We start from the raw sequence: 71,918 nt of genomic DNA on the forward strand, positions 1-71,918 counted from the left end.
ACACCAGACTATCTTTAAAGGTTCTTCTTTCCTCATTGCTGCCCCTCTGTGTGTTTCCGTAGCCATCACACAACCATCATATTATCAAGGATTAACAGCATTTGGATGCACAGAAACTGTCTTTAGAGTGATGTCCGCAGACCTTGGAGTCAAGATCTGCTCTTTTTCTCTCCCAAGCTTGAAAGCTCTCTTCAGTTTAAGGCTGTTTTCAAAATACTGAGTGAAGTAGAAGTTAAATGCACACACTGGAACATGCATTGAATCGTGTTAAAAACAACATAATGCAATAGTTCTACACTGGCTAGAAATCTCTGCAGTGATCTGATGAAGACTCAACTTATTTCTAGCAAACAGAGTCTTTGGGACCAAAATCAACATGATGTCCCAATCCAATCTAATTTTTTTCTAAAAATATTTTTTTTTCTTTATATAGTGAAAAATGCTGGAGAAGGAAATAGGGTCAGAAATGAAAACCCATTCAGGGAGTCAGTGGTATAGATTGTCACCACACAATCTGAACATGGTACCTGCAGCTCATAGATTCAGAACAAGCGAGTCAAAAGTCGCACGCTCCCTGAGATAGGGAAGGGTTTTTCTCCTTTAGCAGGCTCAAGCAAGAAGCTCTCACTGTATTTTGAGCTAAGACACAGTGAGCAGAACGCAGCTTTTCTGACAGATAAATGAAGAAAAAAGGATCTAGTGCAGCAACTTCTTTGCAGTCTCTCGCTCCTGAGGCCCCTTCTTCAACTCTTCTTTCTTCTGGAGACGGGAAGGCAAAGCGTGTCCTGTCCCTGGGAGCCCACACAGCACCCTACTTGTCCATGGGAAGAGCCAGCACCTGCCATTCCTCTCCAAAGACATTTATGCACAGTGATGAGTGGAGCAGTGGATCATGGAAGCATAAGCTGCAGTGGACATGAGTTAGAATCAGTTCTTTTCTTGTCCATGCTGACAAAATAAAACCAGCAATTCCTTACTTCATAGAAATTCTCCTAAAGTAGTAGCTGCTCCCAATATCTTTCCAGTTTTTAATATCACAGGAGAACAGACGCAGCCAGAAGAACATTTCCTCTAATGACTGCTCTGAACTACACAGGCAGGCACAGGCAGCTCCCAGTGCAATTAAATACACACAGCGCCACCTGGTGGTGAAAGCAGAATCACCACTGACATGAAGAAGATTTAACACCAGCCCTCTTTTAGGTTTGCTCCAGTTTTCATTTTTAACCCCTTGAACATGAACTGGGTCTGGTCTGTCTGTCCTCACTTGCCAAATACCATTCCGGTGCCTTCACTACAAGAAAGTGGAGCTACCAAGCAAAAGAAGTCCAAGAGAGCTGAACCTCGAAGCCAGCAGAACCAAAGGCTGCTGAGCACCACACAGATGCATCCACTTGGAGGAGCTGCCAGAATTTTACAGCATTTTATCACATGGTTTCTGGTGATACAGCCTGAAGATATGTTTAAACACATGATCCAGCTTAGTATCTGCCTGTACCCCAAAGAAGAGCAACACCAGCTCACAACTGGTGATTTCTACAGACCTGGGCCATAAGCAAACGCACCAGACACTGAAAAACAAAAGGCTTAGAGCAGCTGAAAAACAACTATTATTTTTCCATTCCATCAACCAGTCAGGAAACTACCTATGGCTTGTGCACTTACAGAACAGAACACAATAACTAACAAAAAGAAAGTCTTTGATTCAGAAGAGATCAGTGCGTCTTTACAAGAAGCCATGAGTTCGACATACAAAGTCAGTATTCTCATTAGCAACGCACATTCCCTGAATAGGAACTGCTCACCTTTTATCAAATGTCAGCTGCAAGAGCTTGTAAACAAAACAAAACAACCCACACCAAAACCCACCCACACCCCAAAAGCTCTGTTTAGATTATACACCTACATAAAACATGTCTTTGTAGATGATAACTGTTGAATTCATACTTCAGGTCCTTCTTCTCCAGGAACCAGCTATGAAAGATAGATAAACACGATTTTCTGTTTGAGTTCTACAAACCCATATGCGACAGTTCTTGTTTTACAACATTGTAGCAGATGGAGACTTCAGGGTTGACCACAAAAGCGGTTTTTATATTCAATATGATCTTACTCTCCCAGCAGATGAAGTCAGTTACTGCCAGACAAGCAGACAGACAACGCTTTACAAAACAGAAATGAGTTCCCAGAGAACACACATTTTGGCTTTTGTCTCTGTTATTCACTTCAAGGAAACAACTCTGTCTAGAAACGCTACAGTTCATTTCTAAAAGGACAAAGAACATGCTTCCTTTCATGAAGCATTTCTCCAGTCACTCATTCTTCCCCAGACTGGCGCTGGACTGGGAAGGTGGTTTCCTCCTGTCAACTTCTAGTGCTATGCACAGTCCAACAAGTGATAGAGCCTGAACCCTTCTACAGGCAGCAGGGAGCCAGGCAGCATTGCACTTTCCTGTGAAGAAAGCAAAGAACTGACTGTGTACACATACACAAGCACATCGCAAGAAGAGCCGGAGGCCACGGATGCATTGTAAAGAGCAAGTTTTATTTTAGTAATGTCTCTACTGAGGGATCTCCGAAGCCACACCTGAGCTCCCAGGCAGAGGTGACACCAGCGGGGACGCAGGCCCTGGTCAGTTCAGCCCTGCTGGAAGATCGCTGGGCCTGCTGAGCTCCCCTGTATTCCAAGGCTTCAGGCAGGCGCAGCTTCCCGCTCTTTCTCACAACAAAGCAGGAATCTCAGACATAGTGATAAGGTGCCTAGAGTTCCTCACAGGCCTGTGTTATCTAACACAGAGGTTCTACCCATCCAGCACACAAGGTCAAATAAAACAATGAGTGTGATGTACGTGCTTTTTCTACAGACAGATGCAAGTCACTTCAGCGTATTTACATTTAACTAATCTCCTCGCCATATCTTCTGCTATATCCCCATACACCTATAAACCTACTAAATTGTAACATGAATTCAGACCAATGTGCAGCTGCTATGGAAGTCAGCTATGTTGTAGTTATGGTGTTTGCCCACAGTGTGGCTTCCCAGTCCAATTTTGGACTCAGGAAGTTTCAAAAATTCTGAGAGAGATTAAGACACAAACGACGTCAGACGCTGCTAAACAATCTTATTTTATTGTTATGCCTAAAGACAGAGTAAAGACAATCTATTTAATTTTAACATGTAAGCTTCAAGTATTCTTTTAGTTTTAACAATTCACAATGATCATGCGTTTTGCCCCTCAACTCGCTGTGTTTAGACCTTTACAGCAGGCCCAATTAAGCAAGCAGCATGAGCGAGCATTTCTCTGTAACAAGCGGGCCTTAAGGATATTATTTTAGAAAGCAAGCTTTGAGACAAATAATTCACACTATCACAGTCTTCCACACTTATGTGACGTCCTGACACAGAGTTGTTTTGTGTCATTTGAGGCCCATGTAGCTAAATGTGTAAAGTAATATCTCGGGTCTAAGAGCTGCAACAGAGACAGTTCACTTCATTAGCAAAGATTTCTTATTCAACCTGTGCTGCTGTGTTCTTAGGGATCACAAGTCTCTGATCTCGTTAGTATAATATGCATCTAGCTAACAGCTCACAGCTACATGTGTTAATGACAGTTAATTCTTAACGTTTGAGATAACCGTTGCTTCTGAAATCAATACCGCTCTGTGAAATACAGTAATACCGCACATATGGATGAGATGTTGCCGGACAACAAATAGGAGAATATATAAATAACAGTTTGCAATGTCCTGTTTTAGAATCTAGGCGTCAGACTGAAGTACCAGAAGATGCCTTTTGAAAAATCCTGTTAGTTATCTTATCCTGTTTGTTTGCATAAGTGGTTGAAGACTTACATTTTTTTAAACACCCCAGAACTGCCTCAGGTTATTTTACATGTTTGAAAGTTACTTCTGCTGAGAAAGTAATAAGTGAGTGCTTCTGCCATCACAGTGAAGGTGTCTGGACATGAGGGAAGTGAGAAATGGTTGTCTAGAGAGGGGAAGAGTGCCTTGAAGTGTGGCCTGCATGCATGGAAAAGGACTCCTTAAACTACCCAGATCTAAAAAAAAATATTGAGTTAAACTGATTTTACCATTTTGTTGTGGTTTAACTCGAGCTAGCAATACAACCACGATAGCTGCTCACACCCACCCCCCACCCCGCTTTACCCTCCCCAATAGGGGAGAGAATCAAAAGGGAAAGGAGAAACTTGGAGTGAGATAAACACACTGGAATAATATAACAAAATAATAATACACCACTAATAAATAAATATATATATATATATATATATATATATATATGTATGTATAAAAAATAGAAATAGAAGGTACTCAAACCAGTTCTCACAAACTCTGTCCACACTGAGTAGCCGGTCCCAGGAAGGGCCACCTGGTCCCCACAGTTGATCCCAAAGAGATAAAAAAGGAAAAAGGCAGAAAAGCCCAGAGGCCTCTGCAAAACGGCAAAGGGCCGAACAAAACATCCCGCACCAAAACTCCCCCGGCTCTGACAGAAAAAGAGGAAAGAAACAAAACTATGTGCGCAAGAGAAAGAGCCCGAGAGAGTGAGAGAGATCCCCTCCCTCCTTAAATAATTAGCATGATGTTAATGGGATGAAATTCTTGTACTGATCAGCCTGGATGTCAGTAAAGCTCTGTCCCATCTCTGCCCCCCTTCCTCGGCAGGTCCCATCTGTGGGCAGAGCAGTCAGAATGTCCTTGGCTCTCAGACCAGAGCAATTACAAGCATTAGTTCTGTGCTGGGGTGTTAGCTCTTGTTCTCAAACTAATTCCAAATAATGAGCGTGCGAGCTGTGAAAAAGAAAGGTTTCTAACTGCATGAGGAAAATCAGTTCACTTTCAGTCAAAACGGCACAATTTCAGTTATGGAGCCCTCAGGGCTCTGTCAGGGCTTTCTTTTCTCCTCCGCCTTCTTTTGCCTTCCCTTCCCCCTTCCCTCTCCCTTCCTTCACTCTTCCCTAAAAACCACTTCCCAGGACACAAAACACAATGGATACAAGTGTTTTTATTTTATTTTATTTTATTTTATTTTATTTTATTTTATTTTATTTTATTTTATTTTATTTTATTTTATTTTATTTTATTTTATTTTATTTTATTTTTTTAATTTACTTAATTTTATGTTATTTCATATCATCTCCATTTCTCACTCTGTTTCAGAGCCAATGCTCACAATCCTTAACGCAAGCCCACGTGTAGCCAGGAGCAGGCTGATGCGTTCTTCACTTTAGCTTGAACAAACAGCCCTTGCAGGCTGGCAAAGGCAAGTCCCAGAGCTGCAGAGAGCAGCAGCAGGAATAGAGGCCAAGCTTTCCCTGGTTCCTGAAGAGGGAGAACCTTGAGAATGAGGCGCGGGACTGACCATGCACAAAAGAAGAGGTCTGTGGTACTGTGGGATCTTTTCCAAAGCATCACATGTAGCGATGACAAGCAGGTGTTTTGCCTTCCACAGCTTGTTTTGCTGCTGTGCTTCTTGGGCAGGGATGCACGAGAAGCGCTCTGGTCCCTGCCAGGCGCTGGTGTTGCCCGCAGGGAGAGCTGCCGAGTGGCAGCTGCGAATCCTTCCTGTTCCTGACAGGACACCAGTGGCTGCTCCAAAGCACTGGGTCCCCATGCAACATCTCTGCATCCTGTTCCCTACATCTGCCTTCTTTGTCTGTAACTTGTTTGGGTTTTGCCTGTTTCTTTCTACCTTGTTTGTTTTTTTTGTTTTGGTGGTGGTGGTGTTGTTTCTCTTGTTGCTGTTGTTCTGGTTTTGTTGGGGTTTTTTAAGTTTGTTTCGTTTGGTTGGTGTAGGTCAGTTTCTATGAGTTGGTTTTGGTAGGCTTTTTGAGACTGGTTGTTCGAAGGTGGTTGTTTGACGCTGTATGACGTTGTTGGTAGGTTGTGTGTTCGTAGGTCACTGAAGGCTGGTTGTTTTAGGTTAAGGTTTGTTAAGTTTGGTTTAGGTTGGCGGTCTTAGCTGCTTGTTTCCGGTTTGATGGTTTAGCTTGGTTTGGGTTGGTTAGTTTAGGTGGGTGGGTTCAGGTTGTTTGATGTGATTTTCTTAGCGCTGCTCTGTGTGGTTTAGCTGAGGAGGTTTCTTTTTCTCGGTTTTGCTGGGTTCTTTGGTTGGTGCTGTTTTCTGAGGATTCTTTAGCACTGGTTGTGTTAGTTTGGTTTAGGTTTCTGGTTTTAGTAGCTTGGTTCAGTTTGTTGCGGTCGTTTGAGGTTGGTTTGAGGCAGGTTCTTTGAGGGTGGTTGTGAGAGGCTGGTTGTTGAAGGCTGGTGGGTTCAGGTTGCTTGATGCAGGTGATTTTTGGTTGAAGTTGTCTTCCGTCGGTTGTTGTAGGTGGCGTATCTGAAGCTGTTTTCATTGAGGCTGTTTTCTGTAGTTTGGTTGAGGTTTGTTTAGATGATTTTAAGTTGGGGGTGGGTGGGTTGGTTGGTTGGTTGGTTGGTTATTTGAGGTTGTTTCTTTTCAGTAAGCAGTTTAGGTGGGTTGGTGGGTGTCTGTGTTTTTAGGTAGGTTGGTTTAGGCAGGTTTGGTTTACATTGTTTAGGTCGCTTGAAGGGTTTCTGTTAAGGTTGGTTCAGGTTGTTTGGTTTAGGTTGGTTTAGTTATTTCCTGGTAGGTTGTTTAGGGCAGTGTTATGCACGGTGCATGTTTTGAAGATGGGTTCCTTCAGGCTGGGGTGGCTTAGATTGGTGGTTGAGGGTGCTTTAGGTGGTTTGGTTAGATGTACGTTGTTTTTGTTGGTTTTCGGTTCTGTCTGGATGCTTTGGATGTGAGTGCAATCTCGCTGGGACATGTGTCCCCCCACTAATCACCAGGCTCGATTGGGCTGTTTCTGCTGTCTCGGCAGACGTCCCCTTCCTCCTTCCCTGCTCCACGTGTTTCCCTGCCTTGCTCAAAGAGGACGACGTTCCCCGCTAGAGGCGAACCATTGCTAGGTCAAGGGTATACGGTAGCTGCGCTGTGCTTGAGGACCTCCAAACAAGCTCAGGGTCCGTTAGGAGGAGAACCTGGGGTAGTCAGGCTTCCACGACTGCAGGCACATCCAAGTGAGACACTGCCTGGGGTAGGGTGGCTGGTGGTTGGGTTTTCGTTGTTGAGGTTTATTAGGGTGTTTTAGTTTTGTTGTTGAAGTTTAGTTGATTTAGATTGGTTTTTAGCTTCGTCACTGTAGGTTGGTTTCGGTGTTCTATTTAGCTTTGGGTTGTTTGCTTTAGGTCATTTTGGTCAGGTTATGTCCTTCGGTTTAGATCGGTTGTTTTAGGTAGTTTTATCCTTTATTAGATTGTTTAGAAGTTGTTTGAGATTGTTTAATGGTTATCTAGGGTTAAGATTGGTTGATTTCAGTTTGTTTAGCTTGTTTGGTTCTAGGTTGCTTAAGATTGGCTGAGAAATGCCGGTTTATGTAGTTTTAGTTTGTTTTAGGTAGGATTACTTAGATCGTTTGGTTTAGGTAGGTTTGTTTTAGGGTGTTTAGGCTGGTTTATTTAGTTTGGTTTAGATTGTTTTAGGTAATTTGTTGTAGATTGTTTAAGGTTCTGTTTAGGTTGTTGGTGGCTGATGGAAGTTTTTTAAGGCAGATTGGTTTAGCTTCTTTAAGGTTGGCTTAGGTGAGCTGTTCTATGCTGGTTTGGGCAGGCTGTTCTAGCTAAGTTTAGGGCCAGCTCGTGGAGCAGCAGGCACCCAGCCCAAATGGCCCAAAGAAGCCGTGGCAAGGGGCCGTGCTCAGCGCTGCAGAGGAAGGCAAAAAACCCCCGGAGACGCTTGCCGTCCCACCTGGGGGAAAAAAAAAGCCTTCCTCCCCCCAGCTGCAGGGCACGAGAGGCCATCTTCCTGGTGCTTGAGCAGCAGGCAGGATCCGAGCCAAAAGGGCCCAGAGGAGCTCTGCAAAGTGGTCATGCTCAATGCTGCAGAGGAAGGCAAAAAACCCCCGGGGACCAGTGCCAATCTGCCCCGGGGGAAAAAATTCCTTCCTGACCCCAGTGCTGGCGATCGGCTGTTCCCTGAGCATGTGAGCCAGACCTGGCTCCTTGTCCCACAGGCTGCTCACGCCTCCCAGGACCTGCCCAAGCCCTATCCTATCCTATCCTATCCTATCCTATCCTATCCTATCCTATCCTATCCTATCCTATCCTATCCTGTCCTCCCTTGAGCTGGAGTCATCTCCGGGACTCCCGAGAGTGCTCAAATGCCCCTGACCTGATGGACCTTGGCGGGGACTAGAATGCTTCCTGTGCCTGGTGGGACACCAGTGGTTGTCCCAAAGCACTGCAACCCCTTGCAACCCCTTTACATCCTAGTTCTTACGGCTGCTGAGCCTGGCTCCACAGGGGATGAAGATGGTGAGCTCTGCAGTGCTCCTCCCGAAGGAATTCCCTTGGTCTTGCCACTGCTATCCAGCTGAAAAGGATTTCGAGCCATCAGATAAGCTTGGAAGGTGGCCCTGGCAGTCCGTGTGCCATTCCTTCCCAATGCAGCAAGTGACGTGCTGCTATGCTGTCATTTATGGTGACGCTGTCTGCTCGGGAAGAAGTCCTGAATGGTTTTGTGCTGTTTACCGTATCTTTCCTTGGACTTGATAGCTCTTTTCCTGCTTTGGCTTTCATCCTTGATATCGTCCTTGAAGAGCTCTGCAGTGCTCCTCAAGAAGAAATTCCCTTGGTCTTGCCACTGCTACCCAGCTGAAAAGGATTTCCATCCATGAGCTGAGGTTTGAAGGTGGCCCTGGCAGCAGATTGTCTTACAGTGGAGAACCTCCAGCAGCCTCACGCAAGCTCTTCCTCCCTCAGCCCCTGCCCTGTGATGCTACCAGCTCCGCAAGTGCTTCCTCCGGGATGTGTTGGGGCTGCCCCCGGGCCAGCTCTGGCAGTGGACGCGGGACCCGGCTGCTCCCTTTGATCCTGCCCAGGGCATTGTGAGCTCTTCGTTGCCGGGTGCTGGCATTGTGACGTGGGGGTGACAGAGCCCCACGTGTGCAGCCCCGCCCGCCCCCAATCCGCCCAGCACCCTATGGAGGAAGCCTTTGGGGTGCTGGCCCCAAATCAGTCCCTGAGCTGAAGAGGCCCAGGAGGCTGTCCCTGCCCTTGGTGTGCATTCACTGGGCAGAGCTGCTGGGTGTCCCTGAGGCCTCCTCTGCCGCTCGGCTCCCCAGAACAAACCTCCTGCTGTTTCTCTTCTCTCAGGCAGAAACCAGCCCTGCAGCCTCGAGGCCACCCTAGTAGCCATCTCCTCTCTGCCCCACATAAAAAGCCCGCTGGGTCCCACAGCAAGGAAGACCAGGGACTCAATCCAGCTGGACACAAACCCTTTCCTGAGGCATAAAGAGAGTGATTTTGAGAGCTGCAGAGAGCAGCAGCAGGAACAGAGGCCAAGCTTCCCCTGGTTCCTAAGAGGGAGAACCTTGAGATTGTGGCGCGGGACTGACCATGCCCAAAAGAAGAAGGAGAAGAAGATGATGACAGGTGTGGTACTGTGGGATGTTTTCCAGAGCTACGTGACACGTAGCGATGACGAGCAGACTTTTTGCCTTCCGCAGCTTGTTTTGCTGCCGTGCTTCTTGGGCAGGGATGCACGAGGAGCGCTTTGGTCCCTGCCAGGCGCTTGTGTTGCCCGCAGGGAGAGGTGCCGAGTGGCAGCTGCGGATGTTGCAGCCGCGCTGGAGCCCTTCCAAGCAGGGGCTGTTTTGGTGGAGGGAGGTTTTTGGTTTTGGTAGCTTGGTTGAGGTTGTTGAGGTGGTTGGAGGTGGTTTGTTTGAGGCAGGTTCTTCTTTGAGGGTGGTTGTGGGAGGCTGGTTGCTGAAGGCTGGTGGGTTCAGGTAGCTTGATGTAGGTGATTTTTGGTTGAAGTTGTCCTCCGTCGGTTGTTTTGTGTGGGGTATGTGAAGTTGTTTTCATTGAGGTTGTTTTCAGTAGTTTGCTGGAGGTTGGTGTAGGTGGTTTGGTTGAGGTTGTTTAGATGATTTGAGGTTGGGTGTTTTAGGTGGGTTATTGGAGGTTGGTTTGATTTGTTTCTGTTTGTTTTCAGTAGGCAGTTTAGGTAGGTTGGTGGATGTCTGTGTTTTTAGGTAGGTTGGTCTAGGTAGGTTTGGTTTCCATTGTTGAGTGTAGTGGCCGAGTCCCCCCCTGCCCCAGGGGGATGGGGTTGTCACCAGCCTGGCTGAGAGGTGAAGCCAGAGACAGAAGAAACTAAAGGAGCACCATTAGAAGGTAATAATGAGTGAGCAATCGCCGGACACATGCGTGCAGAGCGCGTGGACAGTACATGCAGCCTATCATGTTATTGTATAACACGAGTTACAACCAATCACATAGTAGTAAGGCGCGAGGAAAGGGCAGCTTTGCTATAAAGCTAGCCCGGTCCGACAATAAAGTGAACTCTGTGAACATCATATTGGTGTGGCAGGTTCCGTGGCTCGCATGGAAAAAGCAACAGTTGAGGTTGCTTGAAGGGTTTGTGTGGAGGTTGGTTCGGGTGGTTTGGTTGAGGTTGGTTTAGTTGTTTTTGCGTAGTTTGGCTTAGGGGATTTGATTTGGGTAGGCTGTTGGAGGTGGTTGAGGTGTTTTCTGGTGATTTAGGTTGAATAGGTGGTCTAGTTTGGGTTTCTTGGTAGGTTTGGTTTTGGTTGTTTGGTGGTTTAGGTTTTTTTGGTCATTTGGCTTAGCTTGGTTGAGGTTGTTTGGGGTTTGTTGTTTTCAGTTGCTTTGTGCTGTCTGAGGCTGGTTGTGTGTTTGTAGGTTGTCTGTTTCTCAGAGGAAGGCAAAAAACCTCTGGGGACCAGTGCCAGTCTGCTCCAGGGGAAAAATTTCCTTCCTGACCCCAGTGGTGGCGATCTGCCACAGCAGCCCCGCTTGTCTTCCAAAAGATCAAACAGCATTTGCATAGTCAGTGCTTTGCCCTGTCTGCTGGTCTCTCTCTGGCCTCTTTCACAAGAATTGAAAAGTTATTGGGTTTTGCTGCAGTCTTGTCATCTGGTGGAGGGAAAGGGCATCCCGTTGCAGTTGGCCCTTCCCCTCGGCAGGGAAATATTTGTGCTCTCAGGCAGGGAACAGCCCTGGCGGCTGAACCTTGTCACCATAAAAGCCAATGGTGTCCTGGGGTGTATTAGAAGGGGGGTGGTTAGCAGGTCGAGAGAGGTTCTCCTTCCCCTCTACTCTGCCCTGGTGAGACCACATCTGGAATATTGTGTCCAGTTCTGGGTCCCTCCATTCAAGAAGGACAGGGAACTGCTGGAGAGAGTCCAGCACAGAGCCACGAAGTTGATTAAGGGGGTGGAGCATCTCCCTTACAAGGAAAGGCTGAGGGAGCTGGGTCTCTTTAGTTTGGAGAAGAGGAGACTGAGGGGTGACCTCATTAATGTTTATAAATATGTGTCCTGGTTTTGTTAAAAACAAGTTTCTTTTTTAGTGAATTTGCCTGTCAGCTAAAGCCTTCATGTTAGCTGCATTTTCCTGGAGAACCCAACACATGTTTTGGTTAAACCTAGCAATGGAATGCAAACTTATTGATAAGCACGGATGGACATCTCGCGAGAGGGGCAACGAGAAACTGATGTCCGAGAGACTGACCAACGGTGTATAACCCTCCATTCACGTGAATACTTCATATAAAAGTGGGAGATCACGAGGATCTCGTCCCTTTTGCCTTTTTTTTCCCTTTTCTCCTCATGGCTGACATTAGGAGAGGACCTTGCTGGTCATCCCTGTGAACTGAGGCCTAGTGAGAGACTGAATCCAGCTCCGGTTGGCTACAGAGTCTAATCCAGGACTTCGGGTGCTGGCTCTGCAGTTGCTGAGACTTACAAGATTGGTTTTGTATATTTTGTATTATTTTCTCTGTTCTTATCAGTAGCATTAGTAAAACATCTTTAACTTTTCCAACTCTCTTCTCTCTGTCCTTCTTTCCCTCCCGATCGCCTGTCCTGAGTGGGAAGGGGGGAGAGGGAGGGGCAAAAGGGGGAAGTGGGGGGGAGAGGAGGTTAACAATACATCTGCCAGGGTTTGATTGTCACCCCGCAATCCTAACCCTCGACAATATGTAAAGGGTGAGTGTCAGGAGGATGGAGCCAGGCTCTTCTCAGTGACAACCAATGGTAAGACAAGGGTCAGTGTGTACAAACTGGAACACAGGAGGTTCCATTTACATTTGAGAACAAACTTCTTCACAGTGAGGGTGACCGAGCACCGGAACAGGCTGCCCAGGGAGGTTGTGGAGTCTCCTACGCTGGAGACATTCAAGACGTGCCTGGACACCTTCCTGTGTAACCTCATCTAGGTGTTCCTGCTCCGGCAGGGGGATTGGACTGGATGATCTTTCGAGGTCCCTTCCAATCCCTAACATTCTGTGATCCTGTGATTCTGTGAAATGCTACTTGGTGCTGAAACTGTCTTCTCTGCAAGTAGAATCAAGAAGAAAATACAGGTAGAGACACTGAGACAAAAAAAAAAAAAGTTAGTGGAACGGTTGCAGAGGGTTAAAAAGAACAGGCTGCGTGTGCCATTGTTTTCTTGCTTTCCGATGCAGTAGTGGCACTGTTTTCATCCAGAAGAGGCAGACCGCCCTAGCAAAGAAATTCCCATTCGCAGTTTATTGCGTCAGTGTCGAGTTGCTTTGGGATCTCGCTGTAACAGGAGAGCAGAGCAGCTGGCGGCAGTCAGCTCTGAGGCACAGAACTGCTTGGGAAAGGGGCACATTCTTTCCAGACAAGCCTGGGACTACAGGCTGCAATTACCTGACTTCTGTTCTTGGTAGGGATGCAGCCGGTTACTTTTGTGTTGCTAGTCAGTACTGCTGAGCCGTTAGGTGCAGAAACAGGGACAATATGCTCAGGGAAGCGTATCTATGTTCTACTGTTGTTTTAAACATCTAAGGAAATATCTATCACAGTTAGGATGGTACTGAAGTGCCTTAACAACTTGCAGTGCCCTGGTGAAGTTTTACGACATCTGTTTTACGGCTACGAGATTAAAGTCCGCTTTGGAAATCTCCAGCAGCTCAGAGCTGCATCTGGATTGTACAAGACCTCTGCAAGTGATGCTGTTATAGTTGGGGACTGTATCTATAGTACTGTGCTCTGCAGTTACAAGCTATCAGTATAGCATGGTACATGGTATTGTAATGTCTAATAGCACAGAGCAGTTGAGGTTGGAAGGTGTCTCTGGAGATCATTCAGCCCAAGCCCCCTGCGAAAGGCAGGGTCGGCTAGAGCAGAGCGCACAGTGCTGAGTCCACTGGATACCACCGTGCTGCCTCTCCGTCTGCGAGCAGAGAACCCTCTGACTGGTCCCAGGAGACAATGCTGAACGACAAATAAGGACATTAAGAAAGGGCAAAAAGTGTTGGATTTACTCCCGCTCCATTATGAAGAGGATGAAGGGCAGCATGAATGTGTCTTTTGAAACGGTGCCGTGAACTCCCTGGTGCCAATGGCGCTCACGCACCGCAGCCGACACCTGTGGGTTGGACGGGGCTCTCTGGGGAGGGTGGAGGAGGGCGCGCCGGTCTGGGGGTGCTCGGGGTGGGTCCTTCCCCTCCTGTCTCCCCACACTCTTTGCGTGGGGCGGGGGAAGAAACACAACGTCCCGGTGAGGCGGGGCGGGGCTCGGCCGCGCCCGGAGCGGGAGCTTTTCTTCCGTGTGGGGAGGTGGGGCCAGGGGAGCGGCGCTCGGGCCGTGCCGGGGGCCGCTGCCCGCGCAGAGGCGGGACCGGCGGGGGGCAGCGGGCGGCGCGGGGCGGCCGTGGGCTCCGTGAGCTCGGCCCTGGGCCGGCCGCGGCGCGCCCTGGTGCGGGTGGGCACCGAGCCGCCCCCCGCCGCCGCTGTCCGGGCCCCGCCGCCGCTGTCCGCGGTGCTGAGGCCCCGCGGGGAGGAGGAGGAGGAGGCGGAGGAAGAAGAGGAGGAGGAGGCGGAGGAAGCGGGCGGCCCCGCGGAGCCCCCGGCACCCACCCGCAGCCCCGGCGACCGTGAGTGTCAGCGGGGGGAGGCGGGACTGCCGGGGCTCCCCGCAGCCGCCGCCGGCACCCGGTCGCCCCCGCCGCTTCCTCGGCGCGGGGCTCGCCCAAGCGGCGGCGGGCGACGCAGCCCCAAGGGGAAGGGCAGGGGGTGCCCCGGGGTGTGGAGGGGAAGAGCCCAGCCTCGGCCATCTTTCCCCCCGCCCAGCGAGGAAGTGGAGGGGGCTTGTTCAGAGGCAGAGCGCTGTTTGCTCCAGCGGTGCGATGTGGGGAGGGGGCTGGTTTTTTGCGGGGGAAGGAGGTCGCTGGAAGTTAGAGAGCGTTTAAAAAAGATGGGCCAAATATGTTACAATTACACAAAAAATTACGAGCCGTTTAATGGTTCATCAGGTTTTAGCAAGCTTTTTATAAATGCGCAGTATTCCCATCACCTGCCGTATGGACAACATCGAGAGGATAGTTGATAGTTTGTGGTTGCAGAGATGCAGTGACTTCAAACTGGGTCCGCCTTTTGAAAACACCCTGTATATTAACCTTCCAGGTTTCTTATGCAGTCACCCGGGTAGAGCTTTAGGTCTCTTTCCAAAGGAGCTTTCACGGAGTTAGGCGTATACAGAAGTTTGTGAATGCCTACTTGTTTACCCAATCTGTATTTCAAAGGTTCACAAAACTATGCTCTTTCACTTTGGTCAGTGGCTCCCTTTACTACTATGTAGTCATTACTTATTGGCATTGAGAATTGAGAATGTTGCTCCTGTATCTACCAAACTTTCACTTGTTTTTGTTCTTTCCCTGGCTTCATTATAACCAGTGGATTCGCTAGGGTGGATTCCCCAGGTCTCCGTCCGTCTCTTTCAACATTTGCTACCATCCGATTCTCCCTTTGCCTACTTCCTCTGCGCCTTTCTCGACATTCATTGTGCCAATGTCCTTTTTTCCCCGCACCGTGCACACCGATCTCCTTCTAAAGGCTTTGGAAACCTTCCAGCCCTTCCAGTTCTCAGTTCCCTACTCTCTTGTAGTGCTGCTATTAGCAGATACCTATCCTTCCCACGGTCTTCTTCCCTGTTACTAAATACTCTCCAGGCTTCATGTAACAGTGTTTCCAAATTCCGACTTTCTGTTGCTTTCAGAATATCGTTTGCTGACTGACTTGTAAATAACAACACTAACTGCTGCATCCCTACTTCTGAGCCCGGGTCAGAAGGTGTACATCTAAGGGGAAATAAATCCGAATGCTCTGTGCGCGTTACGCACAACCAAGCAGCCCAGCAGGGGACGGAGGGGCCAAGCGGCGGCGACTGCCCCCCCGCTTCATCCCCCGCGGGCGGCGAGCCAGGAGGAGAGGAGCTGCACCTCCAGCTCCAGCAGCCGCCGCTCTCCCCCCCTTTTTCGCCGCTTTACTGCGCAGTCAGCTCCCTACTTTTCTTTTTTCTTCTTCTATTATTTCTTTTTTCTTCTTCTATTATTTCTTTTTTCTTCCCGCCACAGCTTATCGACGGGGAGCTGCCAGGCCTTGAAATTTCTATTCGAACTTCACAGCGTAGGCTTGGGCTCCTTTTGCCCTTTTTCTCTCTTCATTTAATTCCTGCAACTATAAACCCTCAGCTCCTACCTTTTGTAATTTCTCACAGATGTCAATAAACAGCATATTAAGCATCAATCCCTTACATTAGTTTAGGTCCAATTCGGTCTATCCCTAGAACAACACTAACTGCAATACAGCTAAGCCAGAATTTCACATTCACTTCCCCCCACTCATTTACTGTGATGTGTAAAGACGCACGCTAAGGGGGAGCAAGGCGGTACTTTAGTATCGGAACCGGTTCTCATTTTGTAATTGTCTCCCCAAACAAAATTATTTTGGTACCAGATATAAATATGCAAACTAAAATACTCATCTCAGACATGCAGACCAAATACCAAGCTCAAATATGCAAACAGATCACAGTTGCACTCATTCAAGACAATATCTGGATTTTAGCATTGCACCTTTAAGCCACTCACTGCTCAGCTGGGTAGAGGCACCGCTGGGTTTCCCTGACAGAACAGATCAGTGCCCGCTGGAGCCCCATCGGCACCCATCCCCCCCCACCGCCTTCAGCAAGCTGGACTGGGCAAGGCTTTTATTAGTGCCTCATCTGGGGTATTACAACTGTTATCCCAAAACAGCATTTCTTACCTCGTGTGAAAGCTAAATTGCTCATCGTACAGATGGTTGTACACTAAAGATTATTACAACAGACATGGAATGCCGGGGCACTTATAAAGATAACACACGATTACCAAGCTAGCTATTAGTTCAACAAACACCTATCGTTTGCTTTGTCCACCTCTGCCCGATCTCCTCGCGGAGACCATGGAACCGTGGATCAGGACTCCGCACTCGCTTCGCACTCAGACGGCATCTCAAGCACTCATTCACACAAAGCACAGTACCGGGCACAAAAACTTCTTAATCAATCCTGAGGGGTTAAGATGTTATAAAGCTTCAATTGCCATGGGGACTCGAACCCCTGACAATTGTAGTGGGACTCGAACCATGACTGGAGAGTCTGTTTACCCTTCTCCCACTTCCATGCATTCATTGGCAAGTCCATCCTGGCTCTCATAACCGGGACGCAACAGAAGGCTCACTCAGGGTTACTCGATCTACCCCCAAAATCGGTAGCAGCTGACCCCCTTCTGGTGGAGTCAAGTCAGTAGCCCCCTTAGGTAGGTGCCCATTTACAGCAATATGGGGAATCTGGCCATGCGGAGGCTTCCCTCGCCAGTTACTGGCCCCCCATGTTACAGGCCCACGTTACAGTAAAACAGAAGCATACCTTATCCGCTTAATTCAAAAAGTCGTTGTCTGCCCCCGCGGTGACCAGCCGGAGTGGAACGGAGCCCCTCTGAAATAAAAGGTTCGGGACACGTCTGGGAGGTCCGTTTCTCTCAGGCGGTCCGCACAGCCGGGCAGAGCTTGTGCCTTCGTGGTGGCCAAAATTGATACGTGGAAACAACTTTACAACCTAGAAAGTCATAAAACTTTACAACGTGCAAGGTTATAAAGCGGGTGTGTCTGATATCGGGTGCAAGGGGGATCGTTCCACCATTCATGCGCACCTTCTAACACTACGAGGTGTGTTTAAATACAGCAAGGTGTTAGGTATTCATAGTGACCCCAGGAACGCCTATACTTATTCATAACCTTTCCCCGCTTCTTATTAAAATGAGTCCCAGGTCATAATTTGCAAAGTCTCCTCCTAGACAGCTCCCTGTTGCGCCTGCGCAGTGCCATCTGGTGGTCTTGAGGAGGGGTCTTTGGATGAGGGCTCCTTCAGCTTCCTCACAGTAAACTTTTTACCTTTGGCTCATTATGTTGAATTGACTGGGACCCAAGCTGCCAAGTCGATTGAAACCAGGCTGGCGCCCCCTTTTGCTCTAAATCTTTGTTATCTCGTCTCCTCAAGTTTACAGCTGGGTGCAGTAAAACTTCTTATCTTGGCATTCGAGGGGGTTCTGTTTTTCTTAGCATAAGTCTACATAAAGCTCTAAACTAAGCACTTATTGTGTGCCTAAGCCTTAAAGTGGTAGTTCGTTAGTAGGCACCCATGATATGTTTAGTTAACCCTTAAAATGGTAGCTCCCTCTATCATCTCCCCTCCCCCCCATCCCCTGTCTCTCACCCCATCTCCCCCCCCTTTCCCCCACCCTCCCGCGCTCCCCGCTCTGTCCCCCCCTCCCCATCCTATCCCTCTCTCCTCACTCCCCCTCCCTCCCTCTCTCTCTCTCCCCCCTCCCTCCTCTTTTTCCTAAAAAACACTTTCAAGGACACAAAACACAATGGATACAAAGTGCTTCTTTTTATTTTATTTTAGGTTCTTGAAGGTCGGTTATTTGCTTGCTGTTGTTATAGGTTGCTTTAGGTGAGTTGTTCCATGCTGGTTTGGGTGTGCTGTTCTAGCTAAGTTTAGGGCCAGCTTGTGGAGCAGCAGGCACCCAGCCCAAATGGCCCAAAGAAGCCATGGCAAAGGGCCGTGCTCAGCGCTGCAGAGGAAGGCAAAAAACCCCCGGAGACACTCGCTGTCCCACCTGGGGGAAAAAAAAAGCCTTCCTCCCCCCAGCTGCAGGGCACGAGAGGCCATCTTCCTGGTGCTTGAGCAGCAGGCAGGATCCGAGCCAAAAGGGCCCAGAGGAGCTCTGCAAAGTGGTCATGCTCAATGCTGCAGAGGAAGGCAAAAAAACCCCTGGGGACCAGTGCCAATCTGCCCCGGGGGAAAAAATTCCTTCCTGACCCCAGTGCTGGCGATCGGCTGTTCCCTGAGCATGTGAGCCAGACCTGGCTCCTTGTCCTACAGGCTGCTCACGCCTCCCAGGACCTGCCCAAGCCCTAGCCTATCCTATCGTAGCCTAGCCTGTCCTACCTTGCGCTGGAGCCATCTCCTGGACTTGGGAGAGTGCCCAAAGGCCTCTCACCTGACGGACCTTGGGGGCAAGGACACTTTGGAAAATCCTGCTTCCAACTGTCCTGTCAAGAATTCCTGAGCAAACCTGGGCAGAGAAAACAAAATGCCAGAGATGAAACTTACTGCACGTAACAAGAGGACACAACAGAGGTGACGGAGGAAAACAGCAAGAGGGGAAGGAGAGGAGGGCCACGAGGGCCCCGTCGCGGGGCCATTTTGCTCTGCAGTGCTGTCAGTGCTTGCATTTGGTTTGCCTCGCCTTGGATGGAACCAGCTCATTTGCCTTTTGTCTTGAGGAAAGACCGACAGCCGCACATCTTTTGACAATATCTTTTACCAGCACGACAAACCTGGCACTTGTATTGCAGAATTATCCTGTGCTAAGGGATTCTGCTATTTCTTTAGTGCTGTAGGATGAAGAATGCAAAAGGTGTTTGAAGAGACAGTGCTCGTTCCCGCGTTTACCGGCACACGGGGCGGGGCCGAGGAGCGACGGCTCTGCCATCCGCTCGTCGGGGCTGCTGGCTCGGTCTTTGCGGGAGGCGGTAGCGATTGCTCGGGTCTGTGTCCAGCATGGCGGCCAAGGCGAGCAGCAGCCCCTCTCAGCTGCTGCTGCCGCTCGGTAAGCGGCGCCGCGACGCTTCCGCGCTCTCCCGGTGCCCGGGCGGGGCTGCGCTGGGGCCCGGCCTGTGCCCGGCGGGCGGGCGGGCGGGGAGGACGAGGCCGCTTGCGGGCACGCGTGGGTGGCGCGCTCGGCGCCGCCGCTTGGCGGGCAGCTGGAGCGGGGGGAGCGGCTGTGCCCGCCGGGTCCGGCGGTGTCGGCCGGTGCGGGAAAATCCCGTCGAAGATGTTACAGGCTTGTGAGTATTATTTCTGCTTGTTGTTGCTGTTTCATTTTGTGTTTCCTGAGGGAAAACTTGCTGTAAGGTGTGTAAGCAAAACGTGCTTGTTTTTTTGGAATGTTTGCCAGCTGAGTAGTTTCTGCCTTGGACTGAATCCTTGGGGGTGATCTGTTCGGGGCAGCCCTGTCATAGGGTAGCAGTTGCGTGACTGATCCTTGTCATCGGGTTCCTACCTGGTAGCCTTGATTTGGCGTAGGTTGTTGTGTTGAACTTCTCCGTAGTGAGTTTGGTTTTCCATTTCCTGAAGGTCTAGGCAAAGATTAAACAAATGAGTGGACTTAAAGAGAAGTATTTATTATTTGGTCATGCCATGTTGCTCTTTGAAACCTGTTTTGATTCTTGGTGATATTCAAGAAATTGCCGCGACTGAGAGGGCAAATCTTGATGTGCTGAGCAGAAGAGTGCAATGGATCTTTTTGCTTGCCAGGTAGCTTTCCTGACCCATGTGGCCAGTTGATCAAGATTCCACTGCACGCCTGAGAGAGTGAGAAAGATCCCCTCCCTCCTTCAATAATGACCGTGATGCTAATGGGATGAAATACTCTTCTTGATCAGCCTGGATGTCAGTCAAGCTCTGTCCCATCTCTGCCCCCCTTCCTCGGCAGGTCCCATCTGTGGGCAGAGCAGTCAGAATGTCCTTGGCTCTCAGACCAGAGCAATTACAAGCATTAGTTCTGTGCTGGGGTGTTAGCTCTTGTTCTCAAACTAATTCCAAATAATGAGCGTGCGAGCTGTGAAAAAGAAAGGTTTCTAACTGCATGAAGAAAATCAGTTCGCTTTCGGTGAAAACAGCACAATTTCTTTCAGGTATGGAGCCCTCAGGGCTCTGTCAGGGCTTTCTTTTCTCCTCCGCCTTCTTTTCCCTTCCCCCTTCCCCCTTCCCTCTCCCTTCCTTCACTCTTCCCTAAAAACCACTTCCCAGGACACAAAACGCAATGGATACAAGTGTTTCTATTTTATTTTGTTTTATTTTATTTTTTAATGTACTTCCTTTGATGTTATTTCATGTCATTTCTGTTTCTCACTCTGTTTCAGAGCCAGTGCTCACAATCCTTAACGCAAGCCCACGTGTAGCCAGGAGCAGGCTGATGCGTTCTTCACTTTAGCTTGAACAAACAGCCCTTGCAGGCTGGCAAAGGCAAGTCCCAGAGCTGCAGAGAGCAGCAGCAGGAATAGAGGCCAAGCTTTCCCTGCTTCCTGAAGAGGGAGAACCTTGAGAATGAGGCGCGGGACTGACCATGCACAAAAGAAGAGGTCTGTGGTACTGTGGGATCTTTTCCAAAGCATCACATGTAGCGATGACAAGCAGGTGTTTTGCCTTCCACAGCTTGTTTTGCTGCTGTGCTTCTTGGGCAGGGATGCACGAGAAGCGCTCTGGTCCCTGCCAGGCGCTGGTGTTGCCCGCAGGGAGAGCTGCCGAGTGGCAGCTGCGAATCCTTCCTGTTCCTGACAGGACACCAGTGGCTGCTCCAAAGCACTGGGTCCCCATGCAACATCTCTGCATCCTGTTCCCTACATCTGCCTTCTTTGTCTGTAACTTGTTTGGGTTTTGCCTGTTTCTTTCTACCTTGTTTGTTTTTTTTTGTTTTGGTGGTGGTGGTGTTGTTTCTCTTGTTGCTGTTGTTCTGGTTTTGTTGGGGTTTTTTAAGTTTGTTTCGTTTGGTTGGTGTAGGTCAGTTTCTATGAGTTGGTTTTGGTAGGCTTTTTGAGACTGGTTGTTCGAAGGTGGTTGTTTGACGCTGTATGACGTTGTTGGTAGGTTGTGTGTTCGTAGGTCACTGAAGGCTGGTTGTTTTAGGTTAAGGTTTGTTAAGTTTGGTTTAGGTTGGCGGTCTTAGCTGCTTGTTTCAGGTTTGATGGTTTAGCTTGGTTTGGGTTGGTTAGTTTAGGTGGGTGGGTTCAGGTTGTTTGATGTGATTTTCTTAGCGCTGCTCTGTGTGGTTTAGCTGAGGAGGTTTCTTTTTCTCGGTTTTGCTGGGTTCTTTGGTTGGTGCTGTTTTCTGAGGATTCTTTAGCACTGGTTGTGTTAGTTTGGTTTAGGTTTCTGGTTTTAGTAGCTTGGTTCAGTTTGTTGCGGTCGTTTGAGGTTGGTTTGAGGCAGGTTCTTTGAGGGTGGCTGTGAGAGGCTGGTTGTTGAAGGCTGGTGGGTTCAGGTTGCTTGATGCAGGTGATTTTTGGTTGAAGTTGTCTTCCGTCGGTTGTTGTAGGTGGCCTATCTGAAGCTGTTTTCATTGAGGCTGTTTTCTGTAGTTTGGTTGAGGTTTGTTTAGATGATTTTAAGTTGGGGGTGGGTGGGTTGGTTGGTTGGTTGGTTGGTTATTTGAGGTTGTTTCTTTTCAGTAAGCAGTTTAGGTGGGTTGGTGAGTGTCTGTGTTTTTAGGTAGGTTGGTTTAGGCAGGTTTGGTTTACATTGTTTAGGTCGCTTGAAGGGTTTCTGTTAAGGTTGGTTCAGGTTGTTTGGTTTAGGTTGGTTTAGTTATTTCCTGGTAGGTTGTTTAGGGCAGTGTTATGCACGGCGCATGTTTTGAAGATGGGTTCCTTCAGGCTGGGGTGGCTTAGATTGGTTGTTGAGGGTGCTTTAGGTGGTTTGGTTAGATGTACATTGTGTTTAGTTGGTTTTCGGTTGTGTCTGGATGCTTTGGATGTGAGTGCAGTCTCGCTGGGACATGTGTCCCCCCACTAATCACCAGGCTCGATTGGGCTGTTTCTGCTGTCTCGGCAGACGTCCCCTTCCTCCTTCCCTGCTCCACGTGTTTCCCCGCCTTGCTCAAAGAGGACGACGTTCCCCGCTAGAGGCGAACCGTTGCTAGGTCAAGGGTATACGGTAGCTGCGCTGTGCTTGAGGACCTCCAAACAAGCTCAGGGTCCGTTAGGAGGAGAACCTGGGGTAGTCAGGCTTCCAAGACTGCAGGCACATCCAAGTGAGACACTGCCTGGGGCAGGGTGGCTGGTGGTTGGGTTTTTGTTGTTGAGGTTTTTTAGGGTGTTTTAGCTTTGTTGTTGAAGTTGAGTTGATCTAGATTGGTTTTTAGCTTGGTCGTCGTAGGCTGGTTTCAGTGGTTCTATTTAGCTTTGGGTTGTTTGCTTTAGGTCATTTTGGTGTGGTTATGTCATTTGGTTTCCTATTTTTGAGGTTGGTTTAGATCGGTCGCTTTAGGTGGTTTTATCCTTTATTAGATTGGTTTTAAGTTGTTTGAGATTGTTTAATGGTTATTTTAGGTTAAGATTGGTTGGTTTCAGTTTGTTTAGCTTGTTTGGTTCTAGGTTGCTTAAGGTTGGTTGAGAAATGCCGGTTTATGTAGTTTTAGATTGTTTTAGGTAGGATTTTTTTAGATCATTTGGTTTAGATAGGTTTGTTTTAGGATTGTTTAGGTTGGTTTATTTTGTTTGGTTTAGGTAATTTGTTGTAGATTGTTTAAGGTTCCGTTTAGGTTGTTGGTGGCTGATTGAAGTTTTTTAAGGCAGATTGGTTTAGCTTCTTTAAGGTTGGTTTAGGTGAGCTGTTCTATGCTGGTTTGGGTGTGCTGTTCTAGCTAAGTTTAGGGCCAGCTCGTGGAGCAGCAGGCACCCAGCCCAAATGGCCCAAAGAAGCCGTGGCAAGGGGCCGTGCTCAGCGCTGCAGAGGAAGGCAAAAAACCCCCGGAGACGCTTGCCGTCCCACCTGGGGGAAAAAAAAAGCCTTCCTCCCCCCAGCTGCAGGGCACGAGAGGCCATCTTCCTGGTGCTTGAGCAGCAGGCAGGATCTGAGCCAAAAGGGCCCAGAGGAGCTCTGCAAAGTGGTCATGCTCAATGCTGCAGAGGAAGGCAAAAAACCCCCGGGGACCAGTGCTGATCTGCCCCGGGGGAAAAAATTCCTTCCTGACCCCAGTGCTGGCGATCGGCTGTTCCCTGAGCATGTGAGCCAGACCTGGCTCCTTGTCCCACAGGCTGCTCACGCCTCCCAGGACCTGCCCCAGCCCTATCCTATCCTATCCTATCCTATCCTATCCTATCCTATCCTATCCTATCCTATCCTATCCTATCCTATCCTATCCTATCTATCCTATCCTGTCCTCCCTTGAGCTGGAGTCATCTCCTGGGCTCCCGAGAGTGCTCAAATGCCCCTGACCTGATGGACCTTGGCGGGGACTAGAATGCAATATATCTGTGATCACCGTTTATTTTTTATGTATTTCATAACTATAGAATTTACATATTTGTGAACTGTTCAGAAAAAATCATTTTAGTAACAAGAGAGTAGTAAATAGGCCATAGGCAAATTTCTTTAAAAAAATGAAGAAAATTCTGTTTCTTCTTAGAAATATTATGTGGAATCACTATCTGGAAGCATATTTTGCTCAGTTTCTTTTGAGAAGGGTATTATTTTCTAAAATGCCCAAGAGATTTAACAACACACACACACACGCAATTTTAGTAAGTAACTCAATCGAACAGTTTAAGCACTCTTCTGTTTCTTCCTCTTGAATGTTTTACAAAAATCTTCCCATAGGACTCAGATCTCTTCTGACTTTAGGCATGTAAAGCTGACATTTTTTTTCAACTTCTTTAGGAAGATGCAGACACTCCTTGGACGCAATTTATCTCACTTGTTCTCATACTGATCTCAGGACATCCTGTAGCTGGGCAAAAATTCACATTTCTAAACCTGCTTATGTACACAGCAAATGTGAAATTTAACTGGACACACATATTACCTTCCTCATTTCGGGGAGGTCAAAAGGAGGTTCTTAGGGACACGGTTTAGTGCTAGAGTTAGGTTATGGTTGGACTCGATGATCCTGAGGTTTTCTTACAACTGAAATGATTCTATGATTCCATTTTAACAACCCTTCAAATAAAGATTAATTACATATAAGGTACAGCTCTTCTCCATTGCATTCAGTACATCACTTCTGCTGCTGTTTTCAGTCTTTTCCACAAGATGCTGGGGAGGACAACCAGATGTATTCATTTCCTCCGTAATCACTGTTGCTTTGACATTCACCCAAGACCTCTTGCACCAGGATACCACCCTCTGATTACAGGACACATTACTGTTATATCCCCACCTGGACCATAAATACTCTCCAAAAACACTGCATGTCACTCCATGCTGTTTAGTTCCTGTGCCAGGGTTTGCGATGCAAAACACCAACAACCATAACCAATATAAACATTTTGGCTTTGAAAGACTTTCAGTTTAAGAAAAACTCCACCCCACAACAGAGAGTGCCCTACAACCAAAGCTCCAATACAACCTGCCCCCTTAAGCCACTCTCTCATTCTTCTGCTGGTATATATTGAATTTTATTCCACAAGCTGATTCCTGTATAGCCCCTCCAACTAATCTGGGCAGGCAACTTCATTAATCTTTACACAGCAGCCTGCTCAGTAACTGTCAAGTTGGAATACTGTTGGTCTTTGGAAAAGTCAGCTACTACTCAAAGGTCCCTAACAACCTGGATCACCTCTCTGAAAAGGAAGAGGGAATTTCTGCAGCATCTCGATGTATTGCTGTTGAATGTTAATTTACTTTGTGGCCTGAAAGGCATCTGGAAGCAGAATATGATTACTGAGAGGAGAGACCCTAATGCATTATATCCATCACTATTTGTTGCTGTGGTTACAGTTATTAAAGACCATAATAAGACACATTATACCAGATTAGAGGAAAAAAGAAACTAATGATCGCCCTATCATTTTCCTATCTTCTTCCACAAAAGAGTTCAGACTGGTTTGAAAATTAGTGTTATTAGACCTGACGTCAAAGGCAAGAAGCATTTTATCACTCAGCATTGTTATCAGTGATAGAGCATAGAAATAGTACAGCAAAGCTCAATGGGGAATAAAAAATAATTTCTTAAGAAAAAGAGTAGGGGCACTTTCATTCAATTCAAAACTTAGTTATTCCTATGCATAGAGTACCAGGTACGCACTGGCCAAAACCAACCTCAAATCTCTTATAGCTGCTATTTGATGGGGAAGCAACATCAGGGACTCAGAAGTCCTATTGTCAAGCAACAAGAAGAAGAAAGTGGTTGACTGAAGAAAAACCTCTAGCATTTTGTATTCCCTAAAACATAATCCGTTTTTCCAGGTCATGACTGAGATGTGGCCTCTCCTCCCACACTCAGGCCCTCTGAAAACATGTCTCATGCAGCAAGGATCTTCTACAATTTCTCTTTATTTCTATGTGCCAGGATAGGACAGAATGAATTACAGGCTCATTCACTGTCAAGTTTGCATGTCTTCTTTCGCAGCTAACATTTACTTCAATCTTCTATATACATAGCTGTTTGACATAATTGTTCAGAGGTTTATTTTTCAGCCTGCCTAATACTCTTTCTGATGTCTCAGTGATATACAGAATAGAATTCCGTATTTAAGATTTGAAGTACTCATAAAACTGTGTTACTGATTAAAGTCTGCCAAGAAAGGCAGTTAAGGTAACATTTTGAACAAGATTCATCTTAGACTTTTATAGAAGACAGTAGCAACAACAGAAAAGCATGCAAGATTGGAGTGAAAAAGTGAGCCTTGAGTAAAGGATACTGCTAAGATTTAGCAATAACCTTAAAGATTCAGTACAGCAGGAGAAAATAACCAGAGCATATAATGACCTGCCACACTCTCACCACCTGCCAGACACTATAGGAAGGAAAAGCAATCTCAGAAGACCCTGCTAATGGCTCTCCAGCCCTTCATACAGTCAATGCAACACAAAAATACAGAAAACAGGAGGTCCCCTGTACAAATATTTGTTCATAGGCATCCTCCTTTTTTGTGCTTTGCTGCTAGCCTCAGTATCTGTGGCAGGATGCAACCCTTCCCCCCCACTCTCTCCCCCCCCCTCCTTCAATATGGAAGGAGTAGGCACATCTCCCTCTCTATTACTTGAGGGTAACAGCTTCTTTTGTTGGCGCCTAGCTATTGATTATCGAAAATTGAATAATAACACCGCACCACTAACAGCTGCCGTCCCAAACATAGCCTCGTGGTGACTGTAATACAAGCAGCAGCCCACCCACGGATGGCTGCTTTAGATGTTAAAGATATGTTCTTCATGATTCCCCTAAGGGAAGAAGACAAGGCACAATTTGCTTTTACCTGGGAAGGGAAGCAATACACTTTTAATCAGCTTACTCAGGGGTACAAACACTCTCCTACTATTGCCCACAATGCCCTTGCTGCAGTCATTGACACTGTACAGGTACCGTCAGGCATTTGCATATATCAATATTTAGACAACATCTTAGTGGGCGGAGACAATAAGGAACAGGTGGGGCAAGTAGCAGAAACTCTTTGGAATTTATTAACACAGAACGGATTAGATATTCCACCGTCCAAGTGCCAGGGTCCCAGCCACGAAGTTAAATTCCTAGGGGCTTGGTGGATAGGGGGAGCCATAGCAGTGCCTGATGATGTTCTGGCTACCATAGACAAGGGGCACACCCCAAACAGCAAAGCAGACTTGCAATGCCTGTTGGGTACATTAGGGTACTGGAGAAAACATATCCCAGGATTCTCAGTGATTGCCCGTCCCCTATATGACCTACTCCGAAAAAACAAGAAATGGAATTGGACTCTACAACATACAGAGGCCCTTAATGTTCTAAAAGATGAACTTAAAGCCTATCAGAAATTTGGCCCGCTACATCCACAAGACCCATTAAGAGTGGAATGGGGGTTTGCAGAACATGCCTCCTATTTTGCTATATTCCAGAGGGGGCCAATAGGGCCAGCTAGACCTTTGTTGTTCTCTTCCACCGCATTTAAGGGAGCTGAACAACGATATTCGGAGTGGGAAAAGGGGCTTCTCTCACTTACCTGAGCAGTTAAGGAGGCAGAGAAACTGTGTACATCACAGAAAGTTATTGTACAAGGCCCCTTCCCTCTGTTGAATTCAATCCTTAAAGGGTTATCCCGCCGAGGGGGTGGCACAGAACGCAACGGTACGAAAATGGTACGCCTATTTAGAGGGAGTTAGCCAATTGTTACTACTAAAGGAGGGTTCTGTAAAAGTTTCAAAACTTCAGCAACCTGTGAACGCTGATCAGGTCCTGTTGAGCCTGCCTTCTAAACCCTGTCCAATAAAAGAAGCACCTAAGCTAACTCAGGACTCAGACACACAAGGAGTCTGGTTCACTGATGCATCAGCCCATCGGGTAGGGACAAACTGGCAGTACAAGGCAGCAGCATTGGAGATTGCTACTGGAAAAAGAATAACAGAGGAGGGGGAAGGTAGTGCTCAAGTAGGAGAACTGCGTGCTCTCTTATTAGCAGCAGAAGGAGGAGCCTTCACGATTTACACTGATTCCTATGCAACCTATAAGGGTGCCACTGAATGGATATGCCAATGGGAATCCAACCAGTGGGAAGTAAATTGCACCAGAGTGTGGAGAGCTGAAGATTGGCAAAGACTATTAGAGATAGGCACGTCACGACCTTTGAGTGTGGGCTGGGTAAAAGGACATGCAAAGGATGGAACCCCCACTGCCAAATGGAATCAACAAGCTGACTTTCTAGCCCAGATCAGGCTAGCTGAAAGCATACCAGAGGAGTGGGCACAGTTAGCTGAATGGTTACACCTTAAGCAAGGCCATTCTGGAAAAGCAGATCTTTATTACGAATGCCGATCCCGGGGTTGGCCAGTGTCCGTGGGAACATGTGAAGCAATTCTTACAGCCTGTCCACAATGTCGGATCAGACTTAAAGCTGATCACACAAATCAGGCCCCGGTCCTACATATCAGGCAGGGCAAGACTCTCTGGAGCATGTGGCAAGTTGACTATGTCGGGCCATTGAGACCCTCTAATGGAAAGAAATACATCCTGGTGGGGGTAGAGCACAGTTGCCACTCAATGGAAATAAGAGATAGAAAAGGCCACAGCTTGGGTGCAAGGACAGGGAAAGTGGGGAGAGGTGCTTCTTCAGGAGCTCCTTCAGGAACTTCAAAGAATAAAGGAAGTATTTTTTTTTTGATTATGCCTTGTTTCTACTGGCAGATATTATTTATCTACAGGGCTCTAGGGAAGTGACATTAATAAATCCACCCCCTACTGAGAAGTTATCGCCATACAGAGAAAATGAAGGACTTTGGTGGGGGGGAGGGAAATAAATCTTACACTTTCTTTGTTTCTTTTTCCTATGACACCTCTGTAACAGAGGCTGGCAGCATACTGTGTGCTGTACCCATCCAGCAGCACTAACCTGTCCTTTCCTGGCAACCTCTGTACATATCCCAGCGGCTAACAGTCCCGAGGGCAACAAAAAGAGCAATGCAATTAAGCATCATTTGCTGCTTGGGCGTTCTTTTGAAGAGAGTGAGTGTTTTCTTTGAGTCATTGACACTAAACATTTGGTACATTTTATTTTTGAACATAGCTCAGTGAAACAAAAGAAACTGCTGAAGCAGAAAAATAAAATCACATGCACATTACTTCCACAGTGCTACTAATTGTTTCCAAATGACAAGTCAAAACATCTCTGATTTTGTTGTTAGGAGATTAATTTGGACAGCTGAAAAAGTTACTCCAACCCTTTAGATACTACCCCTGCAATCTGAGTGCAAGATCATTTTATCCACAAAAATCTTATTTGCATACACAAACAATGTTAATGTTGCTTCAGTCAGTATTTGTTCTTCTTCAGATCACCACAAGATGGGGGTTTCTGTTTGTTGGTAATGCAGCACTCATCACACTTGAGGAGAGATGTGTCAGGCTAAACACTTTAGACCCTTGTCCAAATCAGAACCCACGTAGCAAGGTGGGCAGGTTGGCGGACATTGCAGGAGTACAACATAATCCTGCTGGTAGTCCTGCCAGAATGATTGATTACTAATACTTTCAAAAAACCCACAAACAGGTGTTGTATTTCAAGTCCTTAAAGACTGTAACTCAGTGCTTCTGTTGTTTCTGTGGTAACAAAATAGTATTAATAATATAATTTAATGGCTAAACAACAGCAGCACTCCAGCTAGTGTGCTAGCCATGTGCTCATTAGCTAGAAATCATGATGTACCAAAAGCTCATTTGAATTGGGGCAATCATTTAAAAAATATTATTCTAGCTTCAAGTCACAACATATGATTAATGATCCAGTTGCAGGACTACATCTGATGGTGAAGATTTTCTTATTCCTCATTAGAAAAAAGGTGATCAATCCCATCGGTTTTATAACACTGTATCAGATCTGGCTGGGACAGAGTGAATTTTCTTCATAGCACTTTGTATGGTGCTGTGTTTTAGATTAGTGACCAAAACAAGCTTGATAACACATTTTAGCTGTGGCTGAAAGCGCTTGCACAGCATTGGGGGCCTCTGTTTCTCACTCTGCCCCCGCTCAGCGAATAGTTTGGGGGCGTTGCAAGAGGTTAGGAGGGGACATGACCAGACAGGTAACCCAAACTGATCGAAGAGATATTCTGTACCATATAACATCACACTCAGCAATAAAAAGGGAGAGGAGGGGATTTTAGGGGGATTAACTATCTTTTGGTCACGAACTGGCTGAGCAACAGTCTACTTGTGGGAGGTGGTGAGTGATTGCCTTTGCATGACTTTTGCTTGCTTTGTCTCTTCTTCCACTTACCTTTTGCTTATTAAACGATTTAAATCTTGATGTACAAGTTTCCTTGCTTTTACTCTTCCTTTCCTCTCCCCCCATCCCATTGGGGGTCAGAGAAAGCAAACAAGCAGCTGTGTGGTGCTTCACTGCCTTCCAGGGTTAAACCACAACAAAGATGAAAAGCTAACTGAGTCAGAAAAGGTTAAACAGTGTGACTCATAAAAATTTTTGCCAACATACTCATAACACACACCCACCTCACCCCAACACACACACAGCTGTGTTTTTGGGTTTGGCATTTAGGCAGAAACCCCAATTCACACAATACCCCATGAGAAAGATCCTTGTCTGGATTTTGAGAAGACCCCCAAAGGCCTCCTCTAGTCATGGCAGGGCTGACAGCAGCTCAGCTGGATCTAGATCCTCAATATTAGAGATACAAGAAACAGTACAATGCAGTACAAGTGCAGTCAGGCAAAACACTGGATGCAGAAAACGTTTCTGCCAGTGCCATTCTGAAGATGCAATACTCACGTAGGAGAGCCTGTATGTAGGTGCAAAGGACTCCAAAATGCCCATTCTCCTTGAGCACAGAATCTAGAGTCATCTGTTCATGCCCACAGTCAGTACTCAGGGCCCCACCAAGTTTTAGGACAGCCCAAACATTGCCAATTACTTCAGGTCCCTGCATGGGCTGTTTGCAGAGTTCCTGCTCTGTATGCATGTCTGCAATACCATAAATCATTTTTCATTAATAGGACCATTTCTCAGTCAGCAATAAGCTGCATGCAAAAAGGCATACGTGAACATTTAGAGGAGTCACTTAGGGTTTGTTCTGTTTTAAAGTGCCAAGCTTAACACCTAACAGGACATTTCACACTCTGCTCCAAGTAGACATGGAGAAGCCAAGTCCCATCTGCCAAGAGCAACTGCTGACTCAGCTCTACTGCAAACAGAGCCCAACTCTCACTTGCATTGATCACAGTTCCAAAAGTGCAAGAGCCAGAAACTCAAGTAAATAAAGTCAGGATTCTGCTTTGGGATCCACACTTGGTTTTAACGTGGACTTAGCCTTTCAGAACAAACTTGCCAAGTGCTGTTGACAGTCTTCCACTTCCTTTGGACCTCATTTGCCTAGAATTAGATGTTTTCTTTGTTAGGACACCACTTTGTAAATAATTGATAAAATTGCTAATTTCTGAATTGTTTTCTCTTAGCTCCTTACAGTCAAGGGAATCATAAACAATTACTACATCTGTTGGCTCAACGGCAAGTCTTCAGTCAGAATACTGCAAATTCACCTTTGCTCTGTCACCACTACCACATCCCCCCAAAAATCTATTTATGTGCTCACAAATGTGAAAGAAAACGTTTTAAAAAACCCTACACAGGTCAAGGTGATGTGTACAAGCTTAGTATGCTACCAAATTCACTTGTTTGGTACACAAAAACTACCGAGCTTGCTGGATAGACTTAATGTTTTGAGAGGCAATTATCTTGCTTTAACTTCACCGGAACCTTAATAAGTGCCTGTTTTTTATGGTCTGAAGTGAAAGTTAGTCCTCAGTCCATGACTTTGGCAGCAGGTATCCATCTAACACTCCATAGGCATCAGGCTCAAAACACTGACCCCGCTGAATTTATGAGGTAAAGTCCTGACAGTTTCAATTAAGCCTGAATCCCACCCCAACACAGCTCAGAACCATCATGTGGGCTCCAGCAGACAAGCAACATTTATCACCTCCAGCTCTTCTGTTTTGCTGGAGATTAACACCAGGAGAAAAAGAGGCAACAAGAGCAATAGTGCAACAATTTTTTCAGCTACCCCAGGTTCACAAGGCTATTTTACTGGGCTGTGCTATGGAGCCTCAAAGCTGCAGGAGCTGAGGAGGAGGCACTTGGTTGCTGCTGTTGCTGTGATGAAAACCTCCAGCAGAAGGGAGACAAGAGCTACAGCCAGTGACACCTTCCACCATGGCTGCCTAATCCAACAGACTCCTGAGAGGCAGGTGCCTTTCAAGATGGAAGAGAAGGCAGCACCCACCAAGACACTAAAACTGAAAGAGAAATACTTAAAGGCTGTATATGCTTGGATCTATCAAAATCAAGATGGTCAGGATAGGGAAAAAAGAAAAAAAAAAACCAAAAGACAATGCCATAAGATCAATTCTACCTTTTTTTTTGTTTCTTTTCAGGAGCCCTGGTCTGCACAAAAACACTACTTCGAGGTTGTGTTCAGCCCGACCAAAATAAAAACCCTCTTGTTGACTTTAATCAAGCTCCAGTGCCCTTTTGCCTTCTGAAAAAGAAAAGGCAAGAAAAACAAACAAATAAGAAAAAAAACCCCGAAACCAACAACAACAACAAACACAGGAAAAAAACAACAACAAAAAACCAACCAAACAAACAACAAAAAACAAACCACAAACAAAAAGCTAAATCATGGTGGACACACTTTGGCTTTGTTTGAATGTTAAAGTCTACAGATAGCTGCACACAGACACCATAAACCTACCACAGAATCTGACACCACTGGCAGATGTTGTACAAAACGGCCCCAGAAAAGGAAGGGGCAGGGATTATCAGGGAAATCAGTTTTGCATGGAAATGGACATTTATAATTTACCTCCTGATACACACAAGCTTCCTCTAGAGAGACTGGAGTTCAGCCTGTGAGTGCTGGTTGATCTCTGTCAGTATTTCTTTTGGGAATACTGAGAACATGGAAAAATTATTCTCTTCTTGAAAAGCTGCTCATGGACATGAGAAATTTTCAGTGCAAATCTAACTTTATTTTCCAGTTCCCTAAAGGCATTTTGTTCTGAAGGTTTTGCCATCAACTTTAAAACCATACTTCAAATAGAGTCAATAAAATTAGATTAAAACAGAAGATTTTAGTCTGTTGTGATACCAGACTGCACACCTGCAAATCAAGATCGAAGAACTCTCACTAGGACTAATATAGAAAACTGAAGCAGTGCCATACATCAGATTTACTTTTCATCTTGCACTAGCAATGCTTACATTTTCAGAATTCTGTCTTGAATTTAATTTCACTTCATCAAAGCAGGATGCTAACCTATAGACGGAGTTTTACCATGAACACTAATAAGGAAGCATTTGAGAAGGGCGAGTGTTTAAGCCCCTCATACAAGTGTACATATATATGTCTAAGGCACAAGAGACTGCTAGGCTCTGCAGGTGATAGTTTTGTACAGTCCACAATTTGTAAATGAGAGAAATATCTGTTAGTTTCAGGGGGGAAAAAAAAATCATTTAATTACTGTCATTAAGAATAAAATTCAGTTTCTCTTCTGGCCAGCTCAATGCTGATGCGATGATCTGGTCCTCAAGGAATCAAAAGAGTCTTATGGTGGCAAGCAAGAAAATTTCACCCTCCCACAGAGGCAACAGGAGCCAGATTCTCACCTCTGTTCCAGGAAAATATTACAAAATACTACTAATGAGGAATTCCTCTTTTATAGAGCCATAGCATGTCCAACAGCACAACGGTGGTCAGCCTTCAAGGCTACATCTACAGGGTCAGATGGAACAGGGCCACAAACAGGTGTCTGATCCTGAGGCCAAACAGCACAGGCTGGCCTGTCTGATCTACTATAGGACCCAGTGGCCCCAAAGGACACCTGTGAAGAGATCCAAACCCGGGTCAGTCTGGTGAGAACAGTCCCTCGTGTGCCACCACCCCACCACATCCAGACACTCACACAAACCAGCAGCACACGAGGGAACGACTCAGAAGAATGAGAGAGCAGCGTTCAAGCTCATTCATTTAGCAGCAGAAGTATAGTCTGAGAGTACCTGTGGGCTTTACACAAGAAAGTACAGCACTGAGCAAGCCCTGAATGGTGAATTAGATACCGCACATTGATGTTGTTGTGGCTGTAGAGGTCACATGTCAAAAACAAAGCCTCCAAATGGGATGGATCCCATGGCCTTTGCAAAATGAGCATCCCCAGTAGTTTTGATTCTCCTCTAGTTAAACGAAACAGCCCAAAAGAGGTATCAGAAACCAAGATCTTATATGAAGGGTAAACAAGAACAACACATGATGAAACACGTCATTGTATCCAGGAATCAGGAAAAGCCTAGGAGGGAAGCAAATAGAGGAAGGACTCAGCTTTATGTTGTATTAGCAAGGGTAGAAAATCTGCAGTTGTTTGTCACACTGTATGTATTCTCACTTACAGTTAATAATAACTATCAGGTTCCCTTCAAGACCTGCTGCAATAAAATGAGTGCTTAATTATAGCTCAGAACAATAATCTTTAGTCATGCTTCACTTTTTAAAAATCCCAGTGTCAGACTTTTGTGTAATTATGCCCTCGATAAGCAAATGTGCGTCACAAGAGTTGCCAGCCAGCTACAAAAAAAGCAGGTTTCTCTCCATGGCAGCAAGACCAGCATCCAACAGGCTTTTCTCACCTGCAAGAAACTAGTTTGAAAACAGATCGCAAAACTGAAGCAAAACAGGACAGGCCATATTTACTCTGGAAGCAGACCTAAATTTTCACTTAGAAAAATGCAGAGGTACAAACATTGTTTTTATGATTACACTAGACAGACACAGTCTATGGACCTGCCTGCTCTCAAAACCTTTGTCAGAATTAGGCTACATTTCCTGTTGCAGGAACTCAATGTACATTAGCTTGGAGCTGCTGCAGCTTGGATTGCTATACACTATGTATTAAACCAGCCAGGTCTTTTTATGATCCTTGGGCATGGAGAGGAAGCACTTGAGTATCAACAAACCATGAATGGAACTCTGTGCACAGGTAATGAACCAAATGCTATTTGCACATTTAACAGAGTGAAACACTCTTGTATTTGTTGTTTTGGCTCACTACCAGAAAAAATAATATACAACCATCACAATTACATTGGCATGGATTTTGTTATTAATTTCCTCTAGGTTCTTAAATTATAGAAATAAATTCAAACATGTAATTATACTTTGATGCCTGCAAACCTTGCCAATGGAGACCTGAGTCAGCGTTGTGGTATTGCACAGAACAACTAAAAAAAACTCAGGAAAAAGGTAAATAATACACAAAATATGCAATTAAAGCATCTGCCACCCTCACAGCTCAACCTTAATTCCACACTGCCATACGCTGAAAATAGTCACTGGGAGTGCCTGTGTAGCATCTGCAAGCTTGAATTCACCACCAAGAAAAAAAAAGTCTTTTATTTTATGAAATAAGGCATTGGAATTATTGCCCATGAACATTCAATAGACATCCATCATTGCCTGTTTCTGCTCAGTGCTTAGCAAGAACCTCAAGAGCATTTCCACTGCAGGCCAGGGGCACCAAGCCACCCGTGTGCAGATCTGCCATAATGTCCCAAATTCTGTGGCAGGCCCTATGCAGCATTTTAATAAGACAAGGGAGAACTCATTTCTGTACCTGTCTACCACAAATCTTGGCCAAGTTGCCTAAGTCCTGGGGCCGAGGACACGCACTTCTGCTACAGTCCAGCTGCAGATGGTAGCTCCTTGAGGCATAGTATCTCATCCCCTTTAAGCTAGGTGCTATACTTTGATCTCCTCATCCATCAAACAGGCATAATGACTTCTACTTTCCTTGGAAAGTCTTCCAAGATCTAGTTATTGCTTAAAACTAGCATATGTGCTCTTATATAGACCACAGGAAAATGAATTTCATTGCTTAAAACACTACTTGGGACCAAAGCAAGGTCACAACTGCAGCACAGGACCACATGGCAGGCAGGTAAACCTGCTGTGCCAGGTTGTGTCACCCAGCATAGACCACCTTCCCCTCCACCCCATCCTGCCCCCATGGCAAGCAGTTTCCAAGAACTGTGTCTAGAGAATAGGAGACAAAGAAAAAGATGCTATGAAACATGGAAATAGCATCCTGAACTACTGTTGGGACCTGGGAATAATCTCTTCTGGCAATATCTGGTCATCCCAACTGAAGACACATCTATGCCACGTGGCCTAAGCCAAGCAGCACACATGGTGTGAGACCACGTCCTGTTCTGATTGCCAGCCCGCACCCAATTGGATACAGCTGTATTTGGGTAGCATAGCACCCAGCGTAATCAGTCCAGCCTAAGATAATGAACCAAGCATGCTTGGTTCTGGAGTTGTTACTGCACACAGAGCCAGCTCAAGCCTCAAAAGGCAGACTTCCCTTAAACAATATTTATCCACATGCTCCAAACTATCCAAGCAAGGTGATGCCAAGACTTTTAATAGGATTCATAATGCAGCTATTTTCAGATCTTAGTGCTAAGCTAGAGATCTGCATTTTCCAAAACATTATTTAAAAAAAGAACAGATGACCTGGGACTGTGAAGCCTGGAGAAGAGAAGGCTCAGGAGGATCTCATTTTTGTATATAAATACCTGAATGGAGGGTGCAAAGATGACAGAGCCAGGCACTTTTCAGTGGTGCCCAGGGGCAGGGCAAGGGACACACACTGAAACACAGGATGTTCCCTTGGAACATCAGGAAACACTTTTTCACTGTGAGGGTGATCAAGTGCTGGCACAGGTTGCCCCAGGAAGCTGTGGAGTCTCCATCCTTGGAGACATTCAAAAGCCATCTGGACCATCTTGGTGACCCTGCCTGAGCAGGTGAACTGGACAGGATGACCACCAGAGGTGTCTTCTAACCTCAAACACTCTATTATTCTGAACAATACCTGGACAGGTACAATCCCCATACCTGGGGTACAAGAAACAACGGCACACAGGTTTGTCCAATTGCTGTTAAAGGCAGTACTTGGGCTGCCTGTGGTGTTCAGAGTTGTGCCCTAGAGTGGTTTGTGTATTGCGACTGCTAAATTATGAGGCCTGTCCAAAAGGTCTGCAAAGGATGAGGACCAACCCAGAGGTCTTTAGAAGACCTGAAAATCCCTGGACTATGATTTCCACCTCCTCTACTGGAAGGCATTCAGTGTTTCTTTTTTTATCCCCAGTCTTCACTACTAGGAAAATAAGTACATTGACAAAAATTTCAAGTATCAGGGGATTTTTAAATGAGACACTGGGAAGAACTGGAAGAATTTCATATTTAAACACAAAACTTATCTATTTAAATTCTGCCTTTTAGACTACGTGCTTTCTCAAACTCTGATTCTAACCACAACCTTTTCTACCATCAAGAAAAAATGCAAGCTTCCTGCTAAGCACTGTTATCTCATCTATAAGCTTGTCAAATATGTTGTTATACATAAATGATGAATCTAACAAACTACTGTCAGTGTGCACTTTCTATGCTCAAAAGGGTAATAAAGTCTTGTACTGCTGTGTTGATTATTCCATTAGCTGAAATATCAGGAGCCTGAGCTTTGGACCAGAAGGCTGTGGGCACACCAACCATTGACTAAATGGTATGTTTTCTGAAAATCCCTTATTAGCACTTTGGCAACATGCCCCTGCTATTCTGAGAGCCAGATATCACCACCTTGAAATAATGTCAGCCATTTAGCTTTTCACAGCAATACCTCAGCCACAAGCAAAAACACCTTCAGATCAAATCAATATTATACTGGATTCACTCTTTTTCAGCTAGTTAAGATGCACTGGATTCTGATCTTTCATATTTCATAGCTGTAATGACATTACTAGCCAGTAATTAGCAAGTTTTATCAGCACTGCGTGCTCTTACCCTGAAACAGTCCCCAAGAGCTCAATTTAGAGACATATATCTCATTTGTTTAACACAAATTTAGCCTCCTAAATGATTCCTTTTTTCCATAAAGAGCCAGCACTAGAGCCCTGAGGCACCATCTGTAATTAATATAGATGTATTCTTTTAACTATTTTTGTATGTATACATAGCCAGAAGTTAGACACTTTCTGTAGATTTACATTCATTATATAATAAGATACAGTCCTGAATGTCTTAGAAACTGGTCATGAATGAAGATGGCAGAGAAGTAGACAAAAACAGAAAACAAGAAATAAAATCCATGGAAAGAACATAGCATGTAAAGAATGGCAAAATGCTTTCCGTTAACAGAGGAAGGGCTTCAAAGTTCTCAACTCAAAGAATGCTCTTTCCCTACAAGTCAAATTAAAACCTCCAGGTATTTTTGATGATCTTAGGAAATTGTTTTGTATTCTTACACTTGCAGCTGAAATCCCCCAGAAGTCAAAGTACCCTGCCACCTCCAACACATCTCTCCTCCCCCTTCTCGTTTTCTCTGTGCTATTGGATGTAAATCACTCCTTGGGCCGGTGGAGATAATAATGCAGCTAACAAATAGGGTCACAGAGCCCAGTGGATTAAAAAATTATGTTTAAACTATTTCCTACCTACTTATAGTTGGCCTTTAGGCCCTTAAGGACTTTGAAGTGATGCCCATTGTTCTAATGTACATATGCACAACTTTAGCATAATAATGTGTCCCACAGATTAGATGAAATGTTTTATGGATTAAAAAACATATATTGGAAAAAGTATCCAAAACTAATATATCACATTTCAACCTGAGACTAACCACAGATAACAGACTCCCCAGAACACTAGCGTTTCTACATAGCCTGTTTCATTAATCTGGCAGAAAGCTCTGTCATTGATGCAGTCCCACACTGCAGAAACAACAGGAGACTAACCAGAACATCACAAGCAACTGTGCTCTCCAACTGGAAGGACTGGGGCTGTTTGGCACCTGGGCAGAGAAACAAAGCAGCTCACCAAGTCCTCTCACCCTTCATCCTCATCACAAATAACATGTTGGGTTCTCATCGTTTTAAGGAGAAGATGGGGGGTGTAACATTGGTGGTTGGACATGAAAGAGCAATTTAACATCTGAGGGCTCTACAAAGGATGGTTAGGTTGCCAGGAGACAACATGGGATGTTTGTTTGCATGCTGGTCATGGAAAAGAGCAGTCCTGCCTCAGGAAGTCTTTTCAGGTCCTTCAGTTGAGCACTGGGAAAGGGCTTGGAAGGTATCAGAGAACCCAGTGACTGGAGTTTGGGTTAACAGAAACAGCAGGGAAATCAGTGGGGAAAGGCTGGAGGTCAGGCAGTCACTGATGATGAGATTCGAGTCAGTTTCTGCAGTTAAAAAATTCCTGTGCTTGAAAAGAGAAAAAATAAAATAATTAATTCATAAGTTTTTAGCACTAATTAATAAACGAGGCCCTGACTCTTTTCCTGCACTTCTCTCATGTGATCAGAAGTGGCTGGTAACTCGTATGATACGGACAGACTGGTGCACTCTATAAACCTTTTTCCTCTACTGTCTGAGGCCTTTTGATCAGAACATCATTAGAGATAAATTAAGGTTTTATTAATTTATGCCTTCGGTCTCATTCCTATACCATACTCTAAACAGATACAGTCCCCCTGCAATCACAGCATCATAATGCAATCACATGATATGCAAATGTTGCATTATCCTACTGTGACTTAAAGACTAGGCCTTAAGATCAATAAAGCCATTGGAAGCCACTTTGCAAACTGCAATTGGAATGTTTTGCTCTTAGGTGGATGAAAATTCATCCTGAAATGCCATGGGTACCAGCATGTGGCTTTTCAATTTTATAAACATTTAATATTCTGTGATATAAAATGTTTGAAAGCAGAAAGGCCACGTGCTGGTACTTGTAGCATTTCTGGATGAATGGTGTCAGGCCCTTTCCTGGACATAAGTGATGGGCACTGAGCGAAACAGCAGATTGCATTTGCCACCGTCCCTGTATTCATGCCCACCAGAGCTCAGGAAACTGCCAGGTGAGTCCTTGAAGGAACGGTGTCTCCAAGAGCTCCCACAAGAGCACTGCACCTCTGCCCCACTGGTGATTCAAGCCCAGACTAAGTCTGAGCCTCTTAAGTTGGATGCAAGAAAAACCCAGTCAAGTCAAATAGTTCCTGACTGTCTTCTGGTCTCCTCCACTGAAACTGGATCACAGAATCACAGAATCACAGAATGTTAGGGATTGGAAGGGACCTCGAAAGATCATCCAGTCTAATCCCACTGCCGGAGCAGGAACACCTACATGAGGTTACACAGGAAGGTGTCCAGGCAGGTCTTGAATGCCTTCAGAGTTGGAGACTCCACAGATCAATCTCAAAACCCATTATTGTGTTTAATTGTTTAATTTTGCTGTCAGTGCAAGGCATCAGTCCTAAATTTAATTACACAGGTTACAACGTAAGCAAGGAAATCTCTTGCCTACTAAATTTGACACTGCTCAGCTAATAAATATGTATGTTCCTGGCATAAACAATAATACCTTAAAATATACTACAAATGAGTGTAACAAAAGAAATGGCAATATCATTGCTCAGAATAACCATCTTGAGAAATATTTAGATCTTGAATGTGTGGCTAAGCAACACCAAACTCTCTGTGAACTTAAATATTCATTTGGAAGTATCAGCAGCAGACCACTGCCTCGAGGCTTAGCACTCAGCTGAAATGACTGCAATACTTGTCATGCACTTTAGCAAGATTTTAAAGTATTTGAAGTCTACAAGCTATGAACCACTCAGAGGAGGGAAAAAAAAGTGCTGCATGCTCTAAAATCTATTTTAATGCCAAATTAATTCCTTCCACTCAAATTCCAGGTAAATGGCATCTCGACCCTGCTGTAAAGAAGAAAAATAGGTTGCATATTCTGCTGTATGTTCTCTTTTCTCCTGTACACTGAAGTGTTAGAAGGCATAATCAGATAAATCCTAATGGCAAATCATTAGTGTCAACCACTATCATTCCATCTCTTTCAAGGGACGATGACACTTCAGAATCTGGCCATATTCTACTGATTTTTTGACAAATTTGGATGTTGGTATTAAAAGGTTGATCAGACATCAAGTGCCTTGCACTGAAGACATAACTGCAGGGTTTGAAGTGAAAACACCAATGAGTTAGTAATATGAAAAATTTATGGGACATAAAAACAGTTGCTCCAACTCATATAATGTCATAAATAGGAGATAATCAAACAGGAAGAAAGTTGGAACAGTATGAAAGGAAAAAGTCACCATGGTCATCAAACCTTCTCATGAGAGAGCCTACCCTTCTGTGAGGAGCCACACTTTGCATTTAGTTAGATCAGTACCTTTAAGCTTTGTTAGATCATTGATTGCAAATGTTATTGTGTGTATGGTCTAAAGAGTAGATACAACAAAAGAGAGCTACAAAGCAAGTCTCATAAAACAAACACACCTACCACCTAATGTAACATATATGTGTATGTATATGTACAGGAGAAAGCTGATGCTAAGCAGCACAATAAGCAGGTTATTCACTTCCCTGACCGTGTAACTTTCTTCTCATATGAGCTTGCTTCCCTGCCTTCCTTTACAACATATTCAAGATTTTTTAACCAATGCAGCATCCAGACGTCTTTTTATTACTCCTGACTGAATAAAACACACCAATCACTTTGTATTATCCAAAATGTGATGCACTGTTTTGAAACTGAAGTACAGCTATGGGAAAAGTTTTCCACAGACACACACAGCAAGTTTTCCACACACACACACACAAATCTTTGGCTGAGGAAGTTTTCCACACACACACACAAAAACAACAACAACAAAAAAAAAAAAAAAAAAAAAAAAAACCAAAAAAAACCACCAACAAACAAACAAACAAAAAAAAAAAGAAAAAACAACAAAAAAAAAAGTTTTCCACACACACACACAAATCTTTGGCTGAGGAAGTTTCGACACAGTGGGAACAATTTCAAACTGCCAGCATCCCGGGAAGAAACTCCTAACACTTACCAAGCTCTTTCCCCCGCTAAACTCTACCCAGGTTACTGCATAAGAAACCTGGAAGGGTGTTTCCAAAAGGTGGACCCAGTTTGAAGTCACTGCATCTCTGCAACCACGAACTATCAACTATCCTCTCTATGTCGTCCATACAGCAGGTGAAGGGTATACTCTGCATTTATAAAAAGCTTACTAAAACCTGATAAATCATTAAACCACTTGTAATTTTTTGTGTAGTTGTAACATATTTGGCCCATCTTTTTGAAATGCTCTCTAACTTCCACCGACCTCCTTCCCCCCAAAAAAACAGCCCCCTCCCCACATCGCACCGCTGGAGCAAACAGCGCTCTGCCTCTGAACAAGCCCCCTCCGCTTCCTGGCTGGGCGGGGGGAAAGATGGCCGAGGGTGGGCTCTTCCCCTCCACACACCGGGGCACCCCCTGCCCCTTCCCCTCGGGGCTGCGCCGCCCGCCGCCGCTTGGGCGAGCCCCGCGCCGAGGAAGCGGCGGGGGCGGCCGGGTGCCGGCGGCGGCTGCGGGGGGCCCCGGCGGTCCCGTCTCCCCCCGCTGACACTCACGGGCGCCGGGGCTGCGGGTGGGTGCCGGGGGCTCCGCGAGGCGGTCCGTTTCATTCTCCTCCTCTTCCTCCGCCTCCTCCTCCTCCTCCCCGCGGGGCCTCAGCACCGCGGACAGCGGCGGCGGGGCCCGGACAGCGGCGGCGGGGGGCGGCTCGGTGCCCACCCGCACCAGGGCGCGCCGCGGCCGGCCCAGGGCCGAGCTCACGGAGCCCATGGCCGCCCCGCGCCGCCCGCTGCGCCCCGCCGGTCCCGCCTCTGCGCGGGCAGCGGCCCCCGGCACGGCCCGAGCGCCGCTCCCCTGGCCCCACCTCCCCACACGGAAGAAAAGCTCCCGCTCCGGGCGCGGCCGAGCCCCGCCCCGCCTCACCGGGACGTTGTGTTTCTTCCCCCGCCCCACGCAAAGAGTGTGGGGAGACAGGAGGGAAGGACCCACCCCGAGCACCCCCAGACCGGCGCGCCCTCCTCCACCCTCCCCAGAGAGCCCCGTCCAACCCACAGGTGTCGGCTGCGGTGCGTGAGTGCCATTGGCACCAGGGAGTTCACGGCACCGTTTCAAAAGACACATTCATGCTGCTCTTCATCCTCTTCATAATGGAGCGGGAGTAAATCCAACACTTTTTGCCCTTTCTTAATGTCCTTATTTGTCGTTCAGCATTGTCTCCTGGGACCAGTCAGAGGGTTCTCTGCTCGCAGACGGAGAGGCAGCACGGTGGTATCCAGTGGACTCAGCACTGTGCGCTCTGCTCTAGCCGACCCTGCCTTTCGCAGGGGGCTTGGGCTGAATGATCTCCAGAGACACCTTCCAACCTCAACTGCTCTGTGCTATTAGACATTACAATATCATGTACCATGCTATATTGATAGCTTGTAACTGCAGAGTTTAGTACTATAGGTAGAGTCACCAACTATAACAGCATCACTTGCAGAGGTCTTGTACAATCCAGATGCAGCTCTGAGCTGCTGGAGACTTCTATAGTGGAGTTTAATCTCGTATCCGTAAAACAGATATCGTAAAACTTTACCAGGGCACTTCAGTACCATCCTGACTGTGATAGATATTTCCTTAGATGTTTAAAACAACAGTAGAACATAGATACGCTTCCCTGAGCATATTGTCCCTGTTTCTGCACCTAACGGCTCAGCAGTACTGACTAGCAACACAAAAGTAACCGGCTGCATCCCTACCAAGAACAGAAGTCAGGTAATTGCAGCCTGTAGTCCCAGGCTTGTCTGGAAAGAATGTGCCCCTTTCCCAAGCAGTTCTGTGCCTCAGAGCTGACTGCCGCCAGCTGCTCTGCTCTCCTGTTACAGCGAGATCCCAAAGCAACTCGACACTGACGCAATAAACTGCAAATGGGAATTTCTTTGCTAGGGCGGTCTGCCTCTTCTGGATGAAAACAGTGCCACTACTGCATCGGAAAGCAAGAAAACAACGGCACACGCAGCCTGTTCTTTTTAACCCTCTGCAACCGTTCCACTAACTTTTTTTTTTTTTTTGTCTCAGTGTCTCTACCTGTATTTTCTTCTTGATTCTACTTGCAGAGAAGACAGTTTCAGCACAAAGCAGCATTTCAGGGAGAGAACATGTCTTGCTCTCTGGGGATGTTGCTTGATCAGGAAGAACTTTCGATAACCACAAGAAGGAAATGGAAATCAAATGTATCAGCTTTTCCTTTAGAACAGCCCTACCTCCCATTTTCCTAAGTTTTGGTGTGTGGTAAAGGACAATTTGTTTCATGTAAACAATAATTTTTAAAAATATAATACTTTAAATTGAATGAGTAAAAGTATTAATGACATGCAGCATTGTAGAGTTATGCAATACAGGCACAAAATCTTAAGAAATACAAGAATCTAACTTGCAGCCCAACACGAAACTAAATTGCACACATGCATTGTCATTCCATCTTTAATGGTATGATCCTATGCATGCTTTTTTTTTTTTCCTCATAGCATTACCAGCCAGATCTAAATACAGCATTTCCACACAGTCTCTTCAGACAGCTACAGACACCTACTACACAGGCCCTGCACACGCAGCCTAAAGAAAAACGTACCATTTGTTCCTGAGCTGGGCTATCTCTAGGTTTTCAGGGAGTACATGACAAATAGTCAGTTTTGGTGAATTGCCAGCTAAAAGCTGCCTTGCAGTCACAATGGCAATGTAATAGCAGGAGCAGTTCTCACAGAGTTAAGGACTTAGGGTCAATTATTTTTCCAAAATGCAAAACAGATGAAACAGAAGTCTGCCACAAGACGAGAGCTGAGTTCTGTTTCTAGCTCTGCCTGAAATGATCTTCTGTCACTGTAGTTCAGCCTAAATGAAAATGAGGCGATCAGATCACTGACTTCCTCATAATTTTTTAACTCCCAGTCAGATTTGTCTGAATGTAAAATGATAAAGTGCTCAAAGATGCAAAGCTAATGCAAGTTTCGTGAAAAGATTTGTGAGAATAAGTGAGCAGAACTCCTCATCACTGTGGGAAAGACTGCAGGGTTAACTTATTTCTTACCAGGCATTGGCTTGTCAATTCAAGTCCCAAATTGTCAGGAAATGAGGTTCCATGAGTTCACGGCACAGTTAACATGAGGGATATCTGCCTTCCTTCACAGAATCACAGAATCACAGAATGTCAGGGATTGGAAGGGACCTCGAAAGATCATCCAGTCCAATCCCCCTGCCAAAGCAGAACACCTAGATAGGGCTACACAGGAAGGTGTCCAGACAGGTTTTGAATGACTCCAGAGAAGGAGACTCCACAACTTCCCTGGGCAGCCTGTTCCAGTGCTCTGTCACCCTCACTGAGAAGAAGTTTCTTCTCATATTCAAGTGGAACCTCGTGTGTCCCAGGTTGTACCCGTTGCCCTTGTCTTATCATTGGTTGTCACTGAGAAGAGCCTGGCTCCATCCTCGTGACACTCACCCTTTATATATCTGTAAACATTTATGAGGTCGCCCCTCAGTCTCCTCTTCTCCAAACTAAAGAGACCCAGCTCCCTCAGCCTTTCCTCATAAGGGAGATGCTCCACTCCCTTAACCATCTTTGTTGCCCTGCGCTGGACTCTCTCCAGCAGTTCCCTGTTGTATGGGGATATAGCGGAAGATTTGGCGAGGAGGTTAGTTAAATGTAAATGTGCTCAAGTGACTTGCACCTGTCTGTAGAAAAAGCACATACATCACACTAATTCTTTTACTGACCTTGCGTGCTGGATGAGTAGAACCTCTGTGTTAGGTAACATAGGCCTGTGAGAAGCTCTAGGCACCTTATCACTATGTCTGAGATTCCTGCTTTGTTGTGAGAAAGAGCGGGAGGCTGCGCCTGCCTCAAGCCTTGAAATACAGGCGAGCTCAGCAGGCCCAGCGATCTTCCAGCAGGGCTGAACTGACCAGCGCCTGTGTCCCCGCCTGTGTCACCTCTGCCTGGGAGCTCAGGTGTGGCTTCGGAGATCCCTCAGTAGAGAGATTACTAAAATAAAACTTGCTCTTTACAATGCATCAGTGGCCTCTGGTTCATCTTGCAACGTGCCTGCGTATGTGTACACACCTGTCCTTCTTGAACTGAGGAGCCCAGAACTGGACACAGTATTCCAGGTGCGGTCTCACCAGGGCAGAGTAGAGGGGAAGGAGAACCTCTATCGACCTGCTAACCACCCCCCTTCTAATGCACCCCAGGATGCCATTGGCTTTCCTGGTGACAAGGTTCAGCCGCCAGGGCTGTTCCCTGCCTGAGAGCACAAACATTTGCCTGCCGAGGAGAAGTGCCAACTGCAACGGGATGCCCTTTCCCTCCACCAGATGGCAAGACTGCAGCAAAACCCAGTAACTTTTCAGTTCTTGTGAAGGAGGACAGGGAGAGATCAGCCAATAGGGCAAAGCACTGACTATGCAAATGCTATTTGATTTTTGGAAGATAAGCAGGGCTGCTGCGGGCGGGGCTGCACACGTGGGGCTCTGTCACCCGAGTGTCACAATGCCAGCACGCAGCAACACAGAGCTCACAATGCCCTGGGCAGGATCAAAAGGAGCAGCCGGGTCCCGCGTCCACTGCCAGAGCTGGCCCGGGGGCAGCCCCAACACATCCCGGAGGAAGCATTTGAGGAGCTGGTGGCATCACAGGGCAGGGGCTGAAGGAGGAAGACCTTGCATGAGGCTGCTGGAGGTTCTCCACTGCAAGGCGATCTGCTGCCAGGGCCACCTTCCAAACTCATCTGATGCATGGAAATCCTTTTCAGCTGGATAGCAGTGGAGAGACCAAGAAAATTTCTTCTGGAGGAGCACTGCAGAGCTCACCATCTTCATCCCCCGTGGAGCCAGGCTCAGGAGCTGTAAGAAATAGGATGTAGAGGGGTTGCAAGGGGTTGCAGTGCTTTGGAACACCCACTGGTGTCCCACCAGGCACAGGAAGCATTCTTGCCCCCAAGGTCCATAAGATCAGAGGCATTTGGGCACTCTCCCAAGTCCAGGAGATGGCTCCAGCTCAAGGGAGGATAGCATAGGACAGGACAGGACAGGACAGGACAGGGCTTGGGCAGGTCCTGGGAGGCGTGAGCAGCTTGTGGGACAAGGAGCCAGGTCTGGCTCACATGCTCAGGGAACAGCCGATCGCCAGCACTGGGGTCAGGAAGGAATTTTTTCCCCCGGGGCAGATTGGCACTGGTCCCCGGGGGTTTTTTGCCTTCCTCTGCAGCATTGAGCATGACCACTTTGCAGAGCTCCTCTGGGCCCTTTTGGCTCGGATCCTGCCTGCTGCTCAAGCACCAGGAAGATGGCCTCTCGTGCCCTGCAGCTGGGGGGAGGAAGGCTTTTTTTTTCCCCCAGGTGGGACGGCAAGCGTCTCCGGGGGTTTTTTGCCTTCCTCTGCAGCGCTGAGCACGGCCCCTTGCCACGGCTTCTTTGGGCCATTTGGGCTGGGTGCCTGCTGCTCCACGAGCTGGCCCTAAACTTAGCTAGAACAGCACACCCAAACCAGCATAGAACAACTCACCTAAACCAACCTTGAACGTCTGCAAACAATCAACCAACCTTCAAGAGCCTAAACCAATCTAGCTTCAAAATCTTCACACAACCAGCCATCAACAACCTAAAAAGAACCTTCAACGATCTACAACATACTACCTGAACCAACCTTGATCAACCTCAAGCAACCAACCGAAACCAAAAAACAAACAACTTTCAATGACCTCCAAGAACCCAGCTTCAACAATATGAAGCCTCTGAGAAACAGACAACCTACAAACACACAAACAGCCTCAGACAGCACAAAACAACTGAAAACAACAAACCCCAAACAACCCAAACAACCTAAGTCAAATGCCCAAAAGAACCTCAACCACCAAACGATCATTACCAAATCTACCAAGAAATCCAAACTAGACCACCTATTCAACCTAAACCACCAGAAAACACCTCAACAACCTCCAACAGCCTGATGTCATCAAATCACCTAACCCAACCTACCTAAAAAAAACTAAACCAACCTCAACCAAACAACCTGAACCAACCTCAACACAAACCCTTCAAGCAACCTCAATGATGGAAACCAAACCTACCTAGACCAACCTACCTAAAAACACAGACATCCACCAACCTGCCTAAACTGCCTACTGAAAACAAACAGAAATAAATCAAACCAGCCTCAAATAACCTGCCTAAACCACCCAACCTCATATCATCAAAATGACCTCAATCAAACCACCTACACCAACCTCAAACAAACCACTGAAAACGACCTCAACAAAATCAACTTCACATACCACACCTAAAATAGCCAAAGGAAGACAACTTCAACCAAAAATCACCTACATCAAGCTACCTAAACCCACCAACCTTAAACAACCAGCCTCCCACAACCACCCTCAAAGAAGAACCTGCCTCAAACAAACCACCTCCAACCACCTCAACAACCTCAACCAAGCTACCAAAACCAAAAACCTCCCTCCACCAAAACAGCCCCTGCTTGGAAGGGCTCCAGCGCGGCTGCAACATCCGCAGCTGCCACTCGGCACCTCTCCCTGCGGGCAACACAAGCGCCTGGCAGGGACCAAAGCGCTCCTCGTGCATCCCTGCCCAAGAAGCACGGCAGCAAAACAAGCTGTGGAAGGCAAAGAGTCTGCTCGTCATCGCTACGTGTCACGTAGCTCTGGAAGACATCCCATGGTGCCACACCTGTCATCATCATCTTCTTCTTCTTCTTCTTTTGTGCATGGTCAGTCCCGCGCCTCATTCTCAAGGTTCTCCCTCTTCAGGAAGCAGGGAAAGTTTGGCCTCTATTCCTGCTGCTGCTCTCTGCAGCTCTGGGACTTGCCTTTGCCAGCCTGCAAGGGCTGTTTGTTCAAGCTGAACTGAAGAATGCATCAACCTGCTCCTGGCTACACATGGGCTTGTGTTAAGGATTGTGAGCACTGCCTCTGAAACAGAATCAGAAATGGAAATAATATGACATGAAATAACATGACATGAAATAACAGAAAATAAAGTAAATTAATAAATTAACAAGAAAACAAAATATAAAATAAAAATAACTAATAATAAAAAATAAAAATAATAAAAATAAAATAATAAAATAAAATAAAATAAATAAAATAAAATAAAATAAAATAAAATAAAATAAATAGAAATAGAAACACTTGTATCCATTGTGTTTTGTGTCCTTGAATGCAGTTTTTAGGGAAGAGAGATGGAAGGGAAGGGAAGGGAAGGGAAGGGAAGGGAAGGGAAGGGAAGGGAAGGGAAGGGAAGGGAAGGGAAGGGAAGGGAAGGGAAGGGAAGGGAAGGGAAGGGAAGGGAAGGGAAGGGAAGGGAAGGGAAGGGAAGGGAAGGGAGAGAGAGAGGGAGAAGGAGAGAAGATGTATCCTACTAAGGACATGAATCCTACTTATTCCTGGTTTTCTAATCCTAACATTTAACATATGTATCGAGGAAGAGGGGCAGAGATGGAACGGAGCTTGGCTGACATTCAGGCTGAGCAATACAAGAATTTAATCCCATTAGCATCATGCTAATTATTTAAGAAGGGAGGGGATCTCTCACTCTCTCAGGCACTTTCTCTTGTGTGCATAGTTTTTTTTCTTCGCTCTATTTTGTCAGAGCCGGGGGAGTTTTGGTGTGGGATGTTTTGTTGGGCCCTTTGCCGTTTTGCAGAGGCCTCTGGGCTTTTCTGCCTTTTTCCTTTTTTATCTCTTTGGGATCAACTGTGGGGACCAGGTGCCCCTTCCTGGGACCGGCTACTCGGTGTGGACAGAGTTTCTGAGAATTGGCTTGAGTACCTTTTAGTTCTATTTATATATGTATTTACTAGTAGTATATTAGTATTTTGTTATTTTATTACACTGTGTTTATCTATCCAAGTTTCTTCCTTCTCTTTTCATTCTCTATTGGGGAGTGGGCGGGAGGATGGAGTGAATGAGTGGCTCTTGTGTTTGTATTGCTAGCTCGAGTTAAACCACGACAAAATGGTAAAACCATTTTAACTCAATATTGTTTTAGATCTGGGTAGTTTGAGGAGTCCTTTTCCCTGCATGCAGGCCACACTTCAAGGCACTCTTCCCCTCTCTAGACAACCATTTCTCACTTCCCTCATGTCCAGACACCTTCACTGTGATGGCAGCAGCACTCACTTATTACTTTCTCAGCAGAAGTAACTTTCAAACATGTAAAATAACCTGAGGCAGTTCTGGGGTGTTTAAAAAAATATAAGTCTTTAACCACTTTTGCAAACAAACAGGATAAGATAACTAACAGGATTTTTCAAAAGGCATCTTCTGATACTTCAGTCTGATTCCTAGATTCTACAACAGGACGTTGCAAACTTTTATTTTTCTATTCTGCCTATTTGTTGTCTGGCAACATCTCATCCATATGTGTGCTATTACTGTATTTCACAGAGTTGGATTGATTTCAGGAGCAATGGTGATCTCAAATGTTAAGAATAAACTGTCATTTCCTCTAACACAAATAGCTGTGAGCTATTGTCTAGATGCATATTATACTAACGAGATCAGAGACTCGTAATCCCTAAGAACACAGTGGCATAGGCTGAATAAGAAATCTTGGCTAATGAAGTGAACTGTCTCTGTTGCAGCTCTTAGACCCGAGATATTACTTTACACATTTAGCAACATGAGCCTCAAACGACACAAAACAACTCTGTGTTATGCACATGTAATTTAAGATGATGAATGCACAAATCAATACACACAGAGTAGACAATTTAAATGCTTGGAAGGTTTTGCAGAACTAAGAGAAGAGAGATAAATAACCAAAGAGGAGTAAAGATATATTGCAAAGATATGTTTGCCACTGGATGTTTTCCAACTGCTTTCTTATAGATGTTCATGTACAAAATAAAGCTTTTGTGCTTTTGTCTTCCTGAGCTTTCCATTCTTTGTGAGCTGCGAAATATCTGTGAAAAAAATGAAACACCATCCTAATGTTACGCTATGATATCAAAAGAAACTGCCACAATGCAACATTCAGATTAAACGGCACTTGAAGTATTAGTGGATGTCTTCTGTTTGAAGAAATACTTCAAGATGGTATCTCTCTTCCGCAAGTTCAGAATTTCAACACTAATTTCTCAGAATATTCACCACATTCAGCACTGAGTCATTGACAGTCTGTAGACACAAGCTAGAACAATTCACTACTTAAGTATGTGAATATTAGCTATACACGTGCATTAAACAATGTGTATCCAGAACAAATAGACCACAGAAATTCAGCTACTTCTTTACACTTGCACAGCCATCATGTAATTTTGGTTCATCCCTAATCATTACCATAATAAACAGCCATCACACAAAGTTTGATTTAGCAATTGCTTGACACAAACCTCCTTCATGGCCTGCTGGAGTGCAGATTAAATGACAGTTCCTCTTGCCTTAAAACTCACATTTCCATTTCTAGACTGCCTTGTTACTTGATTTTTTTATATAAGCTTGATGGGGGATAAGGTGGGGAAATCAGCAGTGCAAGAGAGGTTTAATTAAACCAACAAACCCATCCACTTTGTCACTAGGGACTATTGCCATAGTTAAGTGCTTTTTATAGGCAGCAACCTAAGAAACACATACCAATTATTTGAACTAAAGTGGATATACTCTGCCTGAGCGCTCATGACACCATCCCATCCTCTGGGAGACTCCAGCATGTCAGAAATATAAAGAGAAAGATGGGGAAAAGAAACATCACAAAAATCAGTTGCAAGTAAAGTGCCGTTTCCCGCTTGTTAAGGAGGATCATGGATTAAGCTAAAACAGCTCTTCCCCAAGAGCTTCACATCCACAGCTCTGACCAAGGTTCCTGACCAGACAGTTCTTGCCCCTGATCCCACTCTTGGTGCAGAGGACAACCAGAGTTTCGCAAAAAACAGCAGCTTACTTTCAGCTAAATGTTTAACATGAGACAACAAACATTGTTACGGGTAACTGAGAAATGTCATTTTTGTAAAATTAGTAAAATTTCACATCATTTTGGTCTGCAGAGAAAACTCACTGAATTTGTTTGCTTTTCTATAGATTAGCACAGGTCCTGCAGCCAGCATACATGGCTGAGAAGTTTACATTTAATGCAGCTGTTGTCCATAGAAGTATTTCCCTTTTAATCTCAAAGGGAAGCAACTTTTCCCCAAGGTACAATTAAACCTTCGCAAGAGGAAACTATTAGCTTTAAATTTGGTGTAAATTTCAACAATTTAGAAGACTTAGCAGCATCTATGACTTGGAGCATGAAACTGAAGGATTTCACTTTTAAAGCTGCCTCTGTTGTCTGCATGAGATGCTAATTTAACCTTGGAGCAAGAAATATATGGTCTTTCAGTACACACCTTAGAAAAAGCCTGTTGACTTAACGGGACACATGCCTTTCCTTCTTATGTAATCCAAAACCTCAAGAACAAGCACAGTGAATTTTTATGTGAAAACTTGACTTCAGTTTAATATTAATTCCTCTGTGTTCAATAAAAGATGCTTTCTTGCCTACGTGTTTCATTTAGCCACATCTTACTGAAAACTGACATCTTCACTTGTGACGAAAACAGGTGATTCGGCAGTATCGTGGATTTCTGTTACAAATACTCCCTGGCAAAATTCTCATGTCACGATTTTGGGGTTCAATTGTAATGCTATGCTAGACGTCATTTTCTTCTTGTGCTGCTAGAAAACATTCACTTCAACTTACTAAACATGCTGCATTATGGTATACACACAGCTTACTATTCATAATAACTTTGAAACTCAACATAAGATAAAAATAATTACTTACAATATGGCAAAACCAGTTGGTTACAGCTAAGCTGGATGTGGAAGTACTGTACATTCTGGCTTCACTCCAATGGAGTGTGGAAACTGTAGTTCAATTTTTATTATTATCAGGTCTGTGCACTACTCGGATCACCTAAAAGTTGAAATTTCCTGTTGACAAGGTTTAAGCAAATTTCTTTTGATTGAGCCAGAATTTACAATCTGATATTTATGACAGTTCTTACGCTTTGTGGGGGAGGAAACAGTACATGATCCATCAGAGAGTTTCCCAGGAGAAATTGCTCACTCAAAATTTATTCACAAAAAATGTTAGAAGAGCAACTTCACAAGATTTCACTGCTTTGCACCATGTAGTTACAGCATTTCTAAATGAGTGTTGAGTGTACTGAAACCAGATTTGCTGCTTCACAAAAACATGGTCCCGCTTGAGTTCAGTAGGGTTTCTTCTGCTCTTAAACCTGAATCAGGCACTTAAAAGCTTCAGTACACTTGTAAATTCAAACCTCTGACAATTTACTTATGCCTATCATTTCTGATACCCAGGATACGTGAAAATAAAACTTTCACCTCGACAGTTGTCGTTGAGAATGATACGAGTTAATCTAGACCACACAAATGGAAAAATACCATGTTAGCCAAGAAGCCTTTCTTAAGAGGTTGAAATAAACTTCTCAGGATCTTTTAAGCTTCCAAGTGTGAAATAATTAGTATAGCTTACAGATGTGGAAGAGAAATATTTTGTTATCATAACCAAAGTATCCTTTTCTCTGCGAACTTGAAGACAATCTATAATATCGCATAGGCACTTAAAAATGGTTCTGTCGCTATTCTATTCTCATCCAACATTTCATTTTAGATATTTCAAGAAACTTGGTCATTGTCTATCCCATGAAACAAGAAATAGATTATTATAGAAAATCTCCCAACATAAAAAGTTAATGCATTAGACTAGCTGTGATACAAAAATTATTTGAGATACATATATGTTTGGCTTCTGATGAATTATCTAGTTGTTTGCAGTTGCTAGGATTTCTCTCAGTAGTAAAACACTGGCAATATGCTTGAACACAAGAAACTATTCATGCAGCACATTCATCCTTTATGTAGTTAAATGAAGTTTTTAAATCACAAAAAGATTTGGCTGTTACATAGTATGCTTAAACTATACAATAATGAGAAGACCATGTCTCTCATGCTTTGTTCTGCCTCAGAATCATCTCAGCTTGCAAAGCAGATCAGTTTTCTAGAACACAGATAACAAGAGTTCACACAGACTTTTCATTTAGAAGGCCGCAAAAAGAATAACAGAGATGACATAGCTTTTGTTTCAAAATTGTGCTTACAGACAGCTATTTTACCTCACTTCAAAGTGCTAAGAAAATAAAAAATTACTTTCTATAAAACTATGATGTTCTTTTTGTTTAAAACAATCTTATAGTTTAATCCTTAAAGTATTGTTTTTTTCATGTTTTAATTTTTTCTGATGAGAATCAACACAGGAAAATTCTAAATTGTTTAAGCAAATCAAGTATTTGCTACAGTTGCACTTGATCAACATCCCGTTCTTAGCAACAAGTGAACAAGTGAACAAGTGCAACCAAGTTTCTTCCAAGAGCCATACAGAAGGAGAAAGTACAGATTCTGCTCTGTATGATAGCAAGTAGGTGAAGGCGCTGCTACTGATTTGAAAACTACATGGGCTCTGCTGTGTCAGTTTTGATCCGGGGGAAGAAAAACAGCCCTTATTGTTTCAATATTTAGGTCCATCTTTTCTCACTTGCAAAGTAGATCCATTGCTTGGAGAGACTGACGTGAATTACCTGGAACAAACACTATTTTAGCATAGGATCTGTTTGTTTCCTGGCCAAAGAGTCACTATGTCTTGGTTAATAACACTACACGATTTCATCAACATATTTCTGTCTCAAGGGGCCCGGTCCTATTTTATTTTCCAGTAAGACATTCCTTCCTAATTCCTATTTCTGACTTAGAGAGGAGCAGCATATAATTTCTTCAGTGTCTACTTATCACTCGAGGAAGTCATCAAATCTCTTTTCCGTAGCTACAAGGAGTTTTCAAAGATGTGACAGTTCCCTCCAGGCATCAACTGACCTTAAAGAAGGAACAAAATACAAAAGGATCAATAGATGTGAAAAAGACCTTTGGCATTAGGGAACTGAGATGAACTGGTACAACTTTCTTCCTTAGTGATTTGAAAAGAATGCTGTTTGACTGCTGCTCAGACTGATAATCCACAAAATATTTGCTACACTTTGTAGCCAAAGGCATTGCCATCAGCAGCTTCAGAACACACCCTGAAACAAAAATCAGATACTACAGCTCGAACTCTGAGGAAACAGCATCAATGCCTAACGACAGCTGTAACATGGAAGGTACGGTAAGCAACAGTTGTATAAGTTCATTAATAATTTATCATGGCTCTGTTTTGAATACTGACATTTTCCATTACTTTCATTATAGCTGTTATTACGAGATCATTACATCACCTATCAGACAACTGTAACTTTCTTAACATTGAAATGAAAGCTTCTGGACAATACACAAAGTTACACAAGCAAGGGAAGTACACAGTGATTTCACAGGCAAGTTGGAACTGGGCTCCTGACTTGCATTTCTGACTTTGAAAACCTCTCTCCAAATCATTTGCCATCTTTCATTAAGATCCAGCAGCAGCTCTCTCCTGTGCCTGCTGCTTTCCTTTAGTCATCCAAAGCCCACAGAGCTGCACCGCAAGCTTGAAGAACAGTAGGCCAGCCTCATGTCCTGTTTCTGTCACCTAGTTTTTATGTACCATTTCTCACTAATTAAAACACCCAGTGACTCCTCATCACACATGACACTTCAGTAGGTACAGCCACGCATTATTTTTGCAGCATTGTATTTGCACAGATTAGCTGTTGAACCCTGCAGATGATGTCTTGACTTTTGAGAAGGGTGTAGTACAACCTCTGGGATTCTACAGAAAGTCCAAAGGGGAACAAAAGTCCGACTTCAAAGTGCAAATCGAAAACCAGCTGCTTAACCTGTAAAGGGCAATAGTGAAGAGAAACAAGTGTGTTTAAACATGTAAAAGGTAGCTATGAAGAAAAACTTTTGTGTACATCCACTGCACACAGGACACAGAATTATGAGGCTTAAGTTAAACACCTGAAAAACTTAGGGTATGCAGCAACCTTTGCAACAGGAGTAACATTAAAGGAATTTTTAAAGAATAAATTAGACAAGCATTTGTAAGGAATGACACGGAAAACTGATCATCCTCCTTTGGGATGTGAGCAACACCAGACTATCTTTAAAGGTTCTTCTTTCCTCATTGCTGCCCCTCTGTGTGTTTCCGTAGCCATCACACAACCATCATATTATCAAGGATTAACAGCATTTGGATGCACAGAAACTGTCTTTAGAGTGATGTCCGCAGACCTTGGAGTCAAGATCTGCTCTTTTTCTCTCCCAAGCTTGAAAGCTCTCTTCAGTTTAAGGCTGTTTTCAAAATACTGAGTGAAGTAGAAGTTAAATGCACACACTGGAACATGCATTGAATCGTGTTAAAAACAACATAATGCAATAGTTCTACACTGGCTAGAAATCTCTGCAGTGATCTGATGAAGACTCAACTTATTTCTAGCAAACAGAGTCTTTGGGACCAAAATCAACATGATGTCCCAATCCAATCTAATTTTTTTCTAAAAATATTTTTTTTTCTTTATATAGTGAAAAATGCTGGAGAAGGAAATAGGGTCAGAAATGAAAACCCATTCAGGGAGTCAGTGGTATAGATTGTCACCACACAATCTGAACATGGTACCTGCAGCTCATAGATTCAGAACAAGCGAGTCAAAAGTCGCACGCTCCCTGAGATAGGGAAGGGTTTTTCTCCTTTAGCAGGCTCAAGCAAGAAGCTCTCACTGTATTTTGAGCTAAGACACAGTGAGCAGAACGCAGCTTTTCTGACAGATAAATGAAGAAAAAAGGATCTAGTGCAGCAACTTCTTTGCAGTCTCTCGCTCCTGAGGCCCCTTCTTCAACTCTTCTTTCTTCTGGAGACGGGAAGGCAAAGCGTGTCCTGTCCCTGGGAGCCCACACAGCACCCTACTTGTCCATGGGAAGAGCCAGCACCTGCCATTCCTCTCCAAAGACATTTATGCACAGTGATGAGTGGAGCAGTGGATCATGGAAGCATAAGCTGCAGTGGACATGAGTTAGAATCAGTTCTTTTCTTGTCCATGCTGACAAAATAAAACCAGCAATTCCTTACTTCATAGAAATTCTCCTAAAGTAGTAGCTGCTCCCAATATCTTTCCAGTTTTTAATATCACAGGAGAACAGACGCAGCCAGAAGAACATTTCCTCTAATGACTGCTCTGAACTACACAGGCAGGCACAGGCAGCTCCCAGTGCAATTAAATACACACAGCGCCACCTGGTGGTGAAAGCAGAATCACCACTGACATGAAGAAGATTTAACACCAGCCCTCTTTTAGGTTTGCTCCAGTTTTCATTTTTAACCCCTTGAACATGAACTGGGTCTGGTCTGTCTGTCCTCACTTGCCAAATACCATTCCGGTGCCTTCACTACAAGAAAGTGGAGCTACCAAGCAAAAGAAGTCCAAGAGAGCTGAACCTCGAAGCCAGCAGAACCAAAGGCTGCTGAGCACCACACAGATGCATCCACTTGGAGGAGCTGCCAGAATTTTACAGCATTTTATCACATGGTTTCTGGTGATACAGCCTGAAGATATGTTTAAACACATGATCCAGCTTAGTATCTGCCTGTACCCCAAAGAAGAGCAACACCAGCTCACAACTGGTGATTTCTACAGACCTGGGCCATAAGCAAACGCACCAGACACTGAAAAACAAAAGGCTTAGAGCAGCTGAAAAACAACTATTATTTTTCCATTCCATCAACCAGTCAGGAAACTACCTATGGCTTGTGCACTTACAGAACAGAACACAATAACTAACAAAAAGAAAGTCTTTGATTCAGAAGAGATCAGTGCGTCTTTACAAGAAGCCATGAGTTCGACATACAAAGTCAGTATTCTCATTAGCAACGCACATTCCCTGAATAGGAACTGCTCACCTTTTATCAAATGTCAGCTGCAAGAGCTTGTAAACAAAACAAAACAACCCACACCAAAACCCACCCACACCCCAAAAGCTCTGTTTAGATTATACACCTACATAAAACATGTCTTTGTAGATGATAACTGTTGAATTCATACTTCAGGTCCTTCTTCTCCAGGAACCAGCTATGAAAGATAGATAAACACGATTTTCTGTTTGAGTTCTACAAACCCATATGCGACAGTTCTTGTTTTACAACATTGTAGCAGATGGAGACTTCAGGGTTGACCACAAAAGCGGTTTTTATATTCAATATGATCTTACTCTCCCAGCAGATGAAGTCAGTTACTGCCAGACAAGCAGACAGACAACGCTTTACAAAACAGAAATGAGTTCCCAGAGAACACACATTTTGGCTTTTGTCTCTGTTATTCACTTCAAGGAAACAACTCTGTCTAGAAACGCTACAGTTCATTTCTAAAAGGACAAAGAACATGCTTCCTTTCATGAAGCATTTCTCCAGTCACTCATTCTTCCCCAGACTGGCGCTGGACTGGGAAGGTGGTTTCCTCCTGTCAACTTCTAGTGCTATGCACAGTCCAACAAGTGATAGAGCCTGAACCCTTCTACAGGCAGCAGGGAGCCAGGCAGCATTGCACTTTCCTGTGAAGAAAGCAAAGAACTGACTGTGTACACATACACAAGCACATCGCAAGAAGAGCCGGAGGCCACGGATGCATTGTAAAGAGCAAGTTTTATTTTAGTAATGTCTCTACTGAGGGATCTCCGAAGCCACACCTGAGCTCCCAGGCAGAGGTGACACCAGCGGGGACGCAGGCCCTGGTCAGTTCAGCCCTGCTGGAAGATCGCTGGGCCTGCTGAGCTCCCCTGTATTCCAAGGCTTCAGGCAGGCGCAGCTTCCCGCTCTTTCTCACAACAAAGCAGGAATCTCAGACATAGTGATAAGGTGCCTAGAGTTCCTCACAGGCCTGTGTTATCTAACACAGAGGTTCTACCCATCCAGCACACAAGGTCAAATAAAACAATGAGTGTGATGTACGTGCTTTTTCTACAGACAGATGCAAGTCACTTCAGCGTATTTACATTTAACTAATCTCCTCGCCATATCTTCTGCTATATCCCCATACACCTATAAACCTACTAAATTGTAACATGAATTCAGACCAATGTGCAGCTGCTATGGAAGTCAGCTATGTTGTAGTTATGGTGTTTGCCCACAGTGTGGCTTCCCAGTCCAATTTTGGACTCAGGAAGTTTCAAAAATTCTGAGAGAGATTAAGACACAAACGACGTCAGACGCTGCTAAACAATCTTATTTTATTGTTATGCCTAAAGACAGAGTAAAGACAATCTATTTAATTTTAACATGTAAGCTTCAAGTATTCTTTTAGTTTTAACAATTCACAATGATCATGCGTTTTGCCCCTCAACTCGCTGTGTTTAGACCTTTACAGCAGGCCCAATTAAGCAAGCAGCATGAGCGAGCATTTCTCTGTAACAAGCGGGCCTTAAGGATATTATTTTAGAAAGCAAGCTTTGAGACAAATAATTCACACTATCACAGTCTTCCACACTTATGTGACGTCCTGACACAGAGTTGTTTTGTGTCATTTGAGGCCCATGTAGCTAAATGTGTAAAGTAATATCTCTGGTCTAAGAGCTGCAACAGAGACAGTTCACTTCATTAGCAAAGATTTCTTATTCAACCTGTGCTGCTGTGTTCTTAGGGATTACAAGTCTCTGATCTCGTTAGTATAATATGCATCTAGCTAACAGCTCACAGCCACATGTGTTAATGACAGTTAATTCTTAACGTTTGAGATAACCGTTGCTTCTGAAATCAATACCGCTCTGTGAAATACAGTAATACCGCACATATGGATGAGATGATGCCGGACAACAAATAGGAGAATATATAAATAACAGTTTGCAATGTCCTGTTTTAGAATCTAGGAGTCAGACTGAAGTACCAGAAGATGCCTTTTGAAAAATCCTGTTAGTTATCTTATCCTGTTTGTTTGCATAAGTGGTTGAAGACTTACATTTTTTTAAACACCCCAGAACTGCCTCAGGTTATTTTACATGTTTGAAAGTTACTTCTGCTGAGAAAGTAATAAGTGAGTGCTTCTGCCATCACAGTGAAGGTGTCTGGACATGAGGGAAGTGAGAAATGGTTGTCTAGAGAGGGGAAGAGTGCCTTGAAGTGTGGCCTGCATGCATGGAAAAGGACTCCTTAAACTACCCAGATCTAAAAAAAAATATTGAGTTAAACTGATTTTACCATTTTGCTGTGGTTTAACTCGAGCTAGCAATACAACCACGATAGCTGCTCACACCCACCCCCCACCCCGCTTTACCCTCCCCAATAGGGGAGAGAATCAAAAGGGAAAGGAGAAACTTGGAGTGAGATAAACACACTGGAATAATATAACAAAATAATAATACACCACTAGTAAATATATATATATATATATATATATGTATGTATAAAAAATAGAAATAGAAGGTACTCAACCCAGTTCTCACAAACTCTGTCCACACCGAGTAGCCGGTCCCAGGAAGGGCCACCTGGTCCCCACAGTTGATCCCAAAGAGATAAAAAAGGAAAAAGGCAGAAAAGCCCAGAGGCCTCTGCAAAACGGCAAAGGGCCGAACAAAACATCCCACACCAAAACTCCCCTGGCTCTGACAGAAAAAGAGGAAAGAAACAAAACTATGTGCGCAAGAGAAAGAGCCCGAGAGAGTGAGAGAGATCCCCTCCCTCCTTAAATAATTAGCATGATGTTAATGGGATGAAATTCTTGTACTGATCAGCCTGGATGTCAGTCAAGCTCTGTCCCATCTCTGCCCCCCTTCCTCGGCAGGTCCCATCCCTGGGCAGAGCAGTCAGAATGTCCTTGGCTCTCAGACCAGAGCAATTACAAGCATTAGTTCTGTGCTGGGGTGTTAGCTCTTGTTCTCAAACTAATTCCAAATAATGAGCGTGCGAGCTGTGAAAAAGAAAGGTTTCTAACTGCATGAGGAAAATCAGTTCACTTTCAGTCAAAACGGCACAATTTCAGTTATGGAGCCCTCAGGGCTCTGTCAGGGATTTCTTTTCTCTTCTGCCTTCTTTTGCCTTCCCTTCCCCCTTCCCACTCCCTTCCTTCACTCTTCCCTAAAAACCACTTCCCAGGACACAAAACACAATGGATACAAGTGTTTTTATTTTATTTTATTTTATTTTATTTTATTTTATTTTATTTTATTTTATTTTATTTTATTTTATTTTATTTTATTTTATTATTTTATTTTTTTAATTTTCTTAATTTTATGTTATTTCATATCATCTCCATTTCTCACTCTGTTTCAGAGCCAATGCTCACAATCCTGAACACAAGCCCACGTGTAGCCAGGAGCAGGCTGCTGCGTTCTTCACTTTAGCTTGAACAAACAGCCCTTGCAGGCTGGCAAAGGCAAGTCCCAGAGCTGCAGAGAGCAGCAGCAGGAATAGAGGCCAAGCTTTCCCTGGTTCCTGGAGAGGGAGAACCTTGAGAATGAGGCGCGGGACTGACCATGCACAAAAGAAGAGGTATGTGGTACTGTGGGATCTTTTCCAAAGCATCACATGTAGCGATGACAAGCAGGTGTTTTGCCTTCCACAGCTTGTTTTGCTGCTGTGCTTCTTGGGCAGGGATGCACGAGAAGCGCTCTGGTCCCTGCCAGGCGCTGGTGTTGCCCGCAGGGAGAGCTGCCGAGTGGCAGCTGCGAATCCTTCCTGTTCCTGACAGGACACCAGTGGCTGCTCCAAAGCACTGGGTCCCCATGCAACATCTCTGCATCCTGTTCCCTACATCTGCCTTCTTTGTCTGTAACTTGTTTGGGTTTTGCCTGTTTCTTTCTACCTTGTTTGTTTTTTTGTTTTGGTGGTGGTGGTGTTGTTTCTCTTGTTGCTGTTGTTCTGGTTTTGTTGGGGTTTTTTAAGTTTGTTTCGTTTGGTTGGTGTAGGTCAGTTTCTATGAGTTGGTTTTGGTAGGCTTTTTGAGACTGGTTGTTCGAAGGTGGTTGTTTGACGCTGTATGACGTTGTTGGTAGGTTGTGTGTTCGTAGGTCACTGAAGGCTGGTTGTTTTAGGTTAAGGTTTGTTAAGTTTGGTTTAGGTTGGCGGTCTTAGCTGCTTGTTTCAGGTTTGATGGTTTAGCTTGGTTTGGGTTGGTTAGTTTAGGTGGGTGGGTTCAGGTTGTTTGATGTGATTTTCTTAGCGCTGCTCTGTGTGGTTTAGCTGAGGAGGTTTCTTTTTCTCGGTTTTGCTGGGTTCTTTGGTTGGTGCTGTTTTCTGAGGATTCTTTAGCACTGGTTGTGTTAGTTTGGTTTAGGTTTCTGGGTTTAGTAGCTTGGTTCAGTTTGTTGCGGTCGTTTGAGGTTGGTTTGAGGCAGGTTCTTTGAGGGTGGTTGTGAGAGGCTGGTTGTTGAAGGCTGGTGGGTTCAGGTTGCTTGATGCAGGTGATTTTTGGTTGAAGTTGTCTTCCGTCGGTTGTTTTAGGTGGCGTATCTGAAGCTGTTTTCATTGAGGCTGTTTTCTGTAGTTTGGTTGAGGTTTGTTTAGATGATTTTAAGTTGGGGGTGGGTGGGTTGGTTGGTTGGTTGGTTGGTTATTTGAGGTTGTTTCTTTTCAGTAAGCAGTTTAGGTGGGTTGGTGGGTGTCTGTGTTTTTAGGTAGGTTGGTTTAGGCAGGTTTGGTTTACATTGTTTAGGTCGCTTGAAGGGTTTCTGTTAAGGTTGGTTCAGGTTGTTTGGTTTAGGTTGGTTTAGTTATTTCCTGGTAGGTTGTTTAGGGCAGTGTTATGCACGGTGCATGTTTTGCAGATGGGTTCCTTCAGGCTGGGGTGGCTTAGATTGGTTGTTGAGGGTGCTTTAGGTGGTTTGGTTAGATGTACATTGTTTTTGTTGGTTTTCGGTTGTGTCTGGATGCTTTGGATGTGAGTGCAATCTCGCTGGGACACGTGTCCCCCCACTAATCACCAGGCTCGATTGGGCTGTTTCTGCTGTCTCGGCAGACGTCCCCTTCCTCCTTCCCTGCTCCACGTGTTTCCCTGCCTTGCTCAAAGAGGACGACGTTCCCCGCTAGAGGCGAACCATTGCTAGGTCAAGGGTATACGGTAGCTGCGCTGTGCTTGAGGACCTCCAAACAAGCTCAGGGTCCGTTAGGAGGAGAACCTGGGGTAGTCAGGCTTCCACGACTGCAGGCACATCCAAGTGAGACACTGCCTGGGGTAAGGTGGCTGGTGGTTGGGTTTTTGTTGTTGAGGTTTATTAGGGTGTTTTAGCTTTGTTGTTGAAGTTTAGTTGATTTAGATTGGTTTTTAGCTTCGTCACTGTAGGTTGGTTTTGGTGTTCTATTTAGCTTTGGGTTGTTTACTTTAGGTCATTTTGGTCAGGTTATGTCCTTCGGTTTAGATCGGTTGTTTTAGGTAGTTTTATCATTTATTAGATTGTTTAGAAGTTGTTTGAGATTGTTTAATGGTTATCTAGGGTTAAGATTGGTTGATTTCAGTTTGTTTAGCTTGTTTGGTTCTAGGTTGCTTAAGATGCTGAGAAATGCCGGTTTATGTAGTTTTAGTTTGTTTTAGGTAGGATTACTTAGATCATTTGGTTTAGGTAGGTTTGTTTTAGGGTGTTTAGGCTGGTTTATTTAGTTTGGTTTAGATTGTTTTAGGTAATTTGTTGTAGATTGTTTAAGGTTCTGTTTAGGTTGTTGGTGGCTGATGGAAGTTTTTTAAGGCAGATTGGTTTAGCTTCTTTAAGGTTGGTTTAGGTGAGCTGTTCTATGCTGGTTTGGGCAGACTGTTCTAGCTAAGTTTAGGGCCAGCTCGTGGAGCAGCAGGCACCCAGCCCAAATGGCCCAAAGAAGCCGTGGCAAGGGGCCGTGCTCAGCGCTGCAGAGGAAGGCAAAAAACCCCCGGAGACGCTTGCTGTCCCACCTGGGGGAAAAAAAAAGCCTTCCTCCCCCCAGCTGCAGGGCACGAGAGGCCATCTTCCTGGTGCTTGAGCAGCAGGCAGGATCCGAGCCAAAAGGGCCCAGAGGAGCTCTGCAAAGTGGTCATGCTCAATGCTGCAGAGGAAGGCAAAAAACCCCCGGGGACCAGTGCCAATCTGCTCCGGGGGAAAAAATTCCTTCCTGACCCCAGTGCTGGCGATCGGCTGTTCCCTGAGCATGTGAGCCAGACCTGGCTCCTTGTCCCACAGGCTGCTCACGCCTCCCAGGACCTGCCCAAGCCCTATCCTATCCTATCCTATCCTATCCTATCCTATCCTATCCTATCCTATCCTATCCTATCCTATCCTATCCTATCCTATCCTATCCTATCCTATCCTATCCTATCCTGTCCTCCCTTGAGCTGGAGCCATCTCCCGGACTTCCGAGAGTGCCCAAACGCCGCTGATCTTATGGACCTTGGGGGCAAGAATCCTTCCTGTGCCTGGTGGGACATCAGTGGGCATTCCAAGCAGAGAAGAAATTCCCTTGGTCTCTCCACTGCTACCCAGCTGAAAAGGATTTCCCTCCATGAGCTGAGGTTTGAAGGTGGCCCTGGCAGCAGATTGTCTTACAGTGGAGAACCTCCAGCAGCCTCACGCAAGCTCTTCCTCCCTCAGCCCCTGCCCTGTGATGCCACCAGCTCCTCAAGTGCTTCCTCCGGGATGTGTTGGGGCTGCCCCCGGGCCAGCTCTGGCAGTGGACGCGGGACCCGGCTGCTCCTTTTGATCCTGCCCAGGACATTGTGAGCTCTGCGTTGCCGGGTGCTGGCATTGTGACGTGGGGGTGACAGAGCCCCACGTGTGCAGCCCCGCCCGCCCCCAATCCGCCCAGCACCCTATGGAGGAAGCCTTTGGGGTGCTGGCCCCAAATCGGTCCCTGAGCTGAAGAGGCCCAGGAGGCTGTCCCTGCCCTTGGTGTGCATTCACTGGGCACAGCTGCTGGGTGTCCCTGAGGCCTCCTCTGCCGCTCGGCTCCCCAGAACAAACCTCCTGCTGTTTCTCTTCTCTCAGGCAGAAACCAGCCCTGCAGCCTCGAGGCCACCCTAGTAGCCATCTCCTCTCTGCCCCACATAAAATGCCCACTGGGTCCCACAGCAAGGAAGACCAGGGACTCAATCCAGCTGGACACAAACCCTTTCCTGAGGCATAAAGAGAGTAATTTTGAGAGCTGCAGAGAGCAGCAGCAGGAACAGAGGCCAAGCTTCCCCTGGTTCCTAAGAGGGAGAACCTTGAGATTGTGACGCGGGACTGACCATGCCCAAAAGACGAAGAAGAAGGAGAAGAAGATGATGACGGGTGTGGTACCGTGGGATGTTTTCCAGAGCTACGTGACACGTAGCGATGACGAGCAGACTTTTTGCCTTCCGCAGCTTGTTTTGCTGCCGTGCTTCTTGGGCAGGGATGCATGAGGAGCGCTTTGGTCCCTGCCAGGCGCTTGTGTTGCCCGCAGGGAGAGGTGCCGAGTGGCAGCTGCGGATGTTGCAGCCGGGCTGGAGCCCTTCCAAGCAGGGGCTGTTTTGGTGGAGGGAGGTTTTTGGTTTTGGTAGCTTGGTTGAGGTTGTTGAGGTGGTTGGAGGTGGTTTGTTTGAGGCAGGTTCTTCTTTGCGGGTGGTTGTGGGAGGCTGGGTTGGTGAAGGCTGGTGGGTTCAGGTAGCTTGATGTAGGTGATTTTTGGTTGAAGTTGTCCTCCGTTGGTTGTTTTGTGTGGGGTATGTGAAGTTGTTTTCATTGAGGTTGTTTTCAGTAGTTTGCTGGAGGTTGGTGTAGGTGGTTTGGTTGAGGTTGTTTAGATGATTTGAGGTTGGGTGTTTTAGGTGGGTTATTGGAGGTTGGTTTGATTTGTTTCTGTTTGTTTTCAGTAGGCAGTTTAGGTAGGTTGGTGGATGTCTGTGTTTTTAGGTAGGTTGGTCTAGGTAGGTTTGGTTTCCATTGTTGAGTGTAGTGGCCGAGTCCCCCCCCGCCCCAGGGGGATGGGGTTGTCACCAGCCTGGCTGAGAGGTGAAGCCAGAGACAGAAGAAACTAAAGGAGCACCATTAGAAGGTAATAATGAGTGAGCAATCGCCGGACACATGCGTGCAGAGCGCGTGGACAGTACATGCAGCCTATCATGTTATTGTATAACACGAGTTACAACCAATCACATAGCAGTAAGGCGCGTGGAAAGGGCAGCTTTGCTATAAAGCTAGCCCGGTCCGACAATAAAGTGAACTCTGTGAACATCATATTGGTGTGGCAGGTTCCGTGGCTCGCATGGAAAAAGCAACAGTTGAGGTTGCTTGAAGGGTTTGTGTGGAGGTTGGTTCGGGTGGTTTGGTTGAGGTTGGTTTAGTTGTTTTTGCGTAGTTTGGCTTAGGGGATTTGATTTGGGTAGGCTGTTGGAGGTGGTTGAGGTGTTTTCTGGTGATTTAGGTTGAATAGGTGGTCTAGTTTGGGTTTCTTGGTAGGTTTGGTTTTGGTTGTTTGGTGGTTTAGGTTTTTTTGGTCATTTGGCTTAGCTTGGTTGAGGTTGTTTGGGGTTTGTTGTTTTCAGTTGCTTTGTGCTGTCTGAGGCTGGTTGTGTGTTTGTAGGTTGTCTGTTTCTCAGAGGAAGGCAAAAAACCTCTGGGGACCAGTGCCAGTCTGCTCCAGGGGAAAAATTTCCTTCCTGACCCCAGTGCTGGCGATCTGCCACAGCAGCCCCGCTTGTCTTCCAAAAGATCAAACAGCATTTGCATAGTCAGTGCTTTGCCCTGTCTGCTGGTCTCTCTCTGGCCTCTTTCACAAGAATTGAAAAGTTATTGGGTTTTGCTGCACTCTTGTCATCTGGTGGAGGGAAAGGGCATCCCGTTGTAGTTGGCACTTCCCCTCGGCAGGGAAATATTTGTGCTCTCAGGCAGGGAACAGCCCTGGCGGCTGAACCTTGTCACCATAAAAGCCAATGGTGTCCTGGGGTGTATTAGAAGGGGGGTGGTTAGCAGGTCGAGAGAGGTTCTCCTTCCCCTCTACTCTGCCCTGGTGAGACCACATCTGGAATATTGTGTCCAGTTCTGGGTCCCTCCATTCAAGAAGGACAGGGAACTGCTGGAGAGAGTCCAGCACAGAGCCACGAAGTTGATTAAGGGGGTGGAGCATCTCCCTTACAAGGAAAGGCTGAGGGAGCTGGGTCTCTTTAGTTTGGAGAAGAGGAGACTGAGGGGTGACCTCATTAATGTTTATAAATATGTAAAGGGTGAGTGTCAGGAGGATGGAGCCAGGCTCTTCTCAGTGACAACCAATGGTAAGACAAGGGTCAGTGTGTACAAACTGGAACACAGGAGGTTCCATTTACATTTGAGAACAAACTTCTTCACAGTGAGGGTGACCGAGCACCGGAACAGGCTGCCCAGGGAGGTTGTGGAGTCTCCTACGCTGGAGACATTCAAGACGTGCCTGGACACCTTCCTGTGTAACCTCATCTAGGTGTTCCTGCTCCGGCAGGGGGATTGGACTGGATGATCTTTCGATGTCCCTTCCAATCCCTAACATTCTGTGATCCTGTGATTCTGTGAAATGCTACTTGGTGCTGAAACTGTCTTTTCTGCAAGTAGAATCAAGAAGAAAATACAGGTAGAGACACTGAGGCAAAAAAAAAAAAAGTTAGTGGAACGGTTGCAGAGGGTTAAAAAGAACAGGCTGCGTGTGCCATTGTTTTCTTGCTTTCCGATGCAGTAGTGGCACTGTTTTCATCCAGAAGAGGCAGACCGCCCTAGCAAAGAAATTCCCATTTGCAGTTTATTGCGTCAGTGTCGAGTTGCTTTGGGATCTCGCTGTAACAGGAGAGCAGAGCAGCTGGCGGCAGTCAGCTCTGAGGCACAGAACTGCTTGGGAAAGGGGCACATTCTTTCCAGACAAGCCTGGGACTACAGGCTGCAATTACCTGACTTCTGTTCTTGGTAGGGATGCAGCCGGTTACTTTTGTGTTGCTAGTCAGTACTGCTGAGCCGTTAGGTGCAGAAACAGGGACAATATGCTCAGGGAAGCGTATCTATGTTCTACTGTTGTTTTAAACATCTAAGGAAATATCTATCACAGTTAGGATGGTACTGAAGTGCCTTAACAACTTGCAGTGCCCTGGTGAAGTTTTACGACATCTGTTTTACGGCTACGAGATTAAAGTCGGCTTTGGAAATCTCCAGCAGCTCAGAGCTGCATCTGGATTGTACAAGACCTCTGCAAGTGATGCTGTTATAGTTGGGGACTGTATCTATAGTACTGTGCTCTGCAGTTACAAGCTATCAGTATAGCATGGTACATGGTATTGTAATGTCTAATAGCACAGAGCAGTTGAGGTTGGAAGGTGTCTCTGGAGATCATTCAGCCCAAGCCCCCTGCGAAAGGCAGGGTCGGCTAGAGCAGAGCGCACAGTGCTGAGTCCACTGGATACCACCGTGCTGCCTCTCCATCTGCGAGCAGAGAACCCTCTGACTGGTCCCGGGAGACAATGCTGGACGACAAATAAGGACATTAAGAAAGGGCAAAAAGTGTTGGATTTACTCCCGCTCCATTATGAAGAGGATGAAGGGCAGCATGAATGTGTCTTTTGAAACGGTGCCGTGAACTCCCTGGTGCCAACGGCGCTCACACACCGCAGCCGACACCTGTGGGTTGGGACGGGGCTCTCTGGGGAGGGTGGAGGAGGGCGCGCCGGTCTGGGGGTGCTCGGGGTGGGTCCTTCCCCTCCTGTCTCCCCACACTCTTTGCGTGGGGCGGGGGAAGAAACACAACGTCCCGGTGAGGCGGGGCGGGGCTCGGCCGCGCCCGGAGCGGGAGCTTTTCTTCCGTGCGGGGAGGTGGGGCCAGGGGAGCGGCGCTCGGGCCGTGCCGGGGGCTGCTGCCCGCGCAGAGGCGGGACCGGCGGGGGGCAGCGGGCGGCGCGGGGCGGCCGTGGGCTCCGTGAGCTCGGCGCTGGGCCGGCCGCGGCGCGCCCTGGTGCGGGTGGGCACCGAGCCGCCCCCCGCCGCCGCTGTCCGGGCCCCGCCGCCGCTGTCCGCGGTGCTGAGGCCCCGCGGGGAGGAGGAGGAGGAGGCGGAGGAAGAAGAGGAGGAGGAGGCGGAGGAAGCGGGCGGCCCCGCGGAGCCCCCGGCACCCACCCGCAGCCCCGGCGACCGTGAGTGTCAGCGGGGGGAGGCGGGACCGCCGGGGCTCCCCGCAGCCGCCGCCGGCACCCGGCCGCCCCCGCCGCTTCCTCGGCGCGGGGCTCGCCCAAGCGGCGGCGGGCGACGCAGCCCCAAGGGGAAGGGCAGGGGGTGCCCCGGGGTGTGGAGGGGAAGAGCCCAGCCTCGGCCATCTTTCCCCCCGCCCAGCGAGGAAGCGGAGGGGGCTTGTTCAGAGGCAGAGCGCTGTTTGCTCCAGCGGTGCGATGTGGGGAGGGGGCTGTTTTTTGCGGGGGAAGGAGGTCGCTGGAAGTTAGAGAGCGTTTAAAAAAGATGGGCCAAATATGTTACAATTACACAAAAAATTACGAGCCGTTTAATGGTTCATCAGGTTTTAGTAAGCTTTTTATAAATGCGCAGTATTCCCATCACCTGCCGTATGGACAACATCGAGAGGATAGTTGATAGTTTGTGGTTGCAGAGATGCAGTGACTTCAAACTGGGTCCGCCTTTTGAAAACACCCTGTATATTAACCTTCCAGGTTTCTTATGCAGTCACCCGGGTAGAGCTTTAGGTCTCTTTCCAAAGGAGCTTTCACGGAGTTAGGCGTATACAGAAGTTTGTGAATGCCTACTTGTTTACCCAATCTGTATTTCAAAGGTTCACAAAACTACGCTCTTTCACTTTGGTCAGTGGCTCCCTTTACTACTATGTAGTCATTACTTATTGGCATTGAGAATTGAGAATGTTGCTCCTGTATCTACCAAACTTTCACTTGTTTTTGTTCTTTCCCTGGCTTCATTATAACCAGTGGATTCGCTAGGGTGGATTCCCCAGGTCTCCGTCTGTCTCTTTCAACATTTGCTACCATCCGATTCTCCCTTTGCCTACTTCCTCTGCGCCGTTCTCGACATTCATTGTGACAATGTCCTTTTTTCCCCGCACCGTGCACACCGATCTCCTTCTAAAGGCTTTGGAAACCTTCCAGCCCTTCCAGTTCTCAGTTCCCTACTCTCTTGTAGTGCTGCTATTAGCAGATACCTATCCTTCCCACGGTCTTCTTCCCTGTTACTAAATACTCTCCAGGCTTCATGTAACAGTGTTTCCAAATTCCGACTTTCTGTTGCTTTCAGAATATCGTTTGCTGACTGACTTGTAAATAACAACACTAACTGCTGCATCCCTACTTCTGAGCCCGGGTCAGAAGGTGTACATCTAAGGGGAAATAAATCCGAATGCTCTGTGCGCGTTACGCACAACCAAGCAGCCCAGCAGGGGACGGAGGGGCCAAGCGGCGGCGACTGCCCCCCCGCTTCATCCCCCGCGGGCGGCGAGCCAGGAGGAGAGGAGCTGCACCTCCAGCTCCAGCAGCCGCCGCTCTCCCCCCCTTTTTCGCCGCTTTACTGCGCAGTCAGCTCCCTACTTTTCTTTTTTCTTCTTCTATTATTTCTTTTTTCTTCTTCTATTATTTCTTTTTTCTTCCCGCCACAGCTTATCGACGGGGAGCTGCCAGGCCTTGAAATTTCTATTCGAACTTCACAGCGTAGGCTTGGGCTCCTTTTGCCCTTTTTCTCTCTTCATTTAATTCCTGCAACTATAAACCCTCAGCTCCTACCTTTTGTAATTTCTCACAGATGTCAATAAACAGCATATTAAGCATCAATCCCTTACATTAGTTTAGGTCCAATTCGGTCTATCCCTAGAACAACACTAACTGCAATACAGCTAAGCCAGAATTTCACATTCACTTCCCCCCACTCATTTACTGTGATGTGTAAAGACGCACGTTAAGGGGGAGCAAGGCGGTACTTTAGTATCGGAACCGGTTCTCATTTTGTAATTGTCTCCCCAAACAAAATTATTTTGGTACCAAATATAAATATGCAAACTAAAATACTCATCTCAGACATGCAGACCAAATACCAAGCTCAAATATGCAAACAGATCACAGTTGCACTCATTCAAGACAATATCTGGATTTTAGCATTGCACCTTTAAGCCACTCACTGCTCAGCTGGGTAGAGGCACCGCTGGGTTTCCCTGACAGAACAGATCAGTGCCCGCTGGAGCCCCATCGGCACCCATCCCCCCCCACTGCCTTCAGCAAGCTGGACTGGGCAAGGCTTTTATTAGTGCCTCACCTGGGGTATTACAACTGTTATCCCAAAACAGCATTTCTTACCTCGTGTGAAAGCTAAATTGCTCATCGTACAGATGGTTGTACACTAAAGATTATTACAACAGACATGGAATGCCGGGGCACTTATAAAGATAACACACGATTACCAAGCTAGCTATTAGTTCAACAAACACCTATCATTTGCTTTGTCCACCTCTGCCCGATCTCCTCGCGGAGACCATGGAACCGTGGATCAGGACTCCGCACTCGCTTGGCACTCAGACGGCATCTCAAGCACTCATTCACACAAAGCACAGTACCGGGCACAAAAACTTCTTAATCAATCCTGAGGGGTTAAGATGTTATAAAGCTTCAATTGCCATGGGGACTCGAACCCCTGACAATTGTAGTGGGACTCGAACCATGACTGGAGAGTCTGTTTACCCTTCTCCCACTTCCATGCAGTCATTAGCAAGTCCATCCTGGTTCTCATAACCGGGACGCAACAGAAGGCTCACTCAGGGTTACTCGATCTACCCCCAAAATCGGACCTGACTCCTTGTCCCACAGGCTGCTCACGCCTCCCAGGACCTGCCCAAGCCCTAGCCTATCCTATCCTAGCCTAGCCTGTCCTACCTTGCGCTGGAGCCATCTCCTGGACTTGGGAGAGTGCCCAAAGGCCTCTGACCTGACGGACCTTGGGGGCAAGGACACTTTGGAAAATCCTGCTTCCAACTGTCCTGTCAAGAATTCCTGAGCAAACCTGGGCAGAGAAAACAAAATGCCAGAGATGAAACTTACTGCACGTAACAAGAGGACACAACAGAGATGACGGAGGAAAACAGCAAGAGGGGAAGGAGAGGAGGGCCACGAGGGCCCCGTCGCGGGGCCATTTTGCTCTGCAGTGCTGTCAGTGCTTGCATTTGGTTTGCCTCGCCTCGGATGGAACCAGCTCGTTTGCCTTTTGTCTTGAGGAAAGACCGACAGCCGCACATCTTTTGACAATATCTTTTACCAGCACGACAAACCTGGCACTTGTATTGCACAATTATCCTGTGCTAAGGGATTCTGCTATTTCTTTAGTGCTGTAGGATGAAGAATGCAAAAGGTGTTTGAAGAGACAGTGCTCGTTCCCGCGTTTACC

The 71,918-nt window shown here is 46.0% G+C and overlaps 1 long non-coding RNA gene across 1 annotated transcript; it reads left to right on the top strand.

The window, feature by feature from the left end:
* The first annotated feature begins 19,048 nt into the window (after positions 1–19,048).
* LOC136098080 (uncharacterized) lies at positions 19,049–37,174 on the top strand. Its single transcript, XR_010650900.2, has 2 exons — positions 19,049–20,567; positions 32,057–37,174. It is a non-coding gene; the product is annotated as an uncharacterized lncRNA (long non-coding RNA).
* The last annotated feature ends 34,744 nt before the right edge of the window (positions 37,175–71,918 follow it).

Source organism: Patagioenas fasciata, chromosome 2, assembly GCF_037038585.1.
Source record: "Patagioenas fasciata isolate bPatFas1 chromosome 2, bPatFas1.hap1, whole genome shotgun sequence".
In the NCBI taxonomy this organism is placed as follows: domain Eukaryota; kingdom Metazoa; phylum Chordata; class Aves; order Columbiformes; family Columbidae; genus Patagioenas; species Patagioenas fasciata.